Consider the following 69,201-nt stretch of genomic DNA (forward strand, 5'->3'; position numbering starts at 1 on the left):
CCCTGCCATCCCGGACCTATATACCAGGCGGTGTCAGAGGAAGCCTGAGCTCCCTGCCATCCCGGACCTATATACCAGGCGGTGTCAGAGGAAGGCCTGAACATTTTTCAAAGGCTCCAGCCACCCAAGTCATAGATACTTTAATGTATAGATTCCCCCCCCCCCATCCTTACTCAAATGATAACCAGAAACTCAGTTATTCCATTTCTCATATTATCGGTTTGTGAAGGGTCAAGCTGTCTGCTGTTTTCATGGGAACCATTTGCAAGAAAACCACTTGGAATAGCAGCTGATGGTGCCTGTCAAAGGAAGTAAGTCCAGTTGAATCACTTGAATAATTTGAATGAATAGGTTTATGGTGGAACTGTTTCTCTTGTGAACATATCAGTTATTTCTGATGTTTAACTAACAACTCAGCTTCTAGACTTTTGACATAACCCCAATGGCACTTATCCCTGTTACATTGCCTGCGTCCCAAATAGCACCATATTCCCTATATTGAGCACTACTTTTGACCAGGGCCCATATCGACTCTGGTCAAAAGCAGTGCACTATATAGGGAATAGGGTGCTATTTGGGACATGCAATTGGTTTCCATTATGTGTCCAGTAAGGAATTTTAATCACTGTTGAACCCTTCTGCAAGATACACAATAGACACATCTCAGCTTTTATGGGCCAGCTAAAGTATAGCAGATGTTTCAATAGGGCATGGATATTTTGGACAGTTCTCTGTCCAGTTCATGTCAGGCGATGGTCTGGGTTCACATGAAGTTTAAAGGTCCCAGAAAATAGCTTCTTGTGGTCGAGGCTGATGCCCCCCGTATATCGCCAGGAGGACCACTGAGTGTCTGTACTCTGTGTGTGTGTGTGTGTGTGTGTGTGTGTGTGTGTGTGTGTGTGTGTGTGTGTGTGTGTGTGTGTGTGTGTGTGTGTGTGTGTGTGTGTGTGTGTGTGTGTGTGTTCTGTGTCTACGTGTGTGACTGTGCCTGTGTGGATTTGTGTGTGTGTGTGTGCGCGTGCGCGTGTGAATCCTTTAGTTTTTAGTAATCAAGTTCTCTGCTTTGCGAATTCATTTCAGACAACTATTGGGTTCACATGGAGTTCAAAGGTGGTAGAAAAGAGCTCCTTGTGGAGGATGCTGCTGCCTCCTCACCAAAACCATGGAGCCATACTCAACCATACACAACCTGCCTCTGTTCCTCCTCCCTTCCCCTGGACCTTCAGACGGTGCCCTAGTCAAAAGTAGTGCACTATAAAGGGAATAGGGTTTCATTTGGGACTAGGACTGGGCCAGTCCAGTGGGTGTTTGTGTCTTCAGTCCAGTCCAGTGGGTGGTTGTGTCTTCAGTCCAGTCCAGTGGGTGGTTGTGTCTTCAGTCAGTCCAGTGGGTGGTTGTGTCTTCAGTCCAGTGGGTGGTTGTGTCTTCAGTCCAGTGGGTGGTTGTGTCTTCAGTCCAGTGGGTGGTTGTGTCTTCAGTCCAGTGGGTGGTTGTGTCTTCAGTCCAGTGGGTGGTTGTGTCTTCAGTCCAGTGGGTGGTTGTGTCTTCAGTCCAGTGGGTGGTTGTGTCTTCAGTCCAGTGGGTGGTTGTGTCTTCAGTCCAGTGGGTGGTTGTGTCTTCAGTCCAGTGGGTGGTTGTGTCTTCAGTCCAGTCCAGTGGGTGGTTGTGTCTTCAGTCCAGTGGGTGGTTGTGTCTTCAGTCCAGTGGGTGGTTGTGTCTTCAGTCCAGTGGGTGGTTGTGTCTTCAGTCCAGTGGGTGGTTGTGTCTTCAGTCCAGTGGGTGGTTGTGTCTTTCAGTCCAGTGGGTGGTTGTGTCTTCAGTCCAGTGGGTGGTTGTGTCTTCAGTCCAGTGGGTGGTTGTGTCTTCAGTCCAGTGGGTGGTTGTGTCTTCAGTCCAGTGGGTGGTTGTGTCTTCAGTCTAGTGGGTGGTTGTGTCTTCAGTCCAGTCCAGTGGGTGGTTGTGTCTTCAGTCCAGTGGGTGGTTGTGTCTTCAGTCCAGTGGGTGGTTGTGTCTTCAGTCCAGTCCAGTGGGTGGTTGTGTCTTCAGTCCAGTCCAGTGGGTGGTTGTGTCTTCAGTCCAGTGGGTGGTTGTGTCTTCAGTCCAGTGGGTGGTGTGTCTTCACTCCAGTCCAGTGGGTGGTTGTGTCTTCAGTCCAGTGGGTGGTTGTGTCTTCAGTCCAGTCCAGTGGGTGGTTGTGTCTTCAGTCCAGTGGGTGGTTGTGTCTTCAGTCCAGTCCAGTGGGTGGTTGTGTCTTCCGTCTAGTGGGTGGTTGTACAGTAAACAGCTGCTGCTTCCAGTCTTCCATACTTCTTCATACTTTCAACAAGTAGAGAAACATCTCAGTGGAGTCGATCTATAAGCTAGCAGCATCCGGTTGTTGTAAGAGGCTACATTTCTCTGATCTAAGAAGGACAGAGAGATCAACAGAATTGGTCAAAGGCCTATCTAATTGGTTGGCTATCTAACCAGGCTGTAGGCTACGAATAATTGGAATAATCATTGTTTCATTCAGAAATCTTCCCATTTTTAGCTTGTCTGAACAAAATAAAATCCCCAAATGGCACCTGGCACCTATGTAGTGCACTACTTTTAACTAGAGCCCTATGGACCCTATTCCCTATATAGTGCACTATTTTCGACCAGAGCCCTAGCTCCACTATATAGGTAACAGGGTACTATTTGGGACACCGAACACCACGCTGTTTTCTCTCAGCGTGCGACAGGTTTATGGAAAATGGGACAGGCTGTCATGCATTGAAGTTTTGTTTTTAGTAGGGCCTGTGGTGTAGTGTGGTGTTTAACACATGGATGGCTTGCAATTGCTTGAGATTTTCCATGATAACAAAACCAAGATAATTTAGGATTTAAGATTTACAGATTATTATTTTTTGCCACTTGCCTGAGTTTAAAACAAACAGAACAGACCGAGGAAGGAAGGAGGAACAGAATGGACAGAAAAAAAGGAGAGCAGACAAATAATTCTTCCAGAAAAGAAGAATCAAAGAGCAAGCCAGCTCTCAGCTGGGTCTGTTAGGGAGTCAGCCTGCGTCCTCTCACATGCCAGAGCAGCCAGCTCTCAGCTGGGTCTGTTAGGGAGTGGGGCTGTATCTTCTCCCCTACCAGAGCAGCCAGCTCTCAGCTGGGTCTGTTAGGGAGTCAGCCTGCGTCCTCTCACCTACCAGAGCAGCCAGCTCTCAGCTGGGTCTGTTAGGGAGTCAGCCTGCGTCCTCTCCCCTACCAGAGCAGCCAGCTCTCAGCTGGGTCTGTTAGGGAGTCAGCCTGCGTCCTCTTCCCTACCAGAGCAGCCAGCTCTCAGCTGGGTCTGTTAGGGAGTCAGCCTGCGTCCTCTCCCCTACCAGAGCAGCCAGCTCTCAGCTGGGTCTGTTAGGGAGTCAGCCTGCGTCCTCTCACCTACCAGAGCAGCCAGCTCTCAGCTGGGTCTGTTTGGGAGTGGGGCTGTATCTTCTCCCCTACCAGAGCAGCCAGCTCTCAGCTGGGTCTGTTAGGGAATCAGGCTGCATCCTCTCCCCTACCAGAGCAGCCAGCTCTCAGCTGGGTCTGTTAGGGAGTCAGGCTGCATCTTCTCCCCTACCAGAGCAGCCAGCTCTCAGCTGGGTCTGTTAGGGAATCAGGCTGCATCCTCTCCCCTACCAGAGCAGCCAGCTCTCAGCTGGGTCTGTTAGGGAGTCAGGCTGCATCCTCTCCCCTACCAGAGCAGCCAGCTCTCAGCTGGGTCTGTTAGGGAATCAGGGTGCGTCCTCTCCCCTACCAGAGCAGCCAGCTCTCAGCTGTGTCTGTTAGGGAGTCAGGGTGCATCCCAAATGGCAACTCTATTAGGTCCTGGTTAAAAGTAGTGCACTATAATAGGGAGGGAATAGGATGCCTTTTGGGACGCAGATACTGTATGGATGAGACTTCAAATAGAAGGGGAATTGGCTTATATTGAAAGACCAACAGATGTCTTTGTGAGCCCTTTGTGACTGTTTTCACTGGCTCGCTGCTGATTATTGGAAACCACAGATCTTCTTCATAAAAACATTTGGTTATAGAGAAATGAATTGAACCCAGCTTCATATATATTTTTTTTACAGTTTATGTGATGATATTTTGTATCTTTGCAGATTTGTATAAGAGACTCGTCTAGATGAAAGAGAATACATGTACCAGCTGTCCCGCCAGTCCACAAACTTTGGTCTTCCATGAAGGATGTTTTCCCTGAGGGAGCTAGTTAACTCACCACAAAGGTGTTTGTCTGCAACCCAATTCCCAAATTGCACCATAATCCCTACATAGTAGACTACTTTTGACCAGAGCCCTTATAGGTCAAAAATAGTGCACTATACAGGGAATAGGGTGCCATTTAGGATGCAGTCAAACACCTCTGTGGTGTGTGTTAGCTAGCTCCCTCAGTGTGTTCTCATTCCCGTTCTTGACTTGTTGACGTCCTAGTTACTTCCATCTGAGGCTTTGCGCCAGTTATTCCTGTTGGGGTTTTAGGCTGTGTGGGGCTTCAGGGCAGTCTCATCCAGCAGTTTGAACTGTGAACAGCAGCCACTTGTTCTCTGAGCTGGCAGAGAGAGAGAGAGAGAGAGAGAGAGAGACAGAGAGAGACAGAGAGAGAGAGAGAGGAATTGGTGTCTTCTGGTTCCAAGGAGACAGACAGGTGGTTTCCTGGCACTGTGAGGTGAGTTGACTCCTTGAGGAGAAGACTCCCTGCATCCCAAATGGCACCAGGGCCCATAGGTATCTGGTCAAACGTAGTGCACTACATAGGGAATAAATAGGGTGCACTGCCAGTTGGGAGGCTATCCTCTGTGTGGAGACAGATGGCTAAGGCCATGAGTTGTCTTCTCTACAGGTGTCTGCTCTATCCGTATTGATGAAAGGCTTCCATCAGACCACCTCATCTAGGTCAGCTCAGAGGGGATGTGTCGTTAAATAACTACGTGGAACACTTTTTAAATGATAGGATCTTTATGTGGATTGTTGTGTATATGGAGCTGGTTATGATGGGTTTGGTCTCCTTTTAGAGAGGTCTAGAAACTGCTGCTGATGGGAGGAGAAATCTGCAAATCTGATTGATTGATTGATTGATGCAGATACATAATGAGACCGTTAACAATAACCACCTCACACTAAATGAGGTGATGTTTTAGTGGGCGTACTATGTGTTATTGAATCCAACCTGCTGATACTGGAGAAGCGTCTGGATCATTGTGTTTTTATTATGGTTTGTTTTTAGCTGCCTGGAGAAAAAGCAGATCATTCCTATCATTTTTCCATGTATTGGAAGACAGGGTGGAAAAAAGATGACTGTAAACATGACTTTTCCAATGCACCTTTGTAAATGAACTTTGACATGTAATGCTAAATTGCTACTTACTCTTCCATGAAATTCCCTCTGAAGTCTCCAATGAAGTTGGAAGGTTATAGGTCTAGTATTTTTAACTACACAGAGGACATTGTTCTAAAGCAGTGTCCTAAGAACCTGTGTGGTTAGTATAACCCTTTTCATAATGTAATGTCGGACTATTTGTAATTGACGTTTCTATGTGACGCCACCCACCACCCATCCTAAAATCCTTAAACGGGGACCTTCTAAGAAACCAATCCTCAAAGACTGGTCGATTTTTTTCCTTTTTGTCCATTTTTGTATAATAACGGAAGGATCTATAGAATGTGGTATCTTTACAATGGAAGAGTCTGTAGAATGTGGTATCTTTACAATGGAAGAGTCTATAGAATGTGGTATCTTTACAACGGAAGAGTCTATAGAATGTGGTATCTTTACAATGGAAGAGTCTATAGAATGTTGTGTCTTTACAATGGAAGAGTATAGAATGTGGTATCTTTACAATGGAAGAGTCTATAGAATGTGGTATCTTTACAATGGAAGAGTCTATAGAATGTTGTGTCTTTACAATGGAAGAGTCTATAGAATGTTGTATCTTTACAATGGAAGAGTCTATAGAATGTGGTATCTTTACAATGGAAGAGTCTATAGAATGTGGTATCTTTACAATGGAAGAGTCTATAGAATGTGGTATCTTTACAATGGAAGAGTCTATAGAATGTGGTATCTTTACAATGGAAGAGTCTATAGAATGTTGTGTCTTTACAATGGAAGAGTCTATAGAATGTTGTATCTTTACAATGGAAGAGTCTATAGAATGTTGTATCTTTACAATGGAAGAGTCTATAGAATGTGGTATCTTTACAATGGAAGAGTATAGAATGTGGTATCTTTACAATGGAAGAGTCTATAGAATGTTGTGTCTTTACAATGGAAGAGTCTATAGAATGTGGTATCTTTACAATGGAAGAGTCTATAGAATGTTGTGTCTTTACAATGGAAGAGTATAGAATGTTGTATCTTTACAATGGAAGAGTCTATAGAATGTGGTATCTTTACAATGGAAGAGTCTATAGAATGTGGTATCTTTACAATGGAAGAGTCTATAGAATGTTGTATTTTTACAATGGAAGAGTATAGAATGTGGTATCTTTACAATGGAAGAGTCTATAGAATGTGGTATCTTTACAATGGAAGAGTCTATAGAATGTGGTATCTTTACAATGGAAGAGTCTATAGAATGTTGTGTCTTTACAATGGAAGAGTATAGAATGTTGTATCTTTACAATGGAAGAGTCTATAGAATGTGGTATCTTTACAATGGAAGAGTCTATAGAATGTTGTATTTTTACAATGAAAGAGTCTATAGAATGTTGTATCTTTACAATGGAAGAGTATAGAATGTGGTATCTTTACAATGGAAGAGTCTATAGAATGTGGTATCTTTACAATGGAAGAGTCTATAGAATGTGGTATCTTTACAATGGAAGAGTCTATAGAATGTGGTATCTTTACAATGGAAGAGTCTATAGAATGTGGTATCTTTACAATGGAAGAGTCTATAGAATGTTGTATCTTTACAATGGAAGAGTCTATAGAATGTGGTATCTTTACAATGGAAGAGTCTATAGAATGTGGTATCTTTACAATGGAAGAGTCTATAGAATGTGGTATCTTTACAATGGAAGAGTCTATAGAATGTGGTATCTTTACAATGGAAGAGTATAGAATGTGGTATCTTTACAATGGAAGAGTATAGAATGTGGTATCTTTACAATGGAAGAGTCTATAGAATGTGGTATCTTTACAATATAAGATAGTCTGTAGAATGAGTCTGTAGAATGTGGTATCTGACGTTAGCCTACAGGTCCTGTGAACTAAATTCTACTCTTTGGCTAATGGCTGTACGTTGACTCTTTGGGAATGCTTGGCTCTCTGAGGAGAAGGCCAATAACGCTTACAGCCACTACCTTTATTTGCTGTTTACTCAGCATCCACTAAGTTATGGCAGCAGGGAAGAATGGAGGTGGGGGGAAAAGAGAGGATTTATTGGTCTGTTGTCTGCGCCGGGAAGAGTCTGGTGCCACTGCCTCTATAAATTACCTCAATACAGGGTGGCGTCAAGAATAGCACCCTATTCCCTGTGTAGTGCATAGGGCTCTCATAGGGCCCTGGTCAAAAGTAGTGCACTATATAGGGAATAGGGAGTCATTTGGGACGTAGGCAGAGAACTGCCACTGATGTTTTTGGCCTTGCAGTGGTTCCGGAAGGAAACATACACAGAGCCTGTCTAACAGTGGTCTAGTCTTAACACAGAGCCTGTCTAACAGTGGTCTAGTCTTAACACAGAGCCTGTCTAACAGTGGTCTAGTCTTAACACAGAGCCTGTCTAACAGTGGTCTAGTCTTAACACAGAGCCTGTCTAACAGTGGTCTAGTCTTAACACAGAGCCTGTCTAACAGTGGTCTAGTCTTACATTTACATTTTAGTCATTTAGCAGACGCTCTTATCCAGAGTGACTTACAGTAGTGAATGCATACATTTCATTTTTTTTTCTCCGTACTGGTCCCCCGTGGGAATCAAACCCATAACCCTGGCGTTGCAAACACCATGCTCTACCAACTGAGCCACACGGGACTGAGACTTCCCTGTAGGGGGATTGGAACAGTACCAATAAGGCAGAAGTCTAGAGGAAGCCAAAATAATCCTCACATACAATGTTGTCAGAGTCATTTCAGGGGCTGGGCCAGACTCAGCATTGAATTGAGTATTGTGCTTTTTTGTGCAAGAGAAACTGAAGCGCTTTTGAGTCATTGGTGGATGAATGTTTGGGAAGGTGGTAATGAAATGTGGAAGTGGCTGAATAGGCCTAATTGAATTTGGGCTTGGTTTCCATGGCTGAGATGTGATTAGTAGCAAGAGAGACATTATTCAAGAGCAGGGAGCAGAGCTACTCTTGAGGAAAAGTGAAATGCAGCAAAAAGAGCAGCCCGAGGACAGAGAGAAAAAGAGCAGCCCGAGGACAGAGAGAAAAAGAGCAGCCTGAGGACAGAGAGAAAAAGAGCAGCCCGAGGACAGAGAGAAAAAGAGCAGCCTGAGGACAGAGAGGAAAAAGAGCAGCCTGAGGACAGAGAGAAAAAGAGCAGCCTGAGGACAGAGAGAAAAAGAGCAGCCTGAGGACAGAGAGAAAAAGAGCAGCCTGAGGACAGAGAGAAAAAGAGCAGCCTGAGGACAGAGAGAAAAAGAGCAGCCTGAGGACAGAGAGAAAAAGAGCAGCCTGAGGACAGAGAGAAAAAGAGCAGCCTGAGGACAGAGAGAAAAAGAGCAGCCTGAGGACAGAGAGAAAAAGAGCAGCCTGAGGACAGAGAGAAAAAGAGCAGCCTGAGGACAGAGAGAAAAAGAGCAGCCTGAGGACAGAGAGAAAAAGAGCAGCCTGAGGACAGAGAGAAAAAGAGCAGCCTGAGGACAGAGAGAAAAAGAGCAAGTGGGGGTTGTGACAGGGCAGTTTCACAGTCATTCTGTCAGCAGCAGCCAAGCACAGCTACTGTAGGGCTCTGCTTTTACTGTTTCACATTCAATTACTGAGTCCGGAAGGCTCATAAAAAGAGTATGGTCTCCCCGATCTTATTCTGTGACCACGTCACCATGGTTACATTGGATTGAGAGAAGTTGATCTTTTCCGAGATGCATTACACATCTGCCATTGTCAACTAGAGACGGTTACATTTGGTTACAGAAAAACATCTCATCAAGTCCCTGAGAACAGTAGGACGTCATCGCTGTGTTCATCTTCTGCACAAAGGACAGTTATGTTACTTTCCCACAACACAGAGCCTGTCTAACAGTGGTCTAGTCTTAACACAGAGCCTGTCTAACAGTGGTCTAGTCTTAACACAGAGCCTGTCTAACAGTGGTCTAGTCTTAACAGACACAGAGCCTGTCTAACAGTGGTCTAGTCTTAACACAGAGCCTGTCTAACAGTGGTCTAGTCTTAACACAGAGCCTGTCTAACAGTGGTATAGTCTTAACAGACACAGAGCCTGTCTAACAGTGGTCTAGTCTTAACACAGAGCCTGTCTAACAGTGGTCTAGTCTTAACAGACACAGAGCCTGTCTAACAGTGGTCTAGTCTTAACACAGAGCCTGTCTAACAGTGGTATAGTCTTAACGACACAGAGCCTGTCTAACAGTGGTCTAGTCTTAACACAGAGCCTGTCTAACAGTGGTATAGTCTTAACAGACACAGAGCCTGTCTAACAGTGGTCTAGTCTTAACACAGAGCCTGTCTAACAGTGGTCTAGTCTTAACACAGAGCCTGTCTAACAGTGGTCTAGTCTTAACAGACACAGAGCCTGTCTAACAGTGGTCTAGTCTTAACAGAGCCTGTCTAACAGTGGTCTAGTCTTAACATAGAGCCTGTCTAACAGTGGTCTAGTCTTAACATAGAGCCTGTCTAACAGTGGTCTAGTCTTAACATAGAGCCTGTCTAACAGTGGTCTAGTCTTAACACAGAGCCTGTCTAACAGTGGTCTAGTCTTAACATAGAGCCTGTCTAACAGTGGTCTAGTCTTAACACAGAGCCTGTCTAACAGTGGTCTAGTCTTAACACAGAGCCTGTCTAACAGTGGACTAGTCTTTGCTGTGATGTCATGTGTTGGAATGGGGAGGCTGCCCTCTCCAAAACCAATGTTCAGGATCATTTTGGAGTACAAGTGATCATGTCAAGTCAAGGCTGACTGACTGAGGGGAATACAGAGGCTGCGTACAAAATGACATTCTTTTCACTACCTACCCCAGAGGGTTTCTGCCTGGTCAAAAATAATGCACTAGATGGGGACTAGGTTGCCATTTCAGACATAAACAGAGTGAGTGGACAACGTAAGACTTGAAGGAACATGAAACATGCTGTTTCCATGGTGGAGTGATGTGATGGGTCAGTGGCCAGCTATGTGTCCTCTTCCTGCTGTCCATGAGGTGCCAGGGTTTTTAAGGGACAACACAGACAGACAGTTGAGTGTGTCTACAGATAGACAGTTGAGTGTGTCTACAGTGACGCACTGGTCGCGTCCTAAATGGCACACTATTCCCTATGTAGTGCACTACTTTTGACCAGGGCCCATATATGACGCCCCTATATGCCCTAGTCAAAAGTAATGTACTAGATAGGGACTAGGGTGCCATTTGGGATTCATATATTTCAGTTCCCCATCCAGAGCTTCCGACGACAGTTCCCCGTCCAGTGCTCCTACAGTCCGGAACCAAGAGAGACGGCCTACAGTCCGGAACCGAGAGAGACGGCCTACAGTCCGGAACCGAGAGAGACGGCCTACAGTCCAGAACCGAGAGAGTCGGCCTACAGTCCGGAGCCGGCGCAGCCAGAGTCGGCCGGCGCAGCCAGAGTCGCCCTACAGTCCGGAGCCGGCGCAGCCAGAGTCGCCCTACAGTCCGGAGCCGGCGCAGCCAGAGTCGCCCTACAGTCCGGAGCCGGCGCAGCCAGAGTCGCCCTACAGTCCGGATTCGGCACAGCCAGAGTCGCCCTACAGTCCGGACCCGGCGCAGCCAAAGTCGCCCTTCAGTCCGGAGCTCCCAGAGTCGCCCGCCAGTCCGAGGTCTCCAGCGATGCGCATCAACCCGAGGTCTCCAGCGACGCGCCTTAGCCCTGAGCCTTCAGCGGGGGTGGACAGGTTAGGTTGGGGACTAAGGCCGGAGCCTGAGCCACCTCCGTAGTAGGAGGATTGGGGAGGGGGGGATGTAGCACAAGAACCGTCGGTGACGGTGGCCACCCTCCCTTCCCTCCCTTTTGTGTTTTTTATGTTTAGGTGCATCCAGGGTCTGCACCTTTGGGGGGGGGGGGGTACTGTCACGTCCTGACCAGTATAAGGGGTTATTTGTTATTGTAGTTTGGTCAGGACGTGGCAGGGGTGTGTTTGTTTTGTGTTGTCAGGGTTTTTGGGTAGTGTTCTATGTTTTGTATTTCTATGTTCTATTTTATAGTTATTCTATTTCTATGTTTAGTTTATTGTTTTGACCTTCAATTGGAGGCAGCTGTTCCTCGTTGCCTCTAATTGAAGGTCCTATTTAGTAGGGGTGTTTTTCTATGGGTTTTGTGGGTAGTTGTTTCTTGTTTAGCTGTGTGCCTGACAGGACTGTTTTCGTCGTTCTTTTTGTTCAGTGTTCATTTATTTTAATAAAGAAGAAAATGAGCATTCACATCCCCGCTGCATTTTGGTCTAATCACTACGACGGCCATGACACATTGCCTCCCTCCTACAATGGAATGGCAGGAACTATAACCATTTTTTTAATTCAAACTAACACGTTGTATCGATGTTTCTCTTGAAATTTAAGCTCACATTTACATTTCAAATCCTTCAGTCCTCCACTCAAGATGTCCTCTTGGCAAATGTATTGCATATATTTCAAATTCAATATGTACACTATATATTCAAAAGTATATGGATTCGGCTATTTCAGCCAAACCCGTTGCTGACAGGTGTATAAAATTGAGCACACAGCCATGCAATCTCCATAGACAAACATTGGCAGTAGAATGGCCTTACTGAAGAGCTCAGTGACTTTCAACGTCGCACTGTCATAGGATGCCACCTTTCCAACAAGTAGGCCGCACAAGCTCACTGAACGGAACAGGACAGGACCACCGAGTGCTGAAGCGTGTAACGCGTAAAAATCGTCTGTCCTCGGTTGCAAAACTCACTACCGAGTTCTAAACTGCTTCTGGAAGCAACGTCAGCACAATAATTGTTTGTCGAGAGCTTCATCAAATGGGTTTCCATGGCCGAGCAGCAGCACACAAGCCTAAGATCACCATGCGCAATGCCAGTGATGGGAAATATTAACGCTACAGCAATCAATGACATTCTAGACGATTCTGTGCTTCCAACTTTGTGGCAACAGTTTGGGGAAGGGTCTTTCCTCTTTCAGCATGACAATCCCCCTGTGCATAAAGCGAGGTCCATACAGAAATGGTTTGTTCGAGATCGGTGTGGAAGAACTTGACTGGCCTGCACAGAGCCCTGACCTTAACCCCATCTAACACCTTTGGGATGAATTGGAATGCCGACTGCGAGCCAGGTTTAATCGCCCAAAATCAGTCCCTGACCTCACTAATGCTCTTGTGGCTGAATGGAAGCAAGTCCCCGCAGCAATGTTCCAACATCTAGTGGAAAGCCTTCCCAGAAGAGTGGAGGCTGTTATAGCAGCAAAGGGGGACCAACTCCATATTAATATGCCCATGATTTTGGAATGAGATGTTCGACGACCAAGTGTCCACATACTTTTGGTCATGTAGTGTATCATCAGGGCTTTCCCTATTATTATTGTATAGCTACATAGTAAGTCGTGTGATTTTGACAATAGACAAATCAGAACCAGTACTTCCACTTCAGGCCTAAACTGCCAAAACACATGTAGAACGGTTCAGAAGACAGACTATAGGATTTTGCTTGCATCTAATGTGGGTCAGCGAAGCCACAGAGGTCAAAAAGGTGGAGGTGTGTTAAAATTGACGACACACTGTCAAAGCCATAGGTTGCACATATCTGAGAGGTTCCTAAGTTTCCTCCCAAGTATGGGGCTGTGTCCCAAATGCTACCCTATTACTCCCTACAGATGGTACCCTATTACTCCCTACAGATGGTACTGTATTACTCCCTACAGATGGTATCCTATTACACCCTACAGATGGTACCCTATTACTCCCTACAGATGGTTCTGTATTACTCCCTACAGATGGTACTGTATTACTCCCTACAGATGGTTCCGTATTACTCCCTACAGATGGTTCTGTATTACTCCCTACAGATGGTTCCGTATTACTCCCTACAGATGGTTCCGTATTACTCCCTACAGATGGTACTGTATTACTCCCTACAGATGGTTCCGTATTACTCCCTACAGATGGTTCCGTATTACTCCCTACAGATGGTTCCGTATTACTCCCTACAGATGGTATCCTATTACTCCCTACAGATGGTACTGTATTACTCCCTACAGATGGTATCCTATTACTCCCTACAGATGGTATCCTATTACTCCCTACAGATGGTTCCGTATTACTCCCTACAGATGGTACCCTATTACTCCCTACAGATGGTTCCGTATTACTCCCTACAGATGGTATCCTATTACTCCCTACAGATGGTATCCTATTACTCCCTACAGATGGTACTGTATTACTCCCTACAGATGGAACTGTATTACTCCCTACAGATGGTTCCGTATTACTCCCTACAGATGGTATCCTATTACTCCCTACAGATGGAACTGTATTACTCCCTACAGATGGTTCCGTATTACTCCCTACAGATGGTTCCGTATTACTCCCTACAGATGGTACTGTATTACTCCCTACAGATGGTATCCTATTACTCCCTACAGATGGTATCCTATTACTCCCTACAGATGGTTCCGTATTACTCCCTACAGATGGTACTGTATTACTCCCTACAGATGGTTCCGTATTACTCCCTACAGATGGTACCCTACTACTCCCTACAGATGGTTCCGTATTACTCCCTACAGATGGTACCATATTACTCCCTACAGATGGTACCATATTACTCCCTACAGATGGTACCATATTACTCCCTACAGATGGTACCATATTACTCCCTACAGATGGTATCCTATTACTCCCTACAGATGGTATCCTATTACTCCCTACAGATGGTATCCTATTACTCCCTACAGATTGTACTGTATTACTCCCTACAGATGGTACCGTATTACTCCCTACAGATGGCACTGTATTACTCCCTACAGATGGTTCCGTATTACTCCCTACAGATGGTACCATATTACTCCCTACAGATGGTATCCTATTACTCCCTACAGATGGTACCGTATTACTCCCTACAGATGGTCCCGTGTGGCTCAGTTGGTAGAGCATGGTGTTTGCAACGCCAGGGTTGTGGGTTCGATTCCCACGGGGGACCAGTACGGAGAAAAAAATTATGAAATGTATGCATTCACTACTGTAAGTCGCTCTGGATAAGAGCGTCTGCTAAATGACTAAAATGTAAAAGATGGTACCCTATTACTTCCTACAGATGGTGCTGTATTACTTCTTACAGATGGTGCTGTATTACTCCCTACAGATGATACCCTATTACTCCCTACAGATGATACCCTATTACTCCCTACAGATGGTGCTGTATTACTCCCTACAGATGATACGCTATTACTGTAGTGAGTGCATACCAGATGATACCCTATTACTCCCTACAGATGATACCCTATTACTCCCTACAGATGATACCCTATTACTCCCTACAGATGATACCCTATTACTCCCTACAGATGATACCCTATTACTCCCTACAGATGATACCCTATTACTCCCTACAGATGATACCCTATTACTCCCTACAGATGATACCCTATTACTCCCTACAGATGGTGCTGTATTACTCCCTACAGATGATACGCTATTACTGTAGTGAGTGCATACATTTTCTTACTTTTTCATACTAGCCCCTTTGGGAATCCAACCCACAACCCTAGCGTTGCAAGTGCCATGCTCTACCAACCAGGGCTCAGGTCAAAAGTAGTGCACTGTATAGGGAATAGGGTGTCATTTAGGACGAACACTAAGATATTTCCCCCATGTGTAGACACATACATCTTCTTCCTCCTTATGGGTACAAGATTATGGGCTAATTTGTCTGATATGGAGCCCAGGAATTTCACTGTAGGCAGCTTAAATAGGGTATTTACTGCATTCACCATCCTCTAGGCTCACCACATAACCACTGGTTGATAGTATTTCCCTTTGTGGTTGGAATAACTGACTCGACTGCACTGTAATTAATGTAGTTAATATTGAATTATATGTCTCTTGCTCCCGAAAGGCGCAGCAGTCTAAGGCAGTGTAAGAGGCGCCAGTGTAAGAGGCGTCACTGAAGTCCCTGGTTCCAATCCAGGCTGTATCACGTCCGGGCTGTGATTGGGAGTCCCATAGGGCTACGCACAATTGGCCCAGCGTCGTCCGGATTTGACCGGGGTAGGCCATCAAGAAAAATTTGTTCCTAACTGACTTGCCTAGTTAAAAAAAAGGTTAAATAAAAAACAAAACATTATAATTATAATTGAATCATGTACACTACCGGTCATAAGTTTGGGAACACTGACTCATTCAAGGGTTTTTATTTATTCATTTATTTATAGTGACGACATCAAAACTATGAAATAACACATATGGAATCATGTAGTAACCAGAATCTTAAAAAAAAAATTGAAATAAATGTTACATTTGAGATTCTTCAAAGTAGCCACCCTTTGCCTTGATGACAGCTTTGCACATTCTTGGCATTCTCTCAACCAGCTTCATGAGGTAGTCACCTGGAATGCATTTCAATTAACAGGTGTGTCTTGTTTAAAGTTAATTTGTGGAATTTCTTTCCTTCTTAATGCGTTTCAGCCAATCAGTTGTGTTGTGACAAGGTAGGGTGGTATACAGAAGATAGCCCTATTTGGTAAAATACCAAGTCCATATTATGGCAAGAACAGCTCAAATAAGCAAAGAGAAATGACAGTCCATCATTACTTTAAGACATGAAAGTCAGTCAATACGGAAAATGTCAACAACTTTGAAAGTTTCTTCAAGTGCAGTCGCAAAAACCATCAAGAGCTATGATGAAACTGGCTCTCGTGAAGGCCGCAACAGGAATGGAAGACCCCAGAGTTACCTCTGCTGCAGACGATAAGTTCATTAGAGTTACCAGCCTTAGACATTGCAGCCCAAATAAATGCTTCAGAGTTCAAGTAACGGACACATCTCAACATCAACTGTTCAGAGGAGACTGCGTGAATCAGGTCTTCATGGTCAAATTGCTGCAAAGAAACCACTACTAAAGGACACCAATAATAAGAAGAGACTTGCTTGGGCCAAGAAACATGAGAAATTGACATTAGAAATTTGTCGTTTGGTCTGGAGTCCAAATTGGAGATTTTTGGTTCCAACTGCTATGTCTTTGTGAGACGCAGAGTGGATGAACGGATGATCTCCACGTGTATTTCCCACCGTGAAGCATGGAGGAGGAGTTATGGTGTGGGGGTACTTTGCTGGTGACATAGTCTGTGATTTATTTAGAGTTCAAAGCACACTTAACCAGCATGGCTACCACAGCATTCTGCAGCGATACGCCATCCCATCTGGTTTGGGCTTAGTGGGACTATAATTTGTTTTTCACCAGGACAATGACCCACCACACCTCCAGGCTGTGTAAGGGCTATTTGACCATGAAGGAGGGTGATGGAGTGCTGCATCAGATGACCTGGCCTCCACAATCACCCGACCTCAACCAAATTGAGATGGTTTGGGATGAGTCGGACTGCACAGCGAAGGAAAAGCAGCCAACAAGTGCTCAGCATATGTGGGAACTCCTTCAAGATTGTTGGAAAAGTATTCCAGGTGAAGCTGGTTGAGAGAATGCCAAGAGTGTGCAACGCTGTCATCAAGGCAAAGGGTGACTATTTGAAGAATCTCAAATATAAAATATATTTTGATTTGTTTAACAATTTTTTGTTTACTAAATGATTCAATATGTGTTATTTAATCGTTTTGATGTCTTCACTATTATTCTACAATGTAGAAAGTATTACAAATAAAAACCCTTGAATGAGTAGGTGTTCTAAAACTTTTGACCGGTAGTGTATGGAGATATTCATCAACTGACACCAAAAACCCTGATGAAGGCTAAAGGCCCGAAGCACGTTCATCAACTGACACCAAAAACCCTGATGAAGGCTAAAGGCCCGAAGCACTTTCATCAACTGACACCAAAAACCCTGATGAAGGCTAAAGGCCCGAAGCACTTTCATCAACTGACACCAAAAACCCTGATGAACGCTAAAGGCCCGAAGCACTTTCATCAACTGACACCAAAAACCCTGATGAACGCTATAGGCCCGAAGCACTTTCATCAACTGACACCAAAAACCCTGATGAACGCTATAGGCCCGAAGCACTTTCATCAACTGACACCAAAAACCCTGATGAAGGCTAAAGGCCCGAAGCACTTTCATCAACTGACACTGTCCTCAAAGAGGAATCTCCTCTTCCCTTCAGACTGCTCCTCAGTTCATGCACCTTGGTTGAAGAGAGAGGTAGCGGCAAAGTTCCTTTCCCTTCAACTGACAACAAAGGCATCTGGTCCAACCACCTACAGTAGCCTATTTAACCTCTGGGACATGCACTTGAACTGGCTGGTGAAGAACCAGCAGGGCTGATGAGCCAATAACTCTCCCCACTAAAAACAGTCTTTGTGAGAATAGTTCCCCCTTCTGGTGAAGCCCTGCTAAACTAGCCAAATATAAAAATACAAGTTGTATCGACAAGATAACAAAAGTTATTTATTTGTAAAAATGCTTTTCAGAAATCACAAAATATACTCAAAAATGTATTCCAGTAAGTATTCACACAATGTCATTAAGTGATTTATGATATTTTTCCTATGTAGTATGTTTAACATAGTTTTCCATGTTGCTATAGAAAAAGTTAGACATTCTACAAGGGGAAAATATAAAGTCACCTTATTGTTATTTAATCAGTTATAGGTCCCTTCTGATCCAGAGTTTAATTTATTTTACAGGGAATCAAACACTAATAAATAAAATCTACACTATTGATCACACAGTTAAACATGGCCTCAGCAACCAAGCACTAATATGTGAACTACAACATCGGGTAGCTTAGTCATAACGCCTGGTCTGCTGTTATTACATGACAGATACAACAAAGTCTTGATCTCATAGCAACAAATATAAACTTGATGCAAATATCATTATGCAGTAGTTCTCTTTAAAAAATAATGTTGTACACATGTAATAAACAGACAACGTGACAATGTCTTGACAGCATGGTAGGAGTTTGAACTGAAAAACGTAAATGGTGTGTTTTCTTTCTTCCGTGTCACATCACATCTGCCACCTCCTGAAGCCCATGAACATGCTGCAGGCGTAGCAGAGTGTCACCACAAAGGCAAATATCTAGAGGAGAACCAGGACAACAACAAAAAGGTTAGGTTAACTCACAGAAAGCCTTGAGCAATGACACCTAATGTAATAGCAGCAGCTATATAGTACAGCAACATCACTGAACCAACTAGTAGTATAGAATCAGGAGAACAATGAACAAACATTAACTCATGGAATGCAAAGGCCTACAGCTCCTTTTACTGAAAAAACATTGACTTAGATTAGGAGTTTACTACAGAGCTTTTGTGTTTGGTCTCCTTGGTAATGAAGTGTTAGGTTCTGAAAATAGCTCTGTGCAGTACAGGAGCTACCAATACAGAAATGGAGGAGGCTGTCAGGACAAAGCACAACATCCGTTCACTCTCAGCAGTAGAACACTGATTCATGTAATACGACCTCACCAAGGCACTAAAAACATCACTGTGTTATAGTAGTAACAGACCTCTGGGTTTATAATACTGGAACAATAATAACATGTTATAGTAGTAACAGACCTCTGGGTTTATAATACAGGAACAATAATAACATGTTATAGTAGTAACAGACCTCTGGGTTTATAATACAGGAACAATAATAACATGTTATAGTAGTAACAGACCTCTGGGTTTATAATACAGGAACAATAATAACATGTTATAGTAGTAACAGACCTCTGGGTTTATAATACTGGAACAATAATAACACGTGTTATAGTAGTAACAGACCTCTGGGTTTATAATACAGGAACAATAATAACAGTGTTATAGTAGTAACAGACCTCTGGGTTTATAATACAGGAACAATAATAACATGTTATAGTAGTAACAGACCTCTGGGTTTATAATACAGGAACAATAATAACATGTTATAGTAGTAACAGACCTCTGGGTTTATAATACAGGAACAATAATAAGATCACTGTGTTATAGTAGTAACAGACCTCTGGGTTTATAATACAGGAACAATAATAACATGTTATAGTAGTAACAGACCTCTGGGTTTATAATACAGGAACAATAATAACATGTTATAGTAGTAACAGACCTCTGGGTTTATAATACAGGAACAATAATAACATGTTATAGTAGTAACAGACCTCTGGGTTTATAATACTGGAACAATAATAACATGTTACAGTAGTAACAGACCTCTGGGTTTATAATACTGGAACAATAATAACATGTTATAGCAGTAACAGACCTCTGGGTTTATAATACAGGAACAATAATAACATGTTATAGTAGTAACAGACCTCTGGGTTTATAATACAGGAACAATAATAACATGTTATAGTAGTAACAGACCTCTGGGTTTATAATACTGGAACAATAATAACATTGTGTTATAGCAGTAACAGACCTCTGGGTTTATAATACAGGAACAATAATAACATCACGTGTTATAGTAGTAACAGACCTCTGGGTTTATAATACAGGAACAATAATAACAATGTGTTATAGTAGTAACAGACCTCTGGGTTTATAATACAGGAACAATAATAACATGTTATAGTAGTAACAGACCTCTGGGTTTATAATACAGGAACAATAATAACATGTTATAGTAGTAACAGACCTCTGGGTTTATAATACTGGAACAATAATAACATGTTATAGTAGTAACAGACCTCTGGGTTTATAATACTGGAACAATAATAACATGTTATAGTAGTAACAGACCTCTGGGTTTATAATACAGGAACAATAATAACATGTTATAGTAGTAACAGACCTCTGGGTTTATAATACTGGAACAATAATAACATTGTGTTATAGTAGTAACAGACCTCTGGGTTTATAATACAGGAACAATAATAACATGTTATAGTAGTAACAGACCTCTGGGTTTATAATACTGGAACAATAATAACATGTTATAGTAGTAACAGACCTCTGGGTTTATAATACAGGAACAATAATAACATGTTATAGTAGTAACAGACCTCTGGGTTTATAATACAGGAACAATAATAACAACTGTGTTATAGTAGTAACAGACCTCTGGGTTTATAATACAGGAACAATAATAACACTGTTATAGTAGTAACAGACCTCTGGGTTTATAATACAGGAACAATAATAACATTGTTATAGTAGTAACAGACCTCTGGGTTTATAATACAGGAACAATAATAACATCACTGTGTTTTAGCAGTAACAGACCTCTGGGTTTATAATACCATGTTATAGTAGTAACAGACCTCTGGGTTTATAATACTGGAACAATAATAACATCACTGTGTTATAGTAGTAACAGACCTCTGGGTTTATAATACAGGAACAATAATAACATGTTATAGCAGTAACAGACCTCTGGGTTTATAATACAGGAACAATAATAACATGTTATAGTAGTAACAGACCTCTGGGTTTATAATACAGGAACAATAATAACATATTGTTATAGTAGTAACAGACCTCTGGGTTTATAATACAGGAACAATAATAACAATGTTATAGTAGTAACAGACCTCTGGGTTTATAATACAGGAACAATAATAACATGTTATAGTAGTAACAGACCTCTGGGTTTATAATACAGGAACAATAATAACATGTTATAGTAGTAACAGACCTCTGGGTTTATAATACAGGAACAATAATAACATGTTATAGTAGTAACAGACCTCTGGGTTTATAATACAGGAACAATAATAACAGTGTTATAGTAGTAACAGACCTCTGGGTTTATAATACAGGAACAATAATAACATGTTATAGTAGTAACAGACCTCTGGGTTTATAATACAGGAACAATAATAACATGTTATAGTAGTAACAGACCTCTGGGTTTATAATACAGGAACAATAATAACATGTTATAGTAGTAACAGACCTCTGGGTTTATAATACAGGAACAATAATAACACTGTTATAGCAGTAACAGACCTCTGGGTTTATAATACAGGAACAATAATAACATCACTGTGTTATAGCAGTAACAGACCTCTGGGTTTATAATACTGGAACAATAATAACATTGTTATAGTAGTAACAGACCTCTGGGTTTATAATACAGGAACAATAATAACAATTGTTATAGTAGTAACAGACCTCTGGGTTTATAATACAGGAACAATAATAACATGTTATAGTAGTAACAGACCTCTGGGTTTATAATACAGGAACAATAATAACATGTTATAGTAGTAACAGACCTCTGGGTTTATAATACAGGAACAATAATAACATGTTATAGCAGTAACAGACCTCTGGGTTTATAATACAGGAACAATAATAACATCACTGTGTTATAGCAGTAACAGACCTCTGGGTTTATAATACAGGAACAATAATAACATTGTGTTATAGTAGTAACAGACCTCTGGGTTTATAATACAGGAACAATAATAACATATGTGTTATAGTAGTAACAGACCTCTGGGTTTATAATACAGGAACAATAATAACATGTTATAGTAGTAACAGACCTCTGGGTTTATAATACAGGAACAATAATAACAATGTTATAGTAGTAACAGACCTCTGGGTTTATAATACAGGAACAATAATAACATGTTATAGTAGTAACAGACCTCTGGGTTTATAATACAGGAACAATAATAACAGTGTTATAGTAGTAACAGACCTCTGGGTTTATAATACTGGAACAATAATAACATCACTGTGTTATAGCAGTAACAGACCTCTGGGTTTATAATACTGGAACAATAATAACATGTTATAGTAGTAACAGACCTCTGGGTTTATAATACAGGAACAATAATAACATCACTGTGTTATAGTAGTAACAGACCTCTGGGTTTATAATACTGGAACAATAATAACATGTTATAGTAGTAACAGACCTCTGGGTTTATAATACAGGAACAATAATAACATGTTATAGTAGTAACAGACCTCTGGGTTTATAATACAGGAACAATAATAACATGTTATAGTAGTAACAGACCTCTGGGTTTATAATACAGGAACAATAATAACATGTTATAGTAGTAACAGACCTCTGGGTTTATAATACTGGAACAATAATAACATGTTATAGCAGTAACAGACCTCTGGGTTTATAATACAGGAACAATAATAACATCACTGTGTTATAGTAGTAACAGACCTCTGGGTTTATAATACAGGAACAATAATAACATGTTATAGTAGTAACAGACCTCTGGGTTTATAATACTGGAACAATAATAACATAGTGTTATAGCAGTAACAGACCTCTGGGTTTATAATACAGGAACAATAATAACATCACTGTGTTATAGTAGTAACAGACCTCTGGGTTTATAATACAGGAACAATAATAACATGTTATAGTAGTAACAGACCTCTGGGTTTATAATACTGGAACAATAATAACATCACTGTGTTATAGTAGTAACAGACCTCTGGGTTTATAATACTGGAACAATAATAACATGTTATAGCAGTAACAGACCTCTGGGTTTATAATACAGGAACAATAATAACATCACTGTGTTATAGTAGTAACAGACCTCTGGGTTTATAATACAGGAACAATAATAACATGTTATAGTAGTAACAGACCTCTGGGTTTATAATACAGGAACAATAATAACATGTTATAGTAGTAACAGACCTCTGGGTTTATAATACAGGAACAATAATAACACGTGTTATAGTAGTAACAGACCTCTGGGTTTATAATACAGGAACAATAATAACATGTTATAGTAGTAACAGACCTCTGGGTTTATAATACTGGAACAATAATAACATGTTATAGTAGTAACAGACCTCTGGGTTTATAATACAGGAACAATAATAACATGTTATAGTAGTAACAGACCTCTGGGTTTATAATACAGGAACAATAATAACATGTTACAGTAGTAACAGACCTCTGGGTTTATAATACTGGAACAATAATAACATGTTATAGTAGTAACAGACCTCTGGGTTTATAATACAGGAACAATAATAACACGTGTTATAGTAGTAACAGACCTCTGGGTTTATAATACAGGAACAATAATAACATGTTATAGTAGTAACAGACCTCTGGGTTTATAATACTGGAACAATAATAACAACTGTTATAGTAGTAACAGACCTCTGGGTTTATAATACAGGAACAATAATAACATGTTATAGTAGTAACAGACCTCTGGGTTTATAATACAGGAACAATAATAACATGTTATAGTAGTAACAGACCTCTGGGTTTATAATACAGGAACAATAATAACAATGTTATAGTAGTAACAGACCTCTGGGTTTATAATACAGGAACAATAATAACATGTTATAGTAGTAACAGACCTCTGGGTTTATAATACAGGAACAATAATAACATTGTTATAGTAGTAACAGACCTCTGGGTTTATAATACAGGAACAATAATAACATGTTATAGTAGTAACAGACCTCTGGGTTTATAATACAGGAACAATAATAACATGTTATAGTAGTAACAGACCTCTGGGTTTATAATACAGGAACAATAATAACATCAATGTGTTATAGCAGTAACAGACCTCTGGGTTTATAATACAGGAACAATAATAACATCACTGTGTTATAGCAGTAACAGACCTCTGGGTTTATAATACTGGAACAATAATAACATGTTATAGTAGTAACAGACCTCTGGGTTTATAATACTGGAACAATAATAACATCACTGTGTTATAGCAGTAACAGACCTCTGGGTTTATAATACTGGAACAATAATAACATGTTATAGTAGTAACAGACCTCTGGGTTTATAATACAGGAACAATAATAACATCACTGTGTTATAGTAGTAACAGACCTCTGGGTTTATAATACTGGAACAATAATAACATGTTATAGTAGTAACAGACCTCTGGGTTTATAATACTGGAACAATAATAACATGTTATAGCAGTAACAGACCTCTGGGTTTATAATACAGGAACAATAATAACATATGTGTTATAGTAGTAACAGACCTCTGGGTTTATAATACAGGAACAATAATAACATGTTATAGCAGTAACAGACCTCTGGGTTTATAATACCATGTTATAGTAGTAACAGACCTCTGGGTTTATAATACTGGAACAATAATAACATCACTGTGTTATAGTAGTAACAGACCTCTGGGTTTATAATACAGGAACAATAATAACATGTTATAGCAGTAACAGACCTCTGGGTTTATAATACAGGAACAATAATAACATGTTATAGTAGTAACAGACCTCTGGGTTTATAATACAGGAACAATAATAACATGTTATAGCAGTAACAGACCTCTGGGTTTATAATACCATGTTATAGTAGTAACAGACCTCTGGGTTTATAATACAGGAACAATAATAACATGTTATAGTAGTAACAGACCTCTGGGTTTATAATACAGGAACAATAATAACATGTTATAGTAGTAACAGACCTCTGGGTTTATAATACAGGAACAATAATAACATGTTATAGTAGTAACAGACCTCTGGGTTTATAATACTGGAACAATAATAACATCACTGTGTTATAGCAGTAACAGACCTCTGGGTTTATAAGACAGGAACAATAATAACATGTTATAGCAGTAACAGACCTCTGGGTTTATAATACAGGAACAATAATAACATCACTGTGTTATAGTAGTAACAGACCTCTGGGTTTATAAGACAGGAACAATAATAACATGTTATAGCAGTAACAGACCTCTGGGTTTATAATACAGGAACAATAATAACATCATGTTATAGCAGTAACAGACCTCTGGGTTTATAATACAGGAACAATAATAACAATTGTTATAGTAGTAACAGACCTCTGGGTTTATAATACAGGAACAATAATAACATGTTATAGTAGTAACAGACCTCTGGGTTTATAATACAGGAACAATAATAACATGTTATAGTAGTAACAGACCTCTGGGTTTATAATACAGGAACAATAATAACATCTGTGTTATAGTAGTAACAGACCTCTGGGTTTATAATACAGGAACAATAATAACATACTGTGTTATAGTAGTAACAGACCTCTGGGTTTATAATACAGGAACAATAATAACATGTTATAGCAGTAACAGACCTCTGGGTTTATAATACAGGAACAATAATAACAACTGTGTTATAGTAGTAACAGACCTCTGGGTTTATAATACAGGAACAATAATAACATTGTTATAGTAGTAACAGACCTCTGGGTTTATAATACAGGAACAATAATAACATGTTATAGTAGTAACAGACCTCTGGGTTTATAATACAGGAACAATAATAACATGTTATAGTAGTAACAGACCTCTGGGTTTATAATACAGGAACAATAATAACATCACTGTTATAGTAGTAACAGACCTCTGGGTTTATAATACAGGAACAATAATAACATGTTATAGTAGTAACAGACCTCTGGGTTTATAATACTGGAACAATAATAACATCACTGTGTTATAGTAGTAACAGACCTCTGGGTTTATAATACAGGAACAATAATAACATGTTATAGTAGTAACAGACCTCTGGGTTTATAATACAGGAACAATAATAACATCACTGTGTTATAGTAGTAACAGACCTCTGGGTTTATAATACTGGAACAATAATAACATGTTATAGCAGTAACAGACCTCTGGGTTTATAATACAGGAACAATAATAACATGTTATAGTAGTAACAGACCTCTGGGTTTATAATACTGGAACAATAATAACATCACTGTGTTATAGTAGTAACAGACCTCTGGGTTTATAATACTGGAACAATAATAACATGTTATAGTAGTAACAGACCTCTGGGTTTATAAGACAGGAACAATAATAACAATGTGTTATAGCAGTAACAGACCTCTGGGTTTATAATACAGGAACAATAATAACATGTTATAGTAGTAACAGACCTCTGGGTTTATAATACAGGAACAATAATAACATGTGTTATAGTAGTAACAGACCTCTGGGTTTATAATACAGGAACAATAATAACATGTTATAGTAGTAACAGACCTCTGGGTTTATAATACAGGAACAATAATAACATGTTATAGTAGTAACAGACCTCTGGGTTTATAATACTGGAACAATAATAACATGTTATAGTAGTAACAGACCTCTGGGTTTATAATACAGGAACAATAATAACAAGTGTTATAGTAGTAACAGACCTCTGGGTTTATAATACAGGAACAATAATAACATGTTATAGTAGTAACAGACCTCTGGGTTTATAATACAGGAACAATAATAACATCACTGTGTTATAGTAGTAACAGACCTCTGGGTTTATAATACAGGAACAATAATAACATGTTATAGTAGTAACAGACCTCTGGGTTTATAATACAGGAACAATAATAACATGTTATAGTAGTAACAGACCTCTGGGTTTATAATACTGGAACAATAATAACATGTTATAGTAGTAACAGACCTCTGGGTTTATAATACAGGAACAATAATAACATGTTATAGTAGTAACAGACCTCTGGGTTTATAATACAGGAACAATAATAACATGTTATAGTAGTAACAGACCTCTGGGTTTATAATACTGGAACAATAATAACATCACTGTGTTATAGTAGTAACAGACCTCTGGGTTTATAATACTGGAACAATAATAACATGTTATAGCAGTAACAGACCTCTGGGTTTATAATACAGGAACAATAATAACATCACTGTGTTATAGTAGTAACAGACCTCTGGGTTTATAATACAGGAACAATAATAACATGTTATAGTAGTAACAGACCTCTGGGTTTATAATACTGGAACAATAATAACATCACTGTGTTATAGTAGTAACAGACCTCTGGGTTTATAATACAGGAACAATAATAACATGTTATAGTAGTAACAGACCTCTGGGTTTATAATACTGGAACAATAATAACATGTTACAGTAGTAACAGACCTCTGGGTTTATAATACAGGAACAATAATAACATCATGTGTTATAGTAGTAACAGACCTCTGGGTTTATAATACAGGAACAATAATAACATGTGTTATAGTAGTAACAGACCTCTGGGTTTATAATACAGGAACAATAATAACATGTTATAGCAGTAACAGACCTCTGGGTTTATAATACTGGAACAATAATAACATCACTGTTATAGTAGTAACAGACCTCTGGGTTTATAATACAGGAACAATAATAACATGTTATAGTAGTAACAGACCTCTGGGTTTATAATACAGGAACAATAATAACATGTTATAGTAGTAACAGACCTCTGGGTTTATAATACTGGAACAATAATAACATCACTGTGTTTTAGCAGTAACAGACCTCTGGGTTTATAATACTGGAACAATAATAACATGTTATAGTAGTAACAGACCTCTGGGTTTATAATACAGGAACAATAATAACATGTTATAGCAGTAACAGACCTCTGGGTTTATAATACAGGAACAATAATAACACACTGTGTTATAGTAGTAACAGACCTCTGGGTTTATAATACAGGAACAATAATAACATGTTATAGTAGTAACAGACCTCTGGGTTTATAATACAGGAACAATAATAACATGTTATAGTAGTAACAGACCTCTGGGTTTATAATACTGGAACAATAATAACATGTTATAGTAGTAACAGACCTCTGGGTTTATAATACAGGAACAATAATAACATGTTATAGTAGTAACAGACCTCTGGGTTTATAATACAGGAACAATAATAACATGTTATAGTAGTAACAGACCTCTGGGTTTATAATACAGGAACAATAATAACATGTTATAGTAGTAACAGACCTCTGGGTTTATAATACTGGAACAATAATAACATCACTGTGTTATAGTAGTAACAGACCTCTGGGTTTATAATACAGGAACAATAATAACATCACTGTGTTATAGTAGTAACAGACCTCTGGGTTTATAATACAGGAACAATAATAACATCACTGTGTTATAGTAGTAACAGACCTCTGGGTTTATAATACTGGAACAATAATAACATCACTGTGTTATAGTAGTAACAGACCTCTGGGTTTATAATACTGGAAGAATCGATTCCAATAACTGATCGTTTGCTTGTCTGCCTGGAGTGCCAGATGAGTAGGTTGTCATTAGTTACCACAAAGTCATAATTATGGCTAAACCACACCGATTTCTACAATTTATCTTCTTCATCTGATTTAAACCTTATATTAAGATCAAAAAGATCATTTTTCTTTTCATGTATTTTTACGATATAAACAATTTTGACGTTGGTAACTAGTGGCAACCAGATGGGTAGGGTTTGCAGATCTGGAAACTTTCTATTGGTTTATCAACCCAGGCAAACTCAAACAGACACGTACAGTATGAAGAATTTGAATTAAAAGCCTGGTCTGATCAGTGAACCACCATTTGCATTACAGATAGCCTTGACATTTTGTGTTAGTGTACACTGACCGTAGCTGCCACGTTAATACTGTATTGTCTGTTGTCCAGGAAGGTGAGTATATTTCCACTAGGGGCTGTTACACATCCTGGTATGGAGCTGTTGGTGCTACTGATGACCCCTCTGGCTGCCGTAACAGCAGCCTCCAGCACCAAGGCACTGAAGTAGAACAGCAGTGCTGTGAAGTGGTACAGCACATCCTGCAATGAAGATGGAAAGACAGGGTTATAATATGGATTGAGAGTAGTCAGGTCTCGTTGAATGTATTGAGAAAATCACGTGTGATAGGAGGTTACAGTAAGAGACCAGCCACCTCCCAGAGAGATAGGGGTTACAGTTAGAGACCGACGAGAGATAGGGGTTACAGTAAGAGACCCGCCACCTCCCAGAGAGATAGGGAGATAGGGGTTACAGTAAGAGAGGAGGGGTACAGTAAGAGACCGGCCACCTCCCAGAGAGATAGGGGTGAGGCTCCCAGAGAGATAGGGGTTACAGTAAGAGACCGGCCGCCTCCCAGAGAGATAGGGGTTACAGTAAGAGACCGGCCACCTCCCAGAGAGATAGGGGGTTACAGTAAGAGACCGGCCGCTCCGACCCTCCCAGAGAGATAGGGGTTACAGTAAGAGACCGCCCCGAGAGCAGTAAGAGACCGGCCGCCTCCCAGATAGATAGGGGGTTACAGTAAGAGACTGGCCACCTCCCAGAGAGATAGGGGTTACAGTAAGAGACCGGCCACCTCCCAGAGAGATAGGGGTTACAGTAAGAGACCGGCTGCCTCCCAAATAGCACCCTACTATTATATAGTGCACTATCTTTGACCTACGTTTGACCTGAGCCTTATGATTAAGGGTGCAATTTCGTAGGTAGCCACATTCTCCCTTCTGTTGACAATGGGGACTCAGGGCCCACAGACTGGCTATTGTCTGGTGTGAGCTCACCATTCTCTCAGTAGCTGTGTCACAAGCTTTGTTTTCTCATCGTCTATGACACACACACACACACACACACACACACACACACACACACACACACACACACACACACACACACACACACACACACACACACACACACACACACACACACACACACACGAGAAGAACTGGAGCCTGGTGGGTCTGAGGATAGGTCCCAAATGGTACTCTATTCCCTATATAGTGCACTACTATCGACCAGGGTCATTTGGGACACAGACTGTGTCAGTACTGTACTGTAGCTAGTAGTGTAGGCAGTACCCTTCAAGTCAACCTCTAGTGCAGTCAGTCATTAGTACTTCATGTTCATTATTAGTTCATGTGTAAGTGTGGCAAAGTCATTTTGGATAAAAGCGTCTGCTAAATGGCAGAAATATAATTAAAATATGAAAGTGTTAATACATGTGGAAAAAGCATTGAGGATACATTAGGCACAGCAGCAGCAGAGCTGGGATCAGGGCCAGCAGCAGCAGAGCTAGGATAGGATAAAGTAATCCTTCTAACCCCCCCCATAAAAGATTTAGATGCACTATTGTAAAGTGGTTGTTCCACTGGATATCATAAGTTGAATGCACCAATTTGTAAGTCGCTTTGGATAAGAGCGTCTGCTAAATGACTTAAATGTAAATGTAATCAGGGCCAGCAGCAGCAGAGCTGGAATCGGGGCCAGCAGCAGCAGAGCTGGGATCGGGGCCAGCAGCAGCAGAGCTGGGATCGGGGCCAGCCGCAGTAGCAGCAGCAGAGCTGGGATCGGGGCCAGCAGCAGCAGAGCTGGGATCGGGGCCAGCAGCAGCAGAGCTGGGATCGGGGCCAGCAGCAGTAGCAGCAGTAGAGCTGGGATCGGGGACAGAAGCAGTAGAGCTGGGATCGGGGACAGAAGCAGCAGAGCTGGGATCGGGGCCAGCAGTAGCAGAGCTGGGATCAGGGCCAGCAGTAGCAGAGCTGGGATCAGGGCCAGCAGCAGTAGCAGCAGTAGAGCTGGGATCGGGGACAGCAGCAGCAGAGCTGGGATCGGGGACAGCAGCAGCAGAGCTGGGATCGGGGCCAGCAGCAGCAGAGCTGGGATCGGGGCCAGCAGCAGTAGCAGCAGAGCTGGGATCGGGGACAGCAGCAGCAGAGCTGGGATCAGGGCCAGTAGCAATAGCAGCAGAGCTGGGATCAGGGCCAGTAGCGATAGCAGCAGAGCTGGGATCAGGGCCAGCAGCAATAGCAGCAGAGCTGGGATCAGGGCCAGCAGCAATAGCAGCAGAGCTGGGATCGGGGCCAGCAGCAATAGCAGCTGAGCTGGGATCAGGGCCAGCAGCAATAGCAGCTGAGCTGGGATCAGGGCCAGCAGCAATAGCAGCTGAGCTGGGATCAGGGCCCGCAGCAATAGCAGCAGTAGAGCTGGGATCAGGGCCCGCAGCAATAGCAGCAGTAGAGCTGGGATCAGGGCCCGCAGCAATAGCAGCAGTAGAGCTGGGATCAGGGCCCGCAGCAACAGAGCTGGGATCAGGGCCAGTAGGAATAGCAGCAGAGCTGGGATCAGGGCCAGCAGCGATGGCAGCAGAGCTGGGATCAGGGCCAGCAGCGATGGCAGCAGAGCTGGGATCAGGGCCAGCAGCGATAGCAGCAGAGCTGGGATCAGGGCCAGCAGCGATAGCAGCAGAGCTGGGATCAGGGCCAGCAGCGATAGCAGCAGAGCTGGGATCAGGGCCAGCAGCGATAGCAGCAGAGCTGGGATCAGGGCCAGCAGCGATAGCAGCAGAGCTGGGATCAGGGCCAGCAGCGATGGCAGCAGAGCTGGGATCAGGGCCAGCAGCGATAGCAGCAGAGCTGGGATCAGGGCCAGCAGCGATAGCAGCAGAGCTGGGATCAGGGCCAGCAGCGATAGCAGCAGAGCTGGGATCAGGGCCAGCAGCGATAGCAGCAGAGCTGGGATCAGGGCCAGCAGCGATAGCAGCAGAGCTGGGATCAGGGCCAGTAGGAATAGCAGCAGAGCTGGGATCAGGGCCAGCAGCGATAGCAGCAGAGCTGGGATCAGGGCCAGCAGCGATAGCAGCAGAGCTGGGATCAGGGCCAGCAGCGATAGCAGCAGAGCTGGGATCAGGGCCAGCAGCGATAGCAGCAGAGCTGGGATCAGGGCCAGTAGGAATAGCAGCAGAGCTGGGATCAGGGCCAGCAGCGATAGCAGCAGAGCTGGGATCAGGGCCAGTGTGAGGACTGATTGGTACAACACTGACTGGGTCTTTCCGTCTGCCTGCCTAGGACCGTTGTTTTTCAGTAAATTAAATGACAGACGGTTTTACATTATGGCTCACCCAGCACATGCAGTGTGTTCTTGCCGTTATAATGTGCACTAGGCTCCGCCCTGTTACATGGCTTTAAGTTTCTTGACAGACTAGTAGAGCAGCTCTCTGTAATGTTTCAGTGTTTCTGGTCAGTGTTGATACCTGCATGTAGAGGCACGCTCATGACTAAAGTTGTGATGAGATCATACTCAGTAGGTGTGGTGCAGAGTGTTTCAATCTGTGTGTCATTTAACCCCACACACACACACACACACACACACACACACACACACACACACACACACACACACACACACACACACACACACACACACACACACACACACACACACACACACACACACACACACACACAACTGTAATTAGGACTATGAAGGAGCAGGATTGTTCTACATCTGTAGTGACATGACACTGAATGGAACATCCTTTCAGGAGTTTAGGGGAACTGCTATGGAGTCAGCAGCATTTCAATGAGGCTCCTGAAGAACATGGTCTCCTGATTATTCTCAAAGCTATTGTGTTTGATTTGCAGGGTGATCTCCAAATTCATCAGATTCATATAGTAAATGTCCGATCTGAAGACTACTATTTGTTTATCATTTGAATTGTGTTTAGTGCCGAGGTGGAACTAAACCCTGCACCAACCAGTAGCTCTCCAGGACTGGAGCTGGACAGCCCTGAATTGATAAACCAAACAGACCAGGAAGACTGGAGCTGGACAGCCCTGAAGTGTTAAACCAAACAGACCAGGAAGACTGGAGCTGGACAGCCCTGAAGTGACAACCAAACAGACCAGGAAGACTGGAGCTGGACAGCCCTGAAGTGTTAAACCAAACAGACCAGGAAGACTGGAGCTGGACAGCCCTGAAGTGACCAACCAAACAGACCAGGAAGACTGGAGCTGGACAGCCCTGAAGTGTTAAACCAAACAGACCAGGAAGACTGGAGCTGGACAGCCCTGAAGTGTTAAACCAAACAGACCAGGAAGACTGGAGCTGGACAGCCCTGAAGTGACAAACCAAACAGACCAGGAAGACTGGAGCTGGACAGCCCTGAAGTGATAAACCAAACAGACCAGGAAGACTGGAGCTGGACAGCCCTGAAGTGTTAAATACCAAACAGACCAGGAAGACTGGAGCTGGACAGCCCTGAAGTGATAAACCAAACAGACCAGGAAGACTGGAGCTGGACAGCCCTGAAGTGTTAAACCAAACAGACCAGGAAGACTGGAGCTGGACAGCCCTGAAGTGATAAACCAAACAGACCAGGAAGACTCTACCTCTGATAAAGATGTCATGTGACGTCAGAATACCTGTGTATATCTGACAGTAAGAAGATCTGTATCTCTGCTGGTTTTTCAGTGCTCCCAACCTGTTTACCAAAAATGTGTTGTTTTTTGTGACCTGTTCCTTGGGTAATCCTCGTCACTACACTCACCATCAGGTTCCAGTCAGTGTTGATTCTGTCAGCCAAGCCCAGGAGGAAGAGGAGGAGGTACACGCTGGAACAGAAGAACGTGCTGACAGAGACAAACATCACCCAGCCCTGTAGCAGGGGCACGGGCACGTTGGAGGAGGCCACCAGGATCCATACTAACCCTCCAAATATCTGGAAGAACAGAATAGAGAAGATTTGTTAGACAAGTCATCATACGTGAGACTGATTGATATTTGTGACATAATAAATGCTTTAAGAATAACAAGACTGTTTGGCCAGACTGTGAGATCTGATCATGACATGAATGACAGTTTATTTAAAATGCATCCTAGGCCTGACACAGGGTACGATTTCCATTTGTGAAAAGTAGCAGGCTGTTATTGAACTGAATACAGATTATTTATAGGCCTAAAAGGAGCAGGCTGTTATTGAACTGAATACAGATTATTTATAGGCCTAAAAGGAGCAGGCTGTTATTAAACTGAATACAGATTATTTATAGGCCTAAAAGGAGCAGGCTGTTATTAAACTGAATACAGATTATTTATAGGCCTAAAAGGGGCAGGCTGCTATTGAACTGAATACAGATTATTTATAGGCCTAAAAGGAGCAGGCTGTTATTAAACTGAATACAGATTATTTATAGGCCTAAAAGGAGCAGGCTGTTATTAAACTGAATACAGATTATTTATAGGCCTAAAAGGAGCAGGCTGTTATTGAACTGAATACAGATTATTTATAGGCCTAAAAGGAGCAGGCTGTTATTAAACTGAATACAGATTATTTATAGGCCTAAAAGGAGCAGGCTGTTATTAAACTGAATACAGATTATTTATAGGCCTAAAAGGAGCAGGCTGTTATTGAACTGAATACAGATTATTTATAGGCCTAAAAGGAGCAGGCTGTTATTGAACTGAATACAGATTATTTATAGGCCTAAAAGGAGCAGGCTGTTATTAAACTGAATACAGATTATTTATAGGCCTAAAAGGAGCAGGCTGTTATTAAACTGAATACAGATTATTTATAGGCCTAAAAGGAGCAGGCTGTTATTGAACTGAACACAGTATTTATAGGCCTAAAAGGAGCAGGCTGTTATTAAACTGAATACAGATTATTTATAGGCCTAAAAGGAGCAGGCTGTTATTAAACTGAATACAGATTATTTATAGGCCTAAAAGGTGCAGGCTGTTATTAAACTGAATACAGATTATTTATAGGCCTAAAAGGAGCAGGCTGTTATTAAACTGAATACAGATTATTTATAGGCCTAAAAGGAGCAGGCTGTTATTGAACTGAATACAGATTATTTATAGGCCTAAAAGGAGCAGGCTGCTATTGAACTGAATACAGATTATTTATAGGCCTAAAAGGAGCAGGCTGTTATTGAACTGAATACAGATTATTTATAGGCCTAAAAGGAGCAGGCTGTTATTGAACTGAATACAGATTATTTATAGGCCTAAAAGGAGCAGGCTGTTATTGAACTGAACACAGATATTTATAGGCCTAAAAGGAGCAGGCTGTTATTGAACTGAATACAGATTATTTATAGGCCTAAAAGGAGCAGGCTGTTATTGAACTGAATACAGATTATTTATAGGCCTAAAAGGAGCAGGCTGTTATTGAACTGAATACAGATTATTTATAGGCCTAAAAGGAGCAGGCTGCTATTGAACTGAATACAGATTATTTATAGGCCTAAAAGGAGCAGGCTGTTATTAAACTGAATACAGATTATTTATAGGCCTAAAAGGAGCAGGCTGTTATTGAACTGAATACAGATTATTTATAGGCCTAAAAGGAGCAGGCTGTTATTAAACTGAATACAGATTATTTATAGGCCTAAAAGGAGCAGGCTGTTATTGAACTGAATACAGATTATTTATAGGCCTAGTAGCACACTGCTATACTATTTAGCTGGAGAACAGTTGTATCTATTTTATCGTTCACTTCACAATGACAAAATGTACAGTATGCTCTGCTCCTATCACTACTACACTATCGGATTGTACAATAGGGGAGTTGGTTATATGCCGTTAGTAAAACACAGCCGAAGTACAGTAATGACTGAACTCCCATTACTATGACGCTACCTGCCTGGCTACTCTGATAGCGGCATACGTAACTTCCTGTGCGATGAAAAAGCAAATCCTAAAACTCTAATGAACAAAATAAACTAAACAGGATTAAGAGACTATCGATTAGACTGCAGTTTCTCCAATTAGGCCCACTTCAAACAAGGGTGTAACCAGAATCTATCTGACCACCGATTATGTTTTTGCTTACAAAACTCGTAGTCAGAAATAGAGATGCGACACTCACAATTTCCAAGCAGATCAGAGCACCGGAGTACGTCCTCAATATTTGAAGTCCCAATGGCAAAGATATCGTCGGCTCTGGGAATGCTGTCGCCGCAGGATTCGTCGCAGGCTCCGACATCCTTCCCGTCTTGTATCTCGACAAAGGACACCAACTCAGGCAAATTCTTCTGCAGTCATGTGTCCCTAACTGGTCGAACAGGTGCACGGCTCCTCCCTTCACTTTATCCAACTCTACCCGCCCGCAGAGTGGAGGCAGTCGCAGTTACCGCAATACCACACCTCGATCTCTCTGTCGCGACTCGCTAAAGATGAATCTGCTACGAATTGAACGTGCCTGAGAAAATGAGCGAGAGGTTCTACTATAGAATCCCTTTCCAGAAAAAAAGACGATACAAACAGGCAGACTAGATGCAGTGATGCCGATTAACTTCCACAGATGTTGATAGGCCACTCTAAAGTCAATATTAGTCTACCTGCAGAGGGAGAACATTCCAAGGTGAGAGGAGTCTGAGAAAGGAGAAAGGGAAAGCGGCGCTGTGATTTATCTGCAAGCTGAAACACCTTCATGGTTTAGGTAAATAATTGCACAACTTAAAGTTGTTTACTCAATAACCATGACCCACAGAGAAGCGTCTCCAAATAGCACCACACTCCCTACGTAGTGCACTACGTTTATGGTGCCATTTGGGACGTACACATAGCCTACACCTGCAAGCCTCTGAATTGAACAGAGCAGGAGTCCTGTCTGTAACTTATCTATATTGTCAGAGAGAGTGAGAACAGTATTATGAGAGAATGATTGTTATTTTATATAGGGGCAGTAACAGGCTAGAAAAGCCCCACCAGGTTAATGTTTACCTGGAATATGTGGATAAACTCAGCTCCTGTTGACATAACCCCAAGCTGCACATGCTGTTAACAATGTTAGACAGAGTCGGTCCAATGAAGGACTCATCTATTTCACTGGCTGTACTGTATTCCTAAAGTTACTGGTGCAATGAATGTTTAGCTTTTTGGTCCTTCTCCAGGTTTCTTCCTTTCTTCTAGGGAGTTTTTCCTTGCCGCTGTGCTGCTGCTCACTACCTGTTCTGATCTGAATAAATGGACAATCAAAATGAGGTGGTTGATTTGTATGGTGTTTATTACACAAAGGGAAAGGTTTCATATCCCAAAAACAAAAGGTTTAAGTGTCAAAAGGGATACCAATTTAAAAAAAAACAAAAAAAAACATTTTCTCCCCAATGTCGATCTGGTCTCATCACTGCAACTCCCCAACGGGCTCGGGAGGCGAAGGTCAAGTCACGCGTCCTCCGAAACATGACCCGCCAAACCGAGCTTCTTATTAACACCCGCCCGCTTAACTCAGAGGTCAGTCGCACCAATGTGTCGGAGGAAACACTGTTCAACTGACTACCATGGTCAGTCTACAGGCACCCGGCCCACCACAAGGAGTCACTAGAGCGCCATGAGCCAAGTATAGCCCCCCTGGCCAAACTCTCCCCTAACCTGGACGACGCTGGGCCAATTGTGCACCGCCCGATGGGACTCCCGATCACAGCCGGTTGTGATACAGCCCGGGATCGAACCCAGGTCTGTAGTGACACCTCTAGCACTGCGATGCAGTGCCTTAGACCGCTGCGCCACTCGAGAGGCCCCATGGATACCAACTTTTATCTCTCATTAATATCAATAGGCTAGGTTACATCAATGCCATTTGTCTAGTTACTATAAGGCTACATGTTTATCTATAGGTTAAAGTACTACTGGTTTCTGTCTTAGTATAAAGGTCTAATGTCCACATCAACAACCTTCGACCGACTTGATGACATCACGGCACGGCGGCGAGACCTCTCCTGCTCTTCTTGAACTCGCACACGTAGTACATGGTGATGTCACACTCCACCTGGTTCCAGGTACCTGTGGGTGATTACAATCAGGAGGACTAGTCCAAATGGAAGTGTTGATGGTGGCGTCCCCCCTTGCTCAGACGCTGCCGACGCATTCCAGGTCTCACAACACTTGGATAGGTATTTATTAAGTATCGGCTGACTACATTCATTATGTCACAGCAATCTGGTTCCAGACGGCACGGTCGATGACGTGGCACGCAACCATTGGCTGATACATGCAACGTCTGAGCAGGGGAGCACAGCCGATATCTTGACTCCGAAATGGTACTAAGTCCAAATGTATTTATTGGTTGTGTCTAAAGTGGCACCCTATACCCTAGCTTGACGCACTACGTTTGACCAGAGTAGTGTACACTATCGGGCAGAGAATAGAGTGCCATTTCAGAAGTTGCCCATTGATATCTAGAATTAGAATTAGGACTAGTCTATCGTAGTGAGTACATGTTAAAATGTCTTGCCATACCCGTGCTGACCATCTTCACACAGCTGGTGTTGGAAGGGGCCCCTGATGGCTCCTCTAGGCCCCAGGCCGTATAGTTCCTCACTGGGGTCAGGTCTGCGTAAACAGGCCCTCCCCCCTTCAGCCCAGCCTGCAGCCCGATGAAGACCTGGGTAAGGCCAGCCTGGGTGACGTAGTCTGCTATCAGGGTGTTGGTGTCTGTTGTTTTGGGCATGGCGAGCATACCGCCCCTCAGCTTACAGTTTATCAGAGCCTCTCGGTACTTTCTGGCCTCTTTCACAATCAGGTAAAATTTCTCCTCTGTTTCCTTGATGCCTAAAATGACTGAATATGACATATGAGATGTAATAAGTTGGAGTCTAAACTCCTTATTCATTCAATTCAATATAAGTAAAAACTCCTTATTCAATCCAAGTCAAAACAATATTTTTGTTGTGTTGTGGAATGCCAGTTTGATTTACGTTGTGCTACACATTGGCTGAGATTTTCTTATTTTAGTTCAATTGTTTTCTAATGATCTGACCTGAAATGATGATTTAAGCAGAATACAACGACTTACCATTTTTCACAAACTTGACTGCATTCTTCAGCTTTCTGACATTGATGTCCATCTGTCCAACTACCTTCCTGTACCTCCCGCAGTCACATGTTGTTCCTGTCAGACATGCATGTAGTCAGGTATGGCATGTGTCTTCCAATAAACATCATTCTCTTTCAGGAAATCTCTTTTTGTAACCAGCCCAGTCCAGAATGTGAAGACACGACATTGTATGATAGTGACTTGGAGGTACTATCTCCAGTGGTTTGGAAACATACAGTACCAGTCAAAAGTTTGGACAAACCTACTCATTCAAGTGTTTTTCTTTTGTTTTTACTATTTTCTACATTGTAGAAATCAAAACTATGAAATAACACATATGGAATCATGTAGTAACCAAAAAAAACGAATCAAGATAGATTTCAGATTCTTCAAAGTAGCCACCTTTTGCCTCTTTGACAGCTTTGCACACTCTTGGCATTCTCTCAACCAGCTTCACCTGGAATGCTTTTCCAACAGTTTTGAAGGAGTTCCCACATATCCAGTGGTTTGGAAACATACATGAACAAAGAACGAGGATAAATAATGAACTAGCTCACCTGCTTTCCCTTTCAGTCCAGAAGGTCCATCAACTCCTGCTTCTCCTGCGTCCCCTAGAATTAACACGTACAGTTACACTACATATAAGGGTCAGCAGCATAGTCCAGGGAGGATAGAGACCAGCCATATACATTTTGCTGAGTAGATGTCTGCTTCAGGATGAAAACTATTTGCACTGCTAAGATATCACCACTAGACAGCAGCACTTCACAGTGCTTCACTTCATAGAGCAGAGATGTGGCAGGAGGGGGATTCAACCTCTCCCTACAGTAGATGCTGCTCTACCTCCTAACTGACAGGAGGGGGATTCAACCTCTCTCTACAGTAGATGTTTTACCTCCTAACTGACAGGAGGGGGATTCAACCTCTCTCTACAGTAGATGCTGCTCTACCTCCTAACTGACAGGAGGGGGATTCAACCTCTCTCTACAGTAGATGCTGCTCTACCTCCTAACTGACAGGAGGGGGATTCAACCTCTCTCTACAGTAGATGTTTTACCTCTTAACTGACACGAGGGGGATTCAACCACTCTCTACAGTAGATGCTGCTCTACCTCCTAACTGACAGGAGGGGGGTTCAACCTCTCCCTACAGTAGATGTTTTACCTCCTAACTGACAGGAGGGGGATTCAACCTCTCTCTACAGTAGATGCTGCTCTACCTCCTAACTGACAGGAGGGGGATTCAACCTCTCTCAACAGTAGATGTTTTACCTCCTAACTGACAGGAGGGGGATTCAACCTCTCTCTACAGTAGATGTTTTACCTCCTAACTGACTGGAGGGGGATTCAACCTCTCTCTACAGTAGGTGTTTTACCTCCTAACTGACAGGAGGGGGATTCAACCTCTCTCTACAGTAGATGTTTTACCTCCTAACTGACAGGAGGGGGATTCAACCTCTCTACAGTAGATGCTGCTCTACCTCCTAACTGACAGGAGGGGGATTCAACCTCTCTACAGTAGATGCTGCTCTACCTCCTAACTGACAGGAGGGGGATTCAACCTCTCTCTACAGTAGGTGTTTTACCTCCTAACTGACAGGAGGGGGATTCACCTCTCTACAGTAGATGCTGCTCTACCTCCTAACTGACAGGAGGGGGATTCAACCTCTCTCTACAGTAGATGCTGCTCTACCTCCTAACTGACAGGAGGGGGATTCAACCTCTCTACAGTAGATGCTGCTCTACCTCCTAACTGACAGGAGGGGGATTCAACCTCTCTCTACAGTAGATGTTTTACCTCCTAACTGACAGGAGGGGGATTCAACCTCTCTACAGTAGATGCTGCTCTACCTCCTAACTGACAGGAGGGGGATTCAACCTCTCTCTACAGTAGATGCTGCTCTACCTCCTAACTGACAGGAGGGGGATTCAACCTCCCTACAGTAGATGTTTTACTTCCTAACTGACAGGAGGGGATTCAACCTCTCCCTACAGTAGATGCTGCTCTACCTCCTAACTGACAGGAGGGGGATTCAACCTCTCTACAGTAGATGTTTTACCTCCTAACTGACAGGAGGGGGATTCAACCTCTCCCTACAGTAGATGTTTTACCTCCTAACTGACAGGAGGGGGATTCAACCTCTCTACAGTAGATGTTTTACCTCCTAACTGACAGGAGGGGGATTCAACCTCTCCCTACAGTAGATGTTTTACCTCCTAACTGACAGGAGGGGGATTCAACCTCTCTCTACAGTAGATGTTTTACCTCCTAACTGACAGGAGGGGGATTCAACCTCTCTCTACAGTAGATGCTGCTCTACCTCCTAACTGACAGGAGGGGGATTCAACCTCTCTCTACAGTAGATGTTTTACCTCCTAACTGAGAGGAGGGGGATTCAACCTCTCTCTACAGTAGATGCTGCTCTACCTCCTAACTGACAGGAGGGGGGATTCAACCTCTCTACAGTAGATGCTGCTCTACCTCCTAACTGACAGGAGGGGGATTCAACCTCTCTACAGTAGATGCTGCTCTACCTCCTAACTGACAGGAGGGGGATTCAACCTCTCTCTACAGTAGATGCTGCTCTACCTCCTAACTGACAGGAGGGGGATTCAACCTCTCTCTACAGTAGATGTTTTACCTCCTAACTGACAGGAGGGGGATTCAACCTCTCTACAGTAGATGCTGCTCTACCTCCTAACTGACAGCAGGGGGATTCAACCTCTCTACAGTAGATGCTGCTCTACCTCCTAACTGACAGGAGGGGGATTCAACCTCTCTCTACAGTAGGTGTTTTACCTCCTAACTGACAGGAGGGGGATTCACCTCTCTACAGTAGATGTTTTACCTCCTAACTGACAGGTGGGGGATTCAACCTCTCTCTACAGTAGATGCTGCTCTACCTCCTAACTGACAGGAGGGGGATTCAACCTCTCTACAGTAGATGCTGCTCTACCTCCTAACTGACAGGAGGGGGATTCAACCTCTCTACAGTAGATGTTTTACCTCCTAACTGACAGGAGGGGGATTCAACCTCTCTCTACAGTAGATGCTGCTCTACCTCCTAACTGACAGGAGGGGGATTCAACCTCTCTACAGTAGATGTTTTACCTCCTAACTGACAGGAGGGGGATTCAACCTCTCCCTACAGTAGATGTTTTACCTCCTAACTAACAGGAGGGGGATTCAACCTCTCTCTACAGTAGATGCTGCTCTACCTCCTAACTGACAGGAGGGGGGATTCAACCTCTCCCTACAGTAGATGTTTTACCTCCTAACTGACAGGAGGGGGATTCAACCTCTCTCTACAGTAGATGCTGCTCTACCTCCTAACTGACAGGAGGGGGATTCAACCTCTCTACAGTAGATGTTTTACCTCCTAACTGACAGGAAGGTGAATCAACTCCTCCTACACTAGGTGCTTAACCCCCTAACTGGCAGTTTACAAATTAGGGGAAGTAAGTAGATTACCAACACAACACAGGTTGTTTTTATGACAGTTAGACTACCGGAGGGCAATAATGTGTAGGCGACACATTATTGTGTCACAAAATAGCTCAAGGATCTGAGATTTTCACTGAGATTGATTTGAAGGCTTTTCTCTTGACTTGATACAGCTTCATGAAATACCCTATATTTTCCACAGTTACCTGGAAGAATAGTACCAGCATAATGTTTTTATATAACCCAAATATGGATATTTTTAGATTATTGTTAGGCCTTAACCTACTAAGTTGAGGTCTGGATTTCTGTAGGTCTGTCAAAGCATTACAGACAGGATTGACCAGACTCTTTCTGTAGGTCTGTCAAAGCATTACAGACAGGATTGACCAGACTCTTTCTGTAGGTCTGTCAAAGCATTACAGACAGGATTGACCAGACTCTTTCTGTAGGGCTGTCAAAGCATTACAGACAGGATTGACCAGACTCTTTCTGTAGGTCTGTCAAAGCATTACAGACAGGATTGACCAGACTCTTTCTGTAGGGCTGTCAAAGCATTACAGACAGGATTGACCAGACTCTTTCTGTAGGTCTGTCAAAGCATTACAGACAGGATTGACCAGACTCTTTCTGTAGGTCTGTCAAAGCATTACAGACAGGATTGACCAGACTCTTTCTGTAGGTCTGTCAAAGCATTACAGACAGGATTGACCAGACTCTTTCTGTAGGTCTGTCAAAGCATTACAGACAGGATTGACCAGACTCTTTCTGTAGGTCTGTCAAAGCATTACAGACAGGATTGACCAGACTCTTTCTGTAGGGCTGTCAAAGCATTACAGACAGGATTGACCAGACTCTTTCTGTAGGTCTGTCAAAGCATTACAGACAGGATTGACCAGACTCTTTCTGTAGGGCTGTCAAAGCATTACAGACAGGATTGACCAGACTCTTTCTGTAGGGCTGTCAAAGCATTACAGACAGGATTGACCAGACTCTTTCTGTAGGGCTGTCAAAGCATTACAGACAGGATTGACCAGACTCTTTCTGTAGGTCTGTCAAAGCATTACAGACAGGATTGACCAGACTCTTTCTGTAGGTCTGTCAAAGCATTACAGACAGGATTGACCAGACTCTTTCTGTAGGTCTGTCAAAGCATTACAGACAGGATTGACCAGACTCTTTCTGTAGGTATGTCAAAGCATTACAGACAGGATTGACCAGACTCTTGATGAGGCCTTGAGGTTTACGTACATGTTACTCCAGAGAGGGGCTGCATCACAAATGACACCTTATTCCCTGTATAGTGCACTATTGTTGACCAGGCTCTGGTAGAAAGTAGTGCACTACTGTTGACCAGGCTCTGGTAGAAAGTAGTGCACTACTGTTGACCAGGCTCTGGTAGAAAGTAGTGCACTACTGTTGACCAGGCTCTGGTAGAAAGTAGTGCACTACTGTTGACCAGGCTCTGGTAGAAAGTAGTGCACTACTGTTGACCAGGCTCTGGTAGAAAGTAGTGCACTACTGTTGACCAGGCTCTGGTAGAAAGTAGTGCACTACTGTTGACCAGGCTCTGGTAGAAAGTAGTGCACTACTGTTGACCAGGCTCTGGTAGAAAGTAGTGCACTACTGTTGACCAGGCTCTGGTAGAAAGTAGTGCACTACTGTTGACCAGGCTCTGGTAGAAAGTAGTGCACTACTGTTGACTAGGCTCTGGTAGAAAGTAGTGCACTACTGTTGACCAGGCTCTGGTAGAAAGTAGTGCACTACTGTTGTGACCAGGCTCTGGTAGAAAGTAGTGCACTACTGTTGACCAGGCTCTGGTAGAAAGTAGTGCACTACTGTTGACCAGGCTCTGGTAGAAAGTAGTGCACTACTGTTGACCAGGCTCTGGTAGAAAGTAGTGCACTACTGTTGACCAGGCTCTGGTAGAAAGTAGTGCACTACTGTTGACCAGGCTCTGGTAGAAAGTAGTGCACTACTGTTGACCAGGCTCTGGTAGAAAGTAGTGCACTACTGTTGACCAGGCTCTGGTAGAAAGTAGTGCACTACTGTTGACCAGCCTCAGGTAGAAAGTAGTGAACTACTGTTGACCAGGCTCTGGTAGAAAGTAGTGCACTACTGTTGACCAGGCTCTGGTAGAAAGTAGTGCACTACTGTTGACTAGGCTCTGGTAGAAAGTAGTGCACTACTGTGGACCAGGCTCTGGTAGAAAGTAGTGCACTACTGTTGACCAGGCTCTGGTAGAAAGTAGTGCACTACTGTTGACCAGGCTCTGGTAGAAAGTAGTGCACTACTGTGGACCAGGCTCTGGTAGAAAGTAGTGCACTATATAGGGAATAGAAGGCATTTGGGATGTACAAAGGGATTCAAGGAGGACATAATGGTTTAGCTCTCAGTAAACATGTTCCTGAGTCCCTTCCAAGCTGATCACATTGACGACCGTGGAAAGTAATTCTCTACTAGCAGACCTGAGTTGAAATACTATCTGATACTAATACTAAATACTATTAACAGTACCATCACATTATTGGTCAATAACACACAAGGTCCAACAGAACTCTGACTTCTGATTTAACCCCTCAGAAAGACACACGTACACACACACACACACACACACACACACACACACACACACACACACACACACACACACACACACACACACACACACACACACGTACACACACACACACACACACATACCGTTTCTTTTGAGAGGTAGGGTGGAAGGGAGCCACACTGTTGGAGCTGTTGGGGAGCTGTTGTTGTGGGGGGGTTACGTGCCTTGCTCAAGGGCACAACGGCATCTAGGAAAATCTTTTATCTGTGCTTGATTGAGCTGGCCTGGCTAAATAGACCGATAGAATAGTCCCAACACTGTAACCCCTGTCCGTCTGATACTACAGGCAGGCCAGGCTAGAGCACTGTAACCCCTGTCCGTCTGATACTACAGGCAGGCCAGGCTAGAGCACTGTAACCCCTGTCCGTCTGATACTACAGGCAGGCCAGGCTAGAGCACTGTAACCCCTGTCCGTCTGATACTACAGGCAGGCCAGGCTAGAGCACTGTAACCCCTGTCCGTCTGATACTACAGGCAGGCCAGACTAGAGCACTGTAACCCCTGTCCGTCTGATACTACAGGCAGGCCAGGCTAGAGCACTGTAACCCCTGTCCGTCTGATACTACAGGCAGGCTAGACTAGAGCACTGTAACCCCTGTCCGTCTGATACTACAGGCAGGCCAGGCTAGAGCACTGTAACCCCTGTCCGTCTGTTACTACAGGCATGCCAGGCTAGAGCACTGTAACCCCTGTCCGTCTGTTACTACAGGCAGGCCAGGCTAGAGCTCTGTAACCCCTGTCCGTCTGATACTACAGGCAGGCCAGGCTAGAGCACTGTAACCCCTGTCCGTCTGATACTACAGGCAGGCCAGGCTAGAGCACTGTAACCCCTGTCCGTCTGATACTACAGGCAGGCCAGGCTAGAGCACTGTAACCCCTGTCCGTCTGATACTACACGCAGGCCAGGCTAGAGCAAATGATCAAAGAATGGAAAGATTTCAAATAGTATTTGAACCCAGGTCTGTCTAATAGATGCATCAACAACCCGAGTTGAAGGGTTCAATGGGAAGAGAGGCTGAATACATTGGATAAAAACTAAACAAGTAGCTGTTTATGTAAAACAAACTTGATGAAGGTCTCTCCCAGGTAGTTTGGGTCTGGCAGTGTGTCTCTGTGGCTACGGCCTAAATGGCACCCTATTCCCTGTATAGTGCACTATTTTTGACCAGCCCTATGGGTAGTAGTGCACTACTTTTGACCAGTCCTATGGCTGAATAGGGTGCCAGTAGAGACACGGCCTCTGTATCATTGGCCTGAGAAGCAGCCAGAACAGTTTTCTTCTCCATAAGCAGAATGTTTCTCAGTCAGTCTGATTACTAAGTGATTACCTTTGTCTCCAGCAGGACCCATCTTTCCCATCCTGCCCACCTCTCCTTTATCTCCGAGCTCCCCTGTCAAACCTGAAAGAGAGGGCAGGAGAAGACTGGTGAACTGCCAGACCAAAGAAAATTGTAAATAGGTAGAGAGTTTTTTTGGTCTGTTTCTTTACTGCTGTTTTCTTGTGGTTTTTATGGCAGTTAGGCTACTGATGGAATTTAAAGCGAGAAACTAAAGGCCAGAGAGAGAGAGAGAGGGGAGAGAGAGGGGGAGAGAGAAAGATGGGAGGAGAGATAGAGAAGGTGGAGGGAGAGAGAGAGAGTGAGAGAGAGAAAGAAAGGGGGAGAGAGGGGGAGAGGGTGGAGAGAGGGGGGAGAGGGTGGAGAACGAGAAAGAGGGGGAGATGAAGAGGGGGTAGAGAGAGAGCGAGAGGGGGAGAGGGGGGAGAGGGTGCAGAACGAGAAAGAGGGGGAGATGAAGAGGGGGGAGAGAGAGACCCAACCAAATCATGAGAAAACAAAAAGTTAATTACTTGACACATTGGAAAAAAACAGTGCAAACTGGAATGCTATTTGGCCCTTAACAGAGAGTTCACAGTGGCAGAATACTTGACCACTGTGACTGACCCAAACTTAAGGAAAGCTTTGACTATGTACAGACTCGGTGATCATAGCCTTGCTATTGAAACAGGCTGCCGTAGACAGACCTGGCTCTCAAGAGAAGACAGGCTATGTGCACACTGCCCACAAAATGAGGTGGAAACTGAGCTGCACTTCCTAACCTCCTGCCAAATGTATGACCATGTTAGAGACACATTGTTCCCTCAGAATACATAGATCCACAAAGAATTCGAAAGCAAACCCAATTTTGATAAAGTCCCATATCTATTGGGTGAAATACCACAGTGTGCCTCACAGCAGCAAGATGTGTGACCTGTTGCCACAAGAAAAGGGCAACCAGTGAAGAACAAACACCATTGTAAATACAACCCATATTTATGTTTATTTATTTTCCCTTTTGTACTTTAAATATTTGCACATCATTACAACACTGTATATAGACATAATATGACATTTGAAATGTCTTTATTCTTTTGGAACTTCTATGAGTGTAATGTTTACTGTTAATTTTTATTGTTAATTTCACTTTTGTTTATTATCTACTTCACTTGCTTTGGCAATGTTAACATATATTCCCGATGCCAATAAAGCCCCTTGAATTGAGAGAGAGACCGATTGGGAAATCTTCTTTTTATGCCGGAGCCATTCTGCCAGGACCCAAATGAGTATTTCCTCAGGAAATATTCAGCTGCAAATGGACAGTAGTTGAAATAATAACTGATGCAGGACTCTCTTCCCAAAAGCCTGTACCACACATTATCCATCTAGCATCAGGCAATATTGTTTTTCACAATCTAATTCAGCCATGTCCATTTTGGTTCAATTGGAATTGTTTTGTATCTTCACAGATTGTGTAAAGCGTTTTTTTTTCTCCAGGTTGTGAGATCTCATGGTGTTTTTCCAAATTAGGCCTACTGTTGGGTTTTGTTCAGCCTAGCATATTGTAGCGACCCGCACAGACAGTTGTGGGTTATGTGTTAGGCTATTAGTGGGTTGTGTCGTACTTACCAGTGTTCGCGGGGTCATGCCAATCAACCTGCTATCTGCCAATCACGGGAATGCCTGGAATGTTCGGATACCGGGCAGCCTGGTGGTTGGCGGAGTGGCGTGAAGGGGGGTTGGGCAGGGGGATGGAGCATTGGATGTTAAAACCGGGTTTAGCCATTGTTCTCTCTCTTACGTCTGGGCTTCACAAGAGAAGGTCACGGTTGGTTTGTAGTGTACCTTTCATTTATTTGGCGTGGGCTACGGCCAAACAGTAGCCTGTGTTAAGTTGTGTTAATAAACCGTCCATTCGTTAACTCCATCCTCTGTCTGGACAATTGTTCCTTCATGATCTAGTCAGGTCATTACAATATGTACAGCTCAAGTATTTTAGTCATCATAATTTTTCAGGGCAATAATTTCAGCATAATTTCAGCAGCCTGAATTTTTTTTAAGGAAAGATCCTAACACACGGAAACATTTCTCAACATGGAACATCATCATTATGGTGTCTGCTTTCATATTCTAGCAGGTGGGACATTTAAAATGACAGGCTGAACGTGAAGAGATTGTTTGATTTAGTCAGTAACAGTCTTTATAAAAGTGGATGCTGATTGGACGAGCAGCGTTCCAAGCCGTGTTGTATCGGCGGTCAGACACCGTTATGCCTGATAACTCTTCCACCTCCGTAAGACTGGCATGGTCGTGTTGCTGTCCGAATCATCTCTTGTATTTATCCCAACTCGCACATGATTTCCCCTTGCTTCCAGCCTAGCATTTAGTTTGGTACAGCGGGGGATAATATAAGCCTCGCTGTCTGCCTGTCAGGCCTCGGAAACATTGTTCAACTTTTGAGTTTAGATCTCTGTAGTAGCATACAGTGAACGGTGCCCAGACGAGACTCGACAACTTTTTCTGAGCCAGTCGATATCACCCATCAACGTCATTATCGTGGACATATCCAAGTAAATGCCAATAGAAAAACAAGCTCAAACAAACGGAAATGCAGTTTGTGTACTGTCATTCAAGGTTCAATGTTTTGACGTGACTGAGTTAGCTGAAGTTGGCTAGCTGTCTAGCAAGTGACAAGAACTTTATAGCCTGCATAGCAACCATTTTATTTACAACGGATGACCAGGCCTTTTGCATAGCAACTATGCAAAAATCATTTACAACTGACATGACCAAAATAACTAACAACCAGATTATTGACTTATCCAAATAACGTTTTTAATGAAAATATGTAAGCATTGTTATTTTAAATATGTTGGTAAGAGTTTTATAAAAGCAATAAGGCACACAAGGTAGTGGTTTATCGCATCGAGCCGAACAATACCATTTACCTGCTGTGACAGTAGTCATTATATAGCACTGCCTCTTGCACCTTATTGCTTAATTATCCACTACTTATACAGGTCTGATTATTGACATTTTCTCACTGATATTGCCCGTTTAACTGGTCAAAAGTACTGTATTATTTAAGGAAAATATGGTGCCATTTGTGATGCATTTTAGTTTAGTGACCCTTTCATGCAATGTAAAATTAAAGGCAATTACCCTTTGGCTTCAGTCAATCTTAGCTTAGTCAACGACAGTAGTATGTGTAGTGGATGTTTTAAACTCACTTTGATGGTTAGTAACCCTCTTTAAGCCCCATTTAGATATGAAAGTAACTCTAACATCTCTTAGTAAATTACCTGTAAAGGAAACTTTGATCAAGCTGTGTATTTACTGGAATGTCATGTAATGGATTTATAAAGCATTACGTTATGGTGAACATACATCATATCCAACCTAACAACAAACATACAGGAAACCAACATTGTTAGTTTTGTTATACACTGTGGGTGAAGTTGAAAAAACAAGTCAACAAGTTTTATTTGTTCTTTCTTTTTTTTGGAAATGACTCCAACGGTCCTGGCTGGCATTTGTCTCTGTCTGTTGGTCCGATTATAGAGGTGTGTGTTTGTGAAAGAGGCCAACCAGCCAGAAGTTAAGTTAGCACCTGGCCCTGCCTCCCTGCCTCCTACTTCCACCTCCCACAGAACATATATGGTGCTCTCGCCGACCGCTGGCCGCCATCCTGCAGCAGCAGCAATTAACACGTCTGCTCTGATGTGACTTCCTTCAAGGAAAAGCAGAGAGTCAGGCTCAGGGAGGCTGGCTGGTCTGGCCCAGGCTACTCCACTGTAACTCAGCTCACTGCCGGTGCCAATTAGACCTCACTCACGTCAGAGTCAGACACATTGCTGCTCTGAATCTAGAACGACTGGGGGGATAGCTAGTCTGTTCTGCTTCTGAATCTAGAAAGACTGGGGGGATAGCTAGTCTGTTCTGCTTCTGAATCTAGAAAGACTGGGGGGATAGCTAGTCTGTTCTGCTTCTGAATCTAGAAAGACTGGGGGGATAGCTAGTCTGTTCTGCTTTTGAGTCTAGAGTATTGAGTGCTTATATAGGCATTTACCTTCAACTGAGGGGGTTTACATACCTTTATCTCTGGGGACTGACTGCGTGGGCAGGGTAGAAACATATTTTATAAATAGTAAAGTACAGATACCCTCAAAACTACATAAGTAATACTTTAAAGTATTTTTACTTAAGTACTATACACCACTACGCGTGGGAATATACAAAACACCTCAGCTCACTTAGATGTTAACAAACTCTGTTTAGATACTCTGTTTAAAACCATCAAGACAACAATTTAAAAACAATTAAAAAAGGATCAGTAGAACTTTCCGGAGAGTTGAATCAACTCTCTGGCTTTTATACCACTTCCTTTTAATTCCTCAATGATTCATGTATTTTAATATTAAACCAATAAAAAATATATAAGGAGGAACCTAGTAGTCCTGGTGGGCCGGTCTTTCCCAGCCGTCCCTGGTCTCCCTGGTCTCCTCCTTCACCCAGGTCTCCTGTTAGGAGAGGAAGAAAAGTTCAGAGGAGATTCAGCAACTCTTGGAGGCCAATGGAAGTAAATAAAAACGCTTCTTTATTGTTGCACGTAAAACCAATGTGTTTCGGCTTTTGGCCTTCAGAGTTTTTTTTTACATAAATAAAATAAACTTTGATGCTTTTATACATTTCAAAATGGCCTCCTATGAACTCAGAGCCCAATCACAATGAGGGGAAGAAAAAGCATATAACCCATTTTATGACAATGCAATAAATATGTCAAGCAAACTACAGAGAGAAGAGACCGACAGTAGAGACAGAGGTTTGTTCAGTGGACTGAAAGGGTCTCATTTGACCTGAGAAAACCTGACTCAGTAGTGCCTTGGCTTTTCTGTGCCTGGTTTACAGGTTCACTGACTTCAAGACAAAACGTAGCCGTTCTTTCTCAGTCCATATAGACAGTACTGTTTGGGATGGGTCTTATCTAAATAAACTCCTCTATTGTGGAGCAGCTGTTTCAATACAGACAGTCAGCCAGACAGTCATAGTGGCCACTTCTCTGGCGCTAGCAATAGCACCCAAAACAAAGTGAAACATTTCCTTGTGTATAAATTACTCATGACATACAGTAAATACTCCTCCTAAAATCCCCAAATAAGTATTACCTCTACTGTCTAAGGGTGTTAGTTCTAGTCCAACATACAGAGCCAACACCGTGTTAATACTGCACAACACTACAACAGTAGCAGCCTCCCATACCAGCCATGTCTTAAGGCTGTTGCCCCAATAAAGGAGATGGAAGTGACTGTACTGTTTCAACACATGGCTATTGTTTAATACCAGCAGGGTTTCTGTAGGAAACAAGCTACTGTTGTAGTAAAACAAATAACACATTGTTTACTTGTAACATCATGGTTTCTGTAGGAAACAAGCTACTGTTGTAGTAAAACAACAGCAACCGAGGCATGCTATCTCCATTAACCAGGCTAAACCAGCGGATTGGGAGTCCATACCAGGCTGTATCACAACCAGCCGTGATTGGGAGTCCCATACCAGGCTGTATCACAACCAGCCGTGATTGGGAGTCCCATACCAGGCTGTATCACAACCAGCCGTGATTGGGAGTCCCATACCAGGCTGTATCACAACCAGCCGTGATTGGGAGTCCCATAGGGCGGCGCACAATTGGCCCAGCGTCGTCCGGGTTTGGCCGGGGTAGGCCGTCATTGTAAATAAGAATGTGTTCTTAACTGACTTGCCTAGTTAAATAAAGGTTAAATAAAACATTTAAAAATAAAAATTAACCACCTGGTTTAACATGGTGCAGACAGATCATGCTATCTCCATTAACCGCCTGGTTTAACATGGTGCAGACAGATCATGCTATCTCCATTAACCACCTGGTTTAACATGGTGCAGACAGATCACGCTATCTCCATTAACCACCTGGTTTAACATGGTGCAGACAGATCACGCTATCTCCATTAACCGCCTGGTTTAACATGGTGCAGACAGATCACGCTATCTCCATTAACCGCCTGGTTTAACATGGTGCAGACAGATCATGCTATCTCCATTAACCGCCTGGTTTAACATGGTGCAGACAGACTTTAGATCATCATTTGTTTGCTTTAAATTTAAAATGATTTGAATTTGCATAACATATCAATTAAATGGCAAATGGCAATATCTATGATGAGGTTTACAAGATGTTTTTCGAACCCTGACTATTCCCAAGCTCTTACATAACATCAGACAGATTACTGTACTGTAGAGAAACACCAGATAGTTCTAAAATCCTTTAGAAAGCCTGCAGATGGAAGATTGAAAACATCACCTTTAGATCCTGGTAGAATAGTGTTGGAACAGACTTCAACCGCATTAAGAGAATCAAAGATAGTTGAAAGAACAGAGAGCACCAGTAGCCTCCTGCTGAAGTAGTGATGTTTCATGTCCTTTAGTTTGAGGATTCAATACAGCACAAGGACCATACAGTATGTTTTAGACGCAGAGCTGGGTTCTATCTTTGTTTACCAAACGTTATCACTTCACTGTCATGCTGTCAGACAACATTATCCAGGCTAGGTAATTAGCCAGGGTAGGTAGGGGACACATGTTTTCTCACTCTTGTATCTGGAATTTGAGTGAACAAATTAGTGACTATCTTTGCAATGTTGTATTTGCCCCAGGATTATGTTATATCAATGTATTATTACTACTGTTATTGATTTGTAAGTCGCTCTGGATAAGAGCGTCTGCTAAATGACTTAAATGTAACTGTAAATGTTAAATGATTGTGTTTTAGTTTATGTAGTGTCCATTAGGAGTGTCTCTGACAGTATATAGTTTATGTAGTGTCTCTGACAGTATATAGTTTATGTAGTGTCTCTGACAATATATAGTTTATGTAGTGTCCATTAGGAGTGTCTCTGACAGTATGTAGTCTATGTAGTGTCCATTAGGAGTGTCTCTGACAGTATATAGCTTATGTAGTGTCCATTAGTGTCTCTGACAGTATATAGTTTATGTAGTGTCTCTGACAGTATGTAGTCTATGTAGTGTCCATTAGGAGTGTCTCTGACAGTATGTAGTCTATGTAGTGTCCAATTGGAGTGTCTCTGACAGTATATAGTTTATGTAGTGTCCATTAGGAGTGTCTCTGACAGTATGTAGTCTATGTAGTGTCCATTAGGAGTGTCTCTGACAGTATATAGTTTATGTAGTGTCTCTGACAGTATATAGTCTATGTAGTGTCCATTAGGAGTGTCTTTGACAGTATGTAGTTTATGTAGTGTCTCTGACAGTATATAGTTTATGTAGTGTCCATTAGGAGTGTCTCTGACAGTATATAGTTTATGTAGTGTCTCTGACAGTATATAGTTTATGTAGTGTCTTTGACAGTATGTAGTCTATGTAGTGTCCATTAGGAGTGTCTCTGACAGTATGTAGTCTATGTAGTGTCCATTAGGAGTGTCTCTGACAGTATATAGTTTATGTAGTGTCCATTAGGAGTGTCTCTGACATTATATAGTTTATGTAGTGTCTCTGACAGTATATAGTTTATGTAGTGTCTTTGACAGTATGTAGTCTATGTAGTGTCCATTAGGGGTGTCTCTGACAGTATATCGTTTATGTAGTGTCCATTATGAGTGTCTCTGACAGTATATAGTTTATGTAGTGTCCATTAGGAGTGTCTCTGACAGTATATAGTTTATGTAGTGTCTCTGACAGTATATAGTTTATGTAGTGTCCATTAGGAGTGTCTCTGACAGTATGTAGTTTATGTAGTGTCTCTGACTGTATATAGTTTATGTAGTGTCTCTGACAGTATGTAGTTTATGTAGTGTCTCTGACAGTATATAGTTTATGTAGTGTCTCTGACAGTATATAGTTTATGTAGTGTCTCTGACAGTATGTAGTTTATGTAGTGTCTCTGACAGTATATAGTTTATGTAGTGTCTCTGACAGTATATAGTTTATGTAGTGTCAGTGTCTCTGACAGTATATAGTTTATGTAGTGTCTCTGACAGTATATAGTTTATGTAGTGTCTCTGACAGTATATAGTTTATGTAGTGTCAGAGTGTCTCTGACAGTATATAGTTTATGTAGTGTCCATTAGGAGTGTCTCTGACAGTATATAGTTTATGTAGTGTCCATTGGGAGTGTCTCTGACAGTATGTAGTCTATGTAGTGTCCATTAGGAGTGTCTCTGACAGTATATAATTTATGTAGTGTCCATTAGGAGTGTCTCTGACAGTATGTAATCTATGTAGTGTCCATTAGGAGTGTCTCTGACAGTATATAGTTTATGTAGTGTCTTTGACAGTATGTAGTCTATGTAGTGTCCATTAGGAGTGTCTCTGACAGTATGTAGTCTATGTAGTGTCCATTAGGAGTGTCTCTGACAGTATATAGTCTATGTAGTGTCCATTAGGAGTGTCTCTGACAGTATGTAGTTTATGTAGTGTCCATTAGGAGTGTCTCTGACAGTATATAGTTTATGTAGTGTCCATTAGGAGTGTCTCTGACAGTATGTAGTCTATGTAGTGTCTCTGACATTATATAGTTTATGTAGTGTCTCTGACATTATATAGTTTATGTAGTGTCTTTGACAGTATATAGTGTATGTAGTGTCTTTGACAGTATATAGTTTATGTAGTGTCCATTAGGAGTGTCTCTGACAGTATATAGTTTATGTAGTGTCCATTAGGAGTGTCTCTGACAGTATATAGTTTATGTAGTGTCTCTGACAGTATATAGTTTATGTAGTGTCTCTGCATTAGTTTGAGTGTCTCTGACAGTATATAGTTTATGTAGTGTCCATTAGGAGTGTCTCTGACAGTATATAGTCTATGTAGTGTCCATTAGGAGTGTCTCTGACAGTATATAGTTTATGTAGTGTCCATTAGAGTGTCTCTGACAGTATATAGTTTATGTAGTGTCTTTGACAGTATATAGTTTATGTAGTGTCTTTGACAGTATATAGTTTATGTAGTGTCCATTATGAGTGTCTCTGACAGTATATAGTTTATGTAGTGTCCATTAGGAGTGTCTCTGACAGTATATAGTTTATGTAGTGTCCATTAGGAGTGTCTCTGACAGTATATAGTTCATGTAGTGTCTCTGACAGTATATAGTTTATGTAGTGTCCATTAGGAGTGTCTCTGACAGTATGTAGTCTATGTAGTGTCTCTGACAGTATATAGTTTATGTAGAGTCTCTGACAGTATATCGTTTATGTAGTGTCTCTGACAGTATATAGTTTATGTAGTGTCCATTAGGAGTGTCTCTGACAGTATGTAGTCTATGTAGTGTCTTTGACAGTATATAGTTTATGTAGTGTCCATTGTGAGTGTCTCTGACAGTATATAGTTTATGTAGTGTCCATTAGGAGTGTCTCTGACAGTATATAGTTTATGTAATGTCCATTAGGAGTGTCTCTGACAGTATATACTTTATGTAGTGTCCATTAGGAGTGTCTCTGACAGTATGTAGTTTATGTAGTGTCCATTAGGAGTGTCTCTGACTGTATGAAGTTTATGTAGTGTCTCTGACAGTATATAGTTTATGTAGTGTCTCTGACAGTATATAGTTTATGTAGTGTCTCTGACAGTATATAGTTTATGTAGTGTCCATTAGGAGTGTCTCTGACAGTATGTAGTTTATGTAGTGTACATTAGGAGTGTCTCTGACAGTATGTAGTCTATGTAGTGTCTCTGACAGTATATAGTTTATGTAGTGTCTCTGACAGTATGTAGTTTATGTAGAGTCTCTGACAGTATATCGTTTATGTAGTGTCTCTGACAGTATATAGTTTATGTAGTGTCTCTGACAGTATGTAGTCTATGTAGTGTCTTTGACAATATATAGTGTATGTAGTGTCTTTGAGAGTATGTAGTCTATGTAGTGTCCATTAGGAGTGTCTCTGACAGTATATAGTTTATGTAGTGTCCATTAGGAGTGTCTCTGACAGTACATAGTTTATGTAGTGTCCATTGGGAGTGTCTCTGACAGTATATAGTTTATGTAGTGTCCATTAGGAGTGTCTCTGACAGTATATAGTTTATGTAATGTCTCTGACAGTTTCTAGTTTATGTAGTGTCCATTAGGAGTGTCTCTGACAGTATTTAGTTTATGTAGTGTCCATTAGGAGTGTCTCTGACAGTATATAGTTTATGTAGTGTCCATTAGAAGTGTCTCTGACAGTATATAGTTTATGTAGTGTCCATTAGGAGTGTCTCTGACAGTATATAGTTTATGTAGTGTCTCTGAAAGTATATAGTTTATGTAGTGTCTCTGACAGTATATAGTTTATGTAGTGTCTCTGACAGTATGTAGTTTTTGTAGTGTCTCTGACAGTATATAGTCTATGTACTGTCTCTGACAGTATATAGTTTATGTAGTGTCCATTAGGACTGTCTCTGACAGTATATAGTTTATGTAGTGTCCATTAGGAGTGTCTCTGACAGTATATAGTTTATGTAGTGTCTCTGACAGTATATAGTTTATGTAGTGTCTCTGACAGTATATAGTTTATGTAGTGTCCATTGGGAGTGTCTCTGACAGTATATAGTTTATGTTATTAAGTGTCTCTGACAGTATATAGTTTATGTAGTGTCTCTGACAGTATATAGTTTATGTAGTGTCTCTGACAGTATATAGTTTATGTAGTGTCCATTAGGAGTGTCTCTGACAGTATATAGTTTATGTAGTGTCTCTGACAGTATATAGTTTATGTAGTGTCTCTGACAGTATATAGTTTATGTAGTGTCTCTGACAGTATATAGTTCATATTGTGTCTCTGACAGTATAAAGTTTATGTAGTGTCTTTGACAGTATGTAGTCTATGTAGTGTCTCTGACAGTATATAGTTTATGTAGTGTCCATTAGGAGTGTCTCTGACAGTATATAGTTTATGTAGTGTCTTGACAGTATATAGTTTATGTAGTGTCTCTGACAGTATATAGTTTATGTAGTGTCTCTGACAGTATATAGTTTATGTAGTGTCTCTGACAGTATATAGTTTATGTAGTGTCTTTGACAGTATATAGTTTATGTAGTGTCCATTAGGAGTGTCTCTGACAGTATATAGTTTATGTAGTGTCCATTAGGAGTGTCTCTGACAGTATATAGTTTATGTAGTGTCTTTGACAGTATATAGTTTATGTAGTGTCTTTGACAGTATATAGTTTATGTAGTGTCCATTAGGAGTGTCTCTGACAGTATATAGTTTATGTGTGTCTTAGTGTCTCTGACAGTATGTAGTTTATGTAGTGTCTCTGACAGTATATAGTTTATGTAGTGTCTCTGACAGTATATAGTTTATGTAGTGTCCATAGGAGTGTCTCTGACAGTATATAGTTTATGTAGTGTCCATTAGGAGTGTCTCTGACAGTATATAGTTTATGTAGTGTCTCTGACAGTATATAGTTTATGTAGTGTCCATTAGGAGTGTCTCTGACAGTATATAGTTTATGTGTTAGTGTCTCTGACAGTATGTAGTTATGTAGTGTCTCTGACAGTATATAGTTTATGTCAGTGTCTCTGACAGTATATAGTTTATGTAGTGTCTCTGACAGTATATAGTTTATGTAGTGTCTCTGACAGTATATAGTTTATGTAGTGTCTCTGACAGTATATAGTTTATGTAGTGTCCATTAGGAGTGTCTCTGACAGTATGTAGTTTATGTAGTGTCTCTGACAGTATATAGTTTATGTAGTGTCCATTGGGAGTGTCTCTGACAGTATATAGTTTATGTAGTGTCCATTAGGAGTGTCTCTGACAGTATATAGTTTATGTAGTGTCCATTAGGAGTGTCTCTGACAGTATATAGTTTATGTAGTGTCCATTAGAGTGTCTCTGACAGTATATAGTTTATGTAGTGTCCATTAGGAGTGTCTCTGACAGTATATAGTTTATGTAGTGTCTCTGACAGTATATAGTTTATGTAGTGTCTCTGACAGTATATAGTTTATGTAGTGTCTTTGACAGTATGTAGTTTATGTAGTGTCCATTAGGAGTGTCTCTGACAGTATATAGTTTATGTAGTGTCCATTAGGAGTGTCTCTGACAGTATATAGTTTATGTAGTGTCCATTGGGAGTGTCTCTGACAGTATATAGTTTATGTAGTGTCCATTAGGAGTGTCTCTGACAGTATATAGTTTATGTAGTAGAGTGTCTCTGACAGTATATAGTTTATGTAGTGTCCATTAGGAGTGTCTCTGACAGTATATACTTTATGTAGTGTCCATTAGGAGTGTCTCTGACAGTATATAGTTTATGTAGTGTCTCTGACAGTATATAGTTTATGTAGTGTCTCTGACAGTATATAGTTTATGTAGTGTCTCTGACAGTATATAGTTTATGTAGTGTCCATTAGGAGTGTCTCTGACAGTATGTAGTCTATGTAGTGTCTTTGACAGTATATAGTTTATGTAGTGTCCATTGTGAGTGTCTCTGACAGTATATAGTTTATGTAGTGTCCATTAGGAGTGTCTCTGACAGTATATAGTTTATGTAGTGTCGACATTAGGAGTGTCTCTGACAGTATATAGTTTATGTAGTGTCCATTAGGAGTGTCTCTGACAGTATATAGTTTATGTAGTGTCCATTAGGAGTGTCTCTGACAGTATGTAGTTTATGTAGTGTCTCTGACAGTATATAGTTTATGTAGTGTCTCTGACAGTATATTGTTTATGTAGTGTCTCTGACAGTATATAGTTTATGTAGTGTCCATTAGGAGTGTCTCTGACAGTATGTAGTTTATGTAGTGTCCATTAGGAGTGTCTCTGACAGTATGTAGGTTATGTAGTGTCTCTGACAGTATATAGTTTATGTAGTGTCTCTGACAGTATGTAGTTTATGTAGAGTCTCTGACAGTATATAGTTTATGTAGTGTCTCTGACAGTATGTAGTTTATGTAGAGTCTCTGACAGTATATCGTTTATGTAGTGTCTCTGACAGTATATAGTGTATGTAGTGTCTTTGAGAGTATGTAGTCTATGTAGTGTCCATTAGGAGTGTCTCTGACAGTATATAGTTTATGTAGTGTCCATTAGGAGTGTCTCTGACAGTATATAGTTTATGTAGTGTCCATTGGGAGTGTCTCTGACAGTATATAGTTTATGTAGTGTCCATTAGGAGTGTCTCTGACAGTATATAGTTTATGTAATGTCTCTGACAGTATATAGTTTATGTAGTGTCCATTAGGAGTGTCTCTGACAGTATATAGTTTATGTAGTGTCCATTAGGAGTGTCTCTGACAGTATATAGTTTATGTAGTGTCCATTAGGAGTGTCTCTGACAGTATATAGTTTATGTAGTGTCCATTAGGAGTGTCTCTGACAGTATATAGTTTATGTAGTGTCTCTGACAGTATATAGTTTATGTAGTGTCTCTGACAGTATATAGTTTATGTAGTGTCTCATTATGTAGTGTCTTTGACAGTATATAGTTTATGTAGGAGAGTGTCTCTGACAGTATATAGTTTATGTAGTGTCCATTAGGAGTGTCTCTGACAGTATATAGTTTATGTAGTGTCTTTGACAGTATATAGTTTATGTAGTGTCTCTGACAGTATATAGTTTATGTAGTGTCCATTGGGAGTGTCTCTGACAGTATATAGTTTACGTAGTGTCTCTGACAGTATATAGTTTATGTAGTGTCTCTGACAGTATATAGTTTATGTAGTGTCTCTGACAGTATATAGTTTATGTAGTGTCTCTGACAGTATATAGTTTATGTAGTGTCCATTGGGAGTGTCTCTGACAGTATATAGTTTACGTAGTGTCTCTGACAGTATATAGTTTATGTAGTGTCTCTGACAGTATATAGTTTATGTAGTGTCTCTGACAGTATATAGTTTATGTAGTGTCTCTGACAGTATATAGTTCATGTTGTGTCTCTGACAGTATGTAGTTTATGTAGTGTCTCTGACAGTATATAGTTTATGTAGTGTCTCTGAAAGTATATAGTTTATGTAGTGTCTCTGACAGTATGTAGTTTATGTAGTGTCTCTGACAGTATATAGTTTATGTAGTGTCTCTGAAAGTATATAGTTTATGTAGTGTGTCTGACAGTATATAGTTTATGTAGTGTCTCTGACAGTATATAGTTTATGTAGTGTCCATTGGGAGTGTCTCTGACAGTATGTATTCTATGTAGTGTCCATTAGGAGTGTCTCTGACAGTATATAGTTTATGTAGTGTCCATTAGGAGTGTCTCTGACAGTATGTAGTCTATGTAGTGTCCATTAGGAGTGTCTCTGACAGTATATAGTTTATGTAGTGTCTCTGACAGTATATAGTTTATGTAGTGTCTTTGACAGTATGTAGTCTATGTAGTGTCCATTAGGAGTGTCTCTGACAGTATATCGTTTATGTAGTGTCCATTAGGAGTGTCTCTGACAGTATATAGTTTATGTAGTGTCTCTGACAGTATATAGTTTAGGTAGTGTCTCTGACAGTATATAGTTTATGTAGTGTCCATTAGGAGTGTCTCTGACAGTATGTAGTTTATGTAGTGTCCATTAGGAGTGTCTCTGACAGTATGTAGTCTATGTAGTGTCTCTGACATTATATAGTTTATGTAGTGTCTCTGACATTATATAGTTTGTAGTGTCTTTGACAGTATATAGTGTATGTAGTGTCTTTGACAGTATGTAGTCTATGTAGTGTCCATTAGGAGTGTCTCTGACAGTATATAGTTTATGTAGTGTCCATTAGGAGTGTCTCTGACAGTATGTAGTCTATGTAGTGTCTTTGACAGTATATAGTTTATGTAGTGTCCATTGGGAGTGTCTCTGACAGTATATCGTTTATGTAGTGTCCATTAGGAGTGTCTCTGACAGTATATCGTTTATGTAGTGTCCATTAGGAGTGTCTCTGACAGTATATAGTTTATGTAGTGTCTCTGACAGTATATAGTTCATGTAGTGTCTCTGACAGTATATAGTTTATGTAGTGTCCATTAGGAGTGTCTCTGACAGTATGTAGTTTATGTAGTGTCCATTAGGAGTGTCTCTGACAGTATGTAGTCTATGTAGTGTCTCTGACAGTATATAGTTTATGTAGAGTCTCTGACAGTATATCCTTTATGTAGTGTCTCTGACAGTATATAGTTTATGTAGTGTCCATTAGGAGTGTCTCTGACAGTATGTAGTCTATGTTGTGTCTTTGACAGTATATAGTTTATGTAGTGTCCATTGTGAGTGTCTCTGACAGTTTATAGTTTATGTAGTGTCCATTAGGAGTGTCTCTGACAGTATATAGTTTATGTAATGTCCATTAGGAGTGTCTCTGACAGTATATACTTTATGTAGTGTCCATTAGGAGTGTCTCTGACAGTATATAGTTTATGTAGTGTCCATTAGGAGTGTCTCTGACTGTATGTAGTTTATGTAGTGTCTCTGACAGTATATAGTTTATGTAGTGTCTCTGACAGTATATTGTTTATGTAGTGTCTCTGACAGTATATAGTTTATGTAGTGTCCATTAGGAGTGTCTCTGACAGTATGTAGTTTATGTAGTGTCCATTAGGAGTGTCTCTGACAGTATGTAGGTTATGTAGTGTCTCTGACAGTATATAGTTTATGTAGTGTCTCTGACAGTATGTAGTTTATGTAGAGTCTCTGACAGTATATCGTTTATGTAGTGTCTCTGACAGTATATAGTTTATGTAGTGTCTCTGACAGTATGTAGTCTATGTAGTGTCTTTGACAATATATAGTGTATGTAGTGTCTTTGAGAGTATGTAGTCTATGTAGTGTCCATTAGGAGTGTCTCTGACAGTATATAGTTTATGTAGTGTCCATTAGGAGTGTCTCTGACAGTACATAGTTTATGTAGTGTCCATTGGGAGTGTCTCTGACAGTATATAGTTTATGTAGTGTCCATTAGGAGTGTCTCTGACAGTATATAGTTTATGTAATGTCTCTGACAGTATATAGTTTATGTAGTGTCCATTAGGAGTGTCTCTGACAGTATATAGTTTATGTAGTGTCCATTAGGAGTGTCTCTGACAGTATATAGTTTATGTAGTGTCCATTAGGAGTGTCTCTGACAGTATATAGTTTATGTAGTGTCTCTGACAGTATATAGTTTATGTAGTGTCTCTGACAGTATGTAGTTTTTGTAGTGTCTCTGACAGTATATAGTCTATGTAGTGTCTCTGACAGTATATAGTTTATGTAGTGTCCATTAGGAGTGTCTCTGACAGTATATAGTTGATGTAGTGTCCATTAGGAGTGTCTCTGACAGTATATAGTTTATGTAGTGTCTCTGACAGTATATAGTTTATGTAGTGTCTCTGACAGTATATAGTTTATGTAGTGTCCATTGGGAGTGTCTCTGACAGTATATAGTTTACGTAGTGTCTCTGACAGTATATAGTTTATGTAGTGTCTCTGACAGTATATAGTTTATGTAGTGTCTCTGACAGTATATAGTTTATGTAGTGTCTCTGACAGTATATAGTTTATGTAGTGTCCATTGGGAGTGTCTCTGACAGTATATAGTTTATGTAGTGTCTCTGACAGTATATAGTTTATGTAGTGTCTCTGACAGTATATAGTTTATGTAGTGTCTCTGACAGTATATAGTTTATGTAGTGTCTCTGACAGTATATAGTTCATGTTGTGTCTCTGACAGTATGTAGTTTATGTAGTGTCTCTGACAGTATATAGTTTATGTAGTGTCCATTAGGAGTGTCTCTGACAGTATATAGTTTATGTAGTGTCCATTAGGAGTGTCTCTGACAGTATATAGTTTATGTAGTGTCTCTGACAGTATATAGTTTATGTAGTGTCTCTGACAGTATATAGTTTATGTAGTGTCCATTGGGAGTGTCTCTGACAGTATATAGTTTACGTAGTGTCTCTGACAGTATATAGTTTATGTAGTGTCTCTGACAGTATATGGTTTATGTAGTGTCTCTGACAGTATATAGTTTATGTAGTGTCTCTGACAGTATATAGTTTATGTAGTGTCCATTGGGAGTGTCTCTGACAGTATATAGTTTACGTAGTGTCTCTGACAGTATATAGTTTATGTAGTGTCTCTGACAGTATATAGTTTATGTAGTGTCTCTGACAGTATATAGTTTATGTAGTGTCTCTGACAGTATATAGTTCATGTTGTGTCTCTGACAGTATGTAGTTTATGTAGTGTCTCTGACAGTATATAGTTTATGTAGTGTCTCTGAAAGTATATAGTTTATGTAGTGTCTCTGACAGTATGTAGTTTATGTAGTGTCTCTGACAGTATATAGTTTATGTAGTGTCTCTGAAAGTATATAGTTTATGTAGTGTGTCTGACAGTATATAGTTTATGTAGTGTGTCTGACAGTATATAGTTTATGTAGTGTCCATTGGGAGTGTCTCTGACAGTATGTATTCTATGTAGTGTCCATTAGGAGTGTCTCTGACAGTATATAGTTTATGTATTGTCCATTAGGCGTGTCTCTGACAGTATGTAATCTATGTAGTGTCCATTAGGAGTGTCTCTGACAGTATATAGTTTATGTAGTGTCCATTAGGAGTGTCTCTGACAGTATATAGTTTATGTAGTTTCTCTGACATTATATAGTTTATGTAGTGTCTCTGACAGTATATAGTTTATGTAGTGTCTTTGACAGTATGTAGTCTATGTAGTGTCCATTAGGAGTGTCTCTGACAGTATGTAGTCTATGTAGTGTCCATTAGGAGTGTCTCTGACAGTATATAGTTTATGTAGTGTCCATTAGGAGTGTCTCTGACAGTATATAGTTTATGTAGTGTCCATTAGGAGTGTCTCTGACAGTATGTAGTTTATGTAGTGTCCATTAGGAGTGTCTCTGACAGTATGTAGTCTATGTAGTGTCTCTGACATTATATAGTTTATGTAGTGTCTCTGACATTATATAGTTTATGTAGTGTCTTTGACAGTATATAGTGTATGTAGTGTCTTTGACAGTATGTAGTCTATGTAGTGTCCATTAGGAGTGTCTCTGACAGTATATAGTTTATGTAGTGTCCATTAGGAGTGTCTCTGACAGTATGTAGTCTATGTAGTGTCTTTGACAGTATATAGTTTATGTAGTGTCCATTGGGAGTGTCTCTGACAGTATATCGTTTATGTAGTGTCCATTAGGAGTGTCTCTGACAGTATATAGTTTATGTAGTGTCCATTAGGAGTGTCTCTGACAGTATATAGTTTATGTAGTGTCCATTAGGAGTGTCTCTGACAGTATATAGTTTATGTAGTGTCTTTGACAGTATATAGTTCATGTAGTGTCTCTGACAGTATATAGTTTATGTAGTGTCTCTGACAGTATATAGTTCATGTAGTGTCTCTGACAGTATATAGTTTATGTAGTGTCTCTGAAAGTATATAGTTTATGTAGTGTGTCTGACAGTATATAGTTTATGTAGTGTCTCTGACAGTATATAGTTTATGTAGTGTCCATTGGGAGTGTCTCTGACAGTATGTATTCTATGTAGTGTCCATTAGGAGTGTCTCTGACAGTATATAGTTTATGTATTGTCCATTAGGCGTGTCTCTGACAGTATGTAATCTATGTAGTGTCCATTAGGAGGGTCTCTGACAGTATATAGTTTATGTAGTGTCCATTAGGAGTGTCTCTGACAGTATATAGTTTATGTAGTGTCCATTAGGAGTGTCTCTGACAGTATATAGTTTATGTAGTGTCTCTGACAGTATATAGTTTATGTAGTGTCTCTGACAGTATATAGTTTATGTAGTGTCCATTGGGAGTGTCTCTGACAGTATATAGTTTACGTAGTGTCTCTGACAGTATATAGTTTATGTAGTGTCTCTGACAGTATATGGTTTATGTAGTGTCTCTGACAGTATATAGTTTATGTAGTGTCTCTGACAGTATATAGTTTATGTAGTGTCCATTGGGAGTGTCTCTGACAGTATATAGTTTACGTAGTGTCTCTGACAGTATATAGTTTATGTAGTGTCTCTGACAGTATATAGTTTATGTAGTGTCTCTGACAGTATATAGTTTATGTAGTGTCTCTGACAGTATATAGTTCATGTTGTGTCTCTGACAGTATGTAGTTTATGTAGTGTCTCTGACAGTATATAGTTTATGTAGTGTCTCTGAAAGTATATAGTTTATGTAGTGTCTCTGACAGTATGTAGTTTATGTAGTGTCTCTGACAGTATATAGTTTATGTAGTGTCTCTGAAAGTATATAGTTTATGTAGTGTCTCTGACAGTATATAGTTTATGTAGTGTCTCTGACAGTATATAGTTTATGTAGTGTCCATTGGGAGTGTCTCTGACAGTATGTAGTCTATGTAGTGTCCATTAGGAGTGTCTCTGACAGTATATAGTTTATGTAGTGTCCATTAGGAGTGTCTCTGACAGTATGTAGTCTATGTAGTGTCCATTAGGAGTGTCTCTGACAGTATATAGTTTATGTAGTGTCCATTAGGAGTGTCTCTGACAGTATATAGTTTATGTAGTGTCTCTGACATTATATAGTTTATGTAGTGTCTCTGACAGTATATAGTTTATGTAGTGTCTTTGACAGTATGTAGTCTATGTAGTGTCCATTAGGAGTGTCTCTGACAGTATGTAGTCTATGTAGTGTCCATTAGGAGTGTCTCTGACAGTATATAGTTTATGTAGTGTCCATTAGGAGTGTCTCTGACAGTGTGTAGTTTATGTAGTGTCCATTAGGAGTGTCTCTGACAGTATATAGTTTATGTAGTGTCTCTGAAAGTATATAGTTTATGTAGTGTCTCTGACAGTATGTAGTTTATGTAGTGTCTCTGACAGTATATAGTTTATGTAGTGTCTCTGAAAGTATATAGTTTATGTAGTGTGTCTGACAGTATATAGTTTATGTAGTGTCTCTGACAGTATATAGTTTATGTAGTGTCCATTGGGAGTGTCTCTGACAGTATGTATTCTATGTAGTGTCCATTAGGAGTGTCTCTGACAGTATATAGTTTATGTATTGTCCATTAGGCGTGTCTCTGACAGTATGTAATCTATGTAGTGTCCATTAGGAGTGTCTCTGACAGTATATAGTTTATGTAGTGTCCATTAGGAGTGTCTCTGACAGTATATAGTTTATGTAGTTTCTCTGACATTATATAGTTTATGTAGTGTCTCTGACAGTATATAGTTTATGTAGTGTCTTTGACAGTATGTAGTCTATGTAGTGTCCATTAGGAGTGTCTCTGACAGTATGTAGTCTATGTAGTGTCCATTAGGAGTGTCTCTGACAGTATATAGTTTATGTAGTGTCCATTAGGAGTGTCTCTGACAGTGTGTAGTTTATGTAGTGTCCATTAGGAGTGTCTCTGACAGTATATAGTTTATGTAGTGTCCATTAGGAGTGTCTCTGACAGTATGTAGTCTATGTAGTGTCTCTGATGTTATATAGTTTATGTAGTGTCTCTGACATTATATAGTTTATGTAGTGACTTTGACAGTATATAGTGTATGTAGTGTATTTGACAGTATGTAGTCTATGTAGTGTCCATTAGGAGTGTCTCTGACAGTATATAGTTTATGTAGTGTCCATTAGGAGTGTCTCTGACAGTTTGTAGTCTATGTAGTGTCTTTGACAGTATATAGTTTATGTAGTGTCCATTGGGAGTGTCTCTGACAGTATATAGTTTATGTAGTGTCCATTAGGAGTGTCTCTGACAGTATATAGTTTATGTAGTGTCCATTAGGAGTGTCTCTGACAGTATATAGTTTATGTAGTGTCCATTAGGAGTGTCTCTGACAGTATGTAGTCTATGTAGTGTCCATTAGGAGTGTCTCTGACAGTATATAGTTTATGTAGTGTCTCTGACAGTATATAGTTTATGTAGTGTCTTTGACAGTATGTAGTCTATGTAGTGTCCATTAGGAGTGTCTCTGACAGTATATCGTTTATGTAGTGTCCATTAGGAGTGTCTCTGACAGTATATAGTTTATGTAGTGTCTCTGACAGTATATAGTTTATGTAGTGTCTCTGACAGTATATAGTTTATGTAGTGTCCATTAGGAGTGTCTCTGACAGTATGTAGTTTATGTAGTGTCCATTAGGAGTGTCTCTGACAGTATGTAGTCTATGTAGTGTCTCTGACAGTATATAGTTTATGTAGAGTCTCTGACAGTATATCATTTATGTAGTGTCTCTGACAGTATATAGTTTATATAGTGTCCATTAGCAGTGTCTCTGACAGTATGTAGTCTATGTAGTGTCTTTGACAGTATATAGTTTATGTAGTGTCCATTGTGAGTGTCTCTGACAGTATATAGTTTATGTAGTGTCCATTAGGAGTGTGTCTGACAGTATATAGTTTATGTAGTGTCCATTAGGAGTGTCTCTGACAGTATATAGTTTATGTAGTGTCCGTTAGGAGTGTCTCTGACAGTATATAGTTTATGTAGTGTCCATTAGGAATGTCTCTGACAGTATGTAGTTTATGTAGTGTCTCTGACAGTAAATAGTTTATGTAGTGTCTCTGACAGTATATAGTTTATGTAGTGTCTCTGACAGTATATAGTTTATGTAGTGTCCATTAGGAGTGTCTCTGACAGTATGTAGTTTATGTAGTGTCCATTAGGAGTGTCTCTGACAGTATGTAGTTTATGTAGTGTCTCTGACAGTGTATAGTGTATGTAGTGTCTCTGACAGTATGTAGTTTATGTAGTGTCTCTGACAGTATATAGTTTATGTAGAGTCTCTGACAGTATATCGTTTATGTAGTGTCTCTGACAGTATATAGTTTATGTAGTGTCTCTGACAGTATGTAGTCTATGTAGTGTCTTTGACAGTATATAGTGTATGTAGTGTCTTTGACAGTATGTGGTCTATGTAGTGTCCATTAGGAGTGTCTCTGACAGTATATAGTTTATGTAGTGTCCATTGGGAGTGTCTCTGACAGTATGTAGTTTATGTAGTGTCTCTGACAGTATATAGTTTATGTAGTGTCTCTGACAGTATATAGTTTATGTAGTGTCTCTGACAGTATGTAGTCTATGTAGTGTCCATTAGGAGTGTCTCTGACAGTATATAGTTTATGTAGTGTCCATTAGGAGTGTCTCTGACAGTATATAGTTTATGTAGTGTCCATTGGGAGTGTCTCTGACAGTATATAGTTTATGTAGTGTCCATTAGGAGTGTCTCTGACAGTATATAGTTTATGTAGTGTCTCTGACAGTGTATAGTTTATGTAGTGTCCATTAAGAGTGTCTCTGACAGTATATAGTTGATGTAGTGTCCATTAGGAGTGTCTCTGACAGTATATAGTTTATGTAGTGTCCATTAGGAGTGTCTCTGACAGTATATAGTTTATGTAGTGTCCATTAGGAGTGTCTCTGACAGTATATCGTTTATGTAGTGTCTCTGACAGTATATAGTTTATGTAGTGTCTCTGACAGTATATAGTTTATGTAGTGTCTCTGACAGTATGTAGTTTATGTAGTGTCCATTAGGAGTGTCTCTGACAGTATATAGTTTATGTAGTGTCCATTAGGAGTGTCTCTGACAGTATATAGTTTATGTAGTGTCTCTGACAGTATATAGTTTATGTAGTGTCTCTGACAGTATATAGTTTATGTAGTGTCTCTGACAGTATAGTGTCTCTGACAGTATATAGTTTATGTAGTGTCTCTGACAGTATATAGTTTATGTAGTGTCTCTGACAGTATATAGTTTATGTAGTGTCTCTGACAGTATATAGTTTATGTAGTGTCTCTGACAGTATATAGTTTATGTAGTGTCTCTGACAGTATATAGTTTATGTAGTGTCTCTGACAGTATATAGTTTATGTAGTGTCTCTGACAGTATATAGTTTATGTAGTGTCTCTGACAGTATATAGTTTATGTAGTGTCTCTGACAGTATATAGTTTATGTAGTGTCTCTGACAGTATATAGTTTATGTAGTGTCTCTGACAGTATATAGTTTATGTAGTGTCTCTGACAGTATATAGTTTATGTAGTGTCCATTAGGAGTGTCTCTGACAGTATGTAGTTGATGTAGTGTCTCTGACAGTATATAGTTTATGTAGTGTCTCTGACAGTATGTAGTTTATGTAGTGTCTCTGACAGTATGTAGTTTATGTAGTGTCTCTGACAGTATGTAGTTTATGTAGTGTCTCTGACAGTATGTAGTTTATGTAGTGTCTCTGACAGTATATCGTTTATGTAGTGTCTCTGACAGTATATAGTTTATGTAGTGTCCATTAGGAGT

The 69,201-nt window shown here is 40.9% G+C and overlaps 2 protein-coding genes across 3 annotated transcripts; both read right to left on the reverse strand.

Annotated features, from left to right (window-relative positions):
* Nucleotides 1-17,701: 17,701 nt before the first annotated feature.
* mal2 (mal, T cell differentiation protein 2) lies at nucleotides 17,702-35,810 on the reverse strand. The gene is given in 4 exon segments (NM_001140988.1): nucleotides 17,702-18,361; nucleotides 28,649-28,837; nucleotides 33,340-33,510; nucleotides 35,665-35,810. Coding segments are annotated over 4 exon segments (549 nt in total). The 5' UTR covers nucleotides 35,782-35,810; the 3' UTR covers nucleotides 17,702-18,289.
* Nucleotides 35,811-36,786: 976 nt separating this feature from the next.
* LOC106596782 (collectin-10) lies at nucleotides 36,787-52,519 on the reverse strand. Of its 2 annotated transcripts, none has more exons than XM_045719310.1 (7): nucleotides 52,328-52,519; nucleotides 50,439-50,510; nucleotides 46,003-46,074; nucleotides 39,171-39,224; nucleotides 38,593-38,688; nucleotides 38,047-38,357; nucleotides 36,787-37,580 (listed from the first exon to the last, which is right to left on the reverse strand). In XM_045719310.1, exons 1-7 carry the CDS (start codon nucleotides 52,440-52,442, stop codon nucleotides 37,464-37,466), a joined length of 837 nt encoding a protein of 278 aa, XP_045575266.1. In that variant the 5' UTR covers nucleotides 52,443-52,519; the 3' UTR covers nucleotides 36,787-37,463. The 2 variants fall into 2 exon arrangements, with proteins under 2 accessions (XP_045575266.1, XP_045575267.1); XM_045719311.1 differs by having other exon boundaries at nucleotides 38,037-38,357; nucleotides 52,328-52,480.
* Nucleotides 52,520-69,201: the final 16,682 nt, after the last annotated feature.

The sequence above is a fragment of the Salmo salar genome, chromosome ssa05 (genome assembly GCF_905237065.1).
Source record: "Salmo salar chromosome ssa05, Ssal_v3.1, whole genome shotgun sequence".
In the NCBI taxonomy this organism is placed as follows: Eukaryota; Metazoa; Chordata; class Actinopteri; order Salmoniformes; family Salmonidae; genus Salmo; species Salmo salar.

Coding starts and splice junctions, on each gene's coding strand:
- LOC106596782 (XM_045719310.1), bottom strand. CDS start 52,442: ATGAAACATCACTACTTCAGCAGGAGGCTACTGGTGCTCTCTGTTCTT. Junction 50,511..52,327: donor TATTCTACCAGGATCTAAAG/GTGATGTTTTCA, acceptor CTCTCCTAACAG/GAGACCTGGGTGAAGGAGGA. Junction 38,358..38,592: donor AGTCAAGTTTGTGAAAAATG/GTAAGTCGTTGT, acceptor TGTCATATTCAG/TCATTTTAGGCATCAAGGAA.